This window comes from Aquarana catesbeiana, linkage group LG04 (assembly GCF_042186555.1).
Source record: "Aquarana catesbeiana isolate 2022-GZ linkage group LG04, ASM4218655v1, whole genome shotgun sequence".
NCBI classification, from domain to species: Eukaryota; Metazoa; Chordata; class Amphibia; order Anura; family Ranidae; genus Aquarana; species Aquarana catesbeiana.
This window is the reverse complement of record NC_133327.1, coordinates 191885314-191957402: the sequence shown is the minus strand read 5'-3', so window position 1 is coordinate 191957402 and position 72089 is coordinate 191885314.

The window sequence follows — 72089 nt, the reverse complement described above, 5'->3', positions numbered from 1 at the left end:
GAATATTACACTTTTATTGTTTCACTTTAAGCATTAATAAAATCACTGCTCCAGAAAAAACGGCCGTTTTTGAAACTTTTTTTTTTGCATTGATACATGTCCCTTGGGGCAAGACCCGGGTCCCCAAACACTTTTTATGACAATAACTTGCATATTAGCCTTTAAAATTAGGACTTTTGATTTTTCACATTCGAGTCCCATAGACTTTAACGGGGTTTGCGCGTTCGCACAAATTTTTGGTCTGTTCGCATGTTCTGCCGCGAACCGAACCGGGGGGGTGTTTGGCTCATCCCTAGTGTTCAATCACCTGAAGGAAGTGATCAATGTGGAAACAAGAGTATTTATCTGCAATGCATAGTGAACTGTCACCAGGGACAAGATCACAAGTGTTCCATGAACTTTAGAGAAGGACTTCAGTGCTTCTGCTGAGAACTTTGAGGTTAAATTACTCCAAAGTGCCTTCTGATACAAAGGTCAGCGAGGACTTGTTTTAATTGTTTTAATTTTGTAAATATGTGAATGTCCATAGCCTAGCCACAACTTCAATATAATATAGTGCTCAGCTGGAATCTTTAATAAATTATTTGTGCGCTAGAAATTTGTATGAGTAGCCTATTTATTATCCAAAAATATACTTTATTTGTGAATGCATCAAAGCTAAGATTCCCTACCTGTCTGATTTTGTGAATGTACTTTATGCACTGGAGAGAATGCATATATTATAATGTCAATTTAATAATTTGTTTATGGTTGTGAATGAGTGAATGAATGGGGGTGTCAGGGCTTTTCCAATTATATTTTGCTTTCTGTTACAGTGATTAGGCATCAAAGCATTTTATATATTTATTTATCCATCCCTTGCAATGACTCTTACCTGGACATCCACATTATTTTAGGGCATCATAAGCCATCTCCAGCTAATGTAAATCTTCTGATCTTGAAAACTATTCCTACTTTGAGTTATTAACATTGTCAGAGCTTATCTGCACCTTTCAATATAGACAGACTGAAGAAGAGAAAGTTCCAAGAAAAAATGCTCAGAACTCCAGCTACCCCTGCACAAGGGTGACAGATTCTTAAAATCTCTCATGTCATACTCAGCTGCCAAATTTAAAACGGATTATTGTTAGAAGCTTGCCAAACAGCTTTATAAAAAATGGAACATTTGAGCTGCATGCCGAGAAGCATGAATCCTGCACTCGCACGCACAGGCACACACACACATACAGTATACCAATGCCAAGTTTGTAGCAGGAGTACATGGTCATTTGTCCTGCTGAATTTCAACATGTGTATAGGATGCCCTACAAAACTCTATGTAAGGGAACTAAGACAAACTCTGACCCAAAGAAGGCATCTAAAAAACATTTATGATTAAATACTAAATTGATGCTAGTGTGGTGGTCTACATCTGTAACAAACATCCCCTAAGTTGACAGCCAACCCTACTGTTTAAAGCAGTCTTTGTCTCCCCGGTGGAATGGGAGAGACTGTGAACAGCGTCAGGAGGCTTGGGGGGGATCTGAAATGCTGTAAAAGTGATCTTGTGGTTGTAAAGCCACCTTAAGTGCTTTTTTAAGAAAGCTGATTACCGCCTATACTTCCCCCTCCCATTCCAGCAGCGACCATTAACAGCTCTTTTACTATTGTCTCTATAATGTCGAAAATTTTCTCTGTATGTCGAATAATCTTGGACTAATAGAGTTAGGTTAGGCACGTTCGACCGCAGGTTTGATAGACACAGATTGCTATTGTCACTGTCATGTCGAATCTTCTATCTATATCAAACTTTAACGATACGAAAGAATAATGAATATGAAAATAAAGCATTTTTTTATTTTGGATCTTTCGGATTTTGGATTCTGCGAGTTCGTTATTGTTTTGTTAAAACGAACATGAAAACCCAGAAATTCAGACAAAAATGCATTTGGACGATAACGAATGCGCATGTCTAGAATTTACTATGGAGAAAATCAAGTGGCCTGTGCCCAGATCTCAAACCTACCTGTATTTGAACATCTTTTGGATGAATTGGAACAAGATGGAAGGGCTTCTCATCCAACATTAGTACCTCACCAATACCCTTCCGGTTAATGTGCACTAATTCCCATAGACATGTTTACTAAATCTCATGGAAAGCCTCTCTAAGAGTTCAGACTATTATAGCTAATAAAAGGGGTATAGGGGTTCTGTATTAATGAACATGGGATGGGAAATTGGTTGTCCAACAAGCTTATATAGATGTGGTGGTAATAGGTCCACAAACATATGGCTATATAGAGTACATATGTCAAAAATGTTTTCCTAAGATCAGATCACAGTTTGATGCAGAGTGTCAAGGTTTATTTTCAAGTCATGGTACTGATTCTACAAACTTCTCAAATTGGACCCTGTGTCTCTTCCTCTAAAGTCTTGAACACTATTTGCACATATGAAAAAAAGATAATAACTTTATTTATAGGCATTTGTTTAAAAAAAATCTTGTTTTTAGATTTGTATCATGCCTAAAAAAGATACATATTAAAAATCGTATTTAATTGAAATGTGTTATGATTCTGCTGACCTTCTGAAAGTGTAAACATGCACCAAGGCCTAGGCATGCAATCCTATACCCCCAGTAGCATAACTAAAATTTGGCAATTAACAGCCATGGGGTGCTGAACTTCAAGAGGTAGAAGGGAGGGTGATGTTCCCCATTACCTAGAAGTACCTTTTTTTTGGTGGGTGGGGAGAGGAGTTTAAAATTTGAATCTAAACAGTGATGTAGGATGAACAAGGCAGGAACAGGAATGATTTAGTGTGACTTTTTCTTTAATAGAGAATCGATTTTTTGATGGGGTAGCTTGGGAGTGGATGAAATAAAACCATCTAAAAAGAAAATGGTGCATCAAAATTGGCCCAATGCATGTTTCGTGGTTTCCTACCACATCATCAGGGGCGAGTGCACCAATGGCTGTAAAAAAGCCTAAATAAACTATATGGTCTAAAGTTACACCCAAACACAAGGGAGACTATATATGTAAAGGAGGGGAGAAATGAACTCATCCTACTAAGTACTTACATGTCAATTATGTCTAGACCATGTGAACATGTAAACTAGTGGCTAGAAATGTTCATCCCAGGAGCTAAGGAAGGGGTCCGCAGGAAAGCCGGACGCACACAATGATCCCCAGGGAAAAGCAAACAAGTGGTCAAAAAGAAAACCATTTGGGCTCCAATACTGTAAAAGTGAATAAATCAGGTAGACTATGAGTATATGAAGGTGTATTATATCATTGAAAAGTATTGAACAGTAAATGGATCCCAACACCAAGATAAAAAGTGGATACAAGTGAAGTGTGGAAATAGTGAAAAAAAGGGGCATGTGAGAAAATTCTAGTTATATTTTACTACTATTTTTACTTTTTCTCCTCTATCAATATTCTTGGTACTAATCCCCTGAATTCCTAGAGGGAACCAGTAATTTGTGACTCCTTATGCCAAGTACACACGATTGGAAATTCCGGCAGCAAAAGTCCGATGAGAGCTTTTGGTCGGAAAATGCGAATGTGTGTATGCTCCATCGGGCTTTTGCTGGCAGAATTCCAGCCAGCAAAAGATTGAGAGCAGGTTCTCAATTTTTCAGTCGGAAAAAGTTTCGATCAGATATTCTGAGCATCTGTACCAATTCCGACGCGGAAACAATTTGACGCATGCTTGGAAGCAATGAACTTCATTTTCTCGGCTCGTCGTAGTGTTGTACGTCACCGCGTTCTTGAGGGTCGAAAGTTCAGCGAACTTTTGTGTGACCGAGCCAAGCTTGAGCGGAATTCTGTCGGAAAAACCATCCAAGATTTTTCCGACAGAAAATCCGCTCGTGTATGCGGCATTAGTGTGACACCTGTATTGTGTCCTCTATGATCTTTTATACACTTTTGACTATGTGTCAGTCTGTGCACAACTAAAGGAACAATCTGCTTGCAGACTTTCAAAACAATGTTCTAATGCCATCTACTGCAGAACCTGGTTATAACCTTGTTAGGCCCTTATCTCAAATCAATCCTGAAAGCCCTATTTGATCAGATCCCACACTATTCACATATGTAAAAAATGGTTTCCAACTAAAAGGCCTTTAATTGGTTAAATGTCTTTAAGTGTTCATGCTAATATAAAGACCTTCCCTATATCCCCAGTTCTAGAACAGGTCCTCTTTGCATCCTGGGAACTTCCATTGTAATCATGGCTTCCTCCTGAAGATGTGAAGAAGCATATTTCCTTTGATAAAGAATTCCTTGACAAACGGTCCGATAGAAACTGGAATGAATCTCCATCCTCAGTTGAAAGCAACTTAAATTTGTGAAATTGTGTGTTAATGAATCAAATTAATTTTCCATTAACAAAAAACAAGACCCTTGAATTTTGCAATTTATGCAACTGTCTGAAGCCCTCTACTTCAGTTATGAGGGCCTCTTGGAGGCATCTACATTGGTGACTCGCATGGCAGTAATGTCTGTCTATATGCATAGGGTACTTTGGCAATATGCCTGGGACATAGAGAATACATTTAAACAACACAATATTCACTTACCAGTCAATGTACCATAATTGACCAAAAGAAGCATCTCTTTTGGTCAATTATGCAAAACAAAAATCAAGAGTTAAATTAATGGTACAGAGTACATGGGATAAATTAGACTGTGTGAACTTCACAGGAGGGGGGAGTAAGCAATATCTGGTAAGCGCCCTGATGTTGAAGAAAAATACTATAATAAGTATACATATGGAAAATCAATAAAAAATAGGTGTAAAATATTGTATACTACAGATATACAATAATATAATAAATACTAATATAATAATAGTTATACAATAATACAGTTAATGGCTGTAACAGGTAGTCTCATATACTAGACAAGGTAAACCTAACACAGAAAGAAGAACCAAATTACAACCAGGCAAGCCAGAGAGCTCCAGGTATGTGGGTATGGGAACATCAGCACAAAAGATCATATAGTGTAGTATGTAAAACCATGTAAATAATTTAAACAATAAATGATGCACTCAGAATGGTAGGGGGTGGTGAAAATCATGTATATTCATATATTGAAACAGTTTTAGCGATATTGTAAAGAATAATAATACATTTTATTTAAAGCCAAAACTTTTTTTAAGTTTTGTATGACGGTGGTAAGTTGAAGTACTCCTGTTTGGTTTTTCTTGCTGTCTGTGTCACCGCTAGAGAGATTTGGCCTGTTTACCCTGGTGACAGAAAGTGATGGTAAATCCAAAATTCTCAATTGGCACTAGGGATGAGCAAATATGCTTAGGTTTTGGTTTATCAAAACCATAGTAAAGTCCAAAAACAAACCTCATTAAAGTTTATTGGTGGGTGCATCTTGAAAGTCATTTATGGCCACTTTCAATAGTAACAGGCAAGGGACTGTCAAACAAAGGACATGGAGAGCCGGGCACTGCCCTAATAATACATTTTAACCACTTTAATATTGCCATACATTTTAAATGGTAGAGAAGTGAACATGTATTTCTGGAATACCATTTATAAACAGCACTGTACCATCATTCCGCACAGTGGAGGTTTTTGAGGTATAGTAGGGGTAGAGATCCCAGATGAGGAGCAAGGAGAAGTCTGCATTTTTTTATGATGTGGGTCTTTCAGGTGCTGTTGCCAACAGGCTGCATGGCAGGTTATCATATGTCTTCTCAAGCATGTGGTGCCCAAGTGGCTGGTGTTCTGATGCAGAAAGTGGAACACCTGCGACGCAGAAGGGGGGACAGCAATTACACCCTAAATATTCTTAGTGCTGCTGCACAAAAAAAAAGAAACCACTGCTAACGCAGAAAGAGGAACACCTGTGATGCAGAAGGGGGAACAGCAATTATGCCCTAAATATTCTAAGTGCTGCTGCACCACCAAAAATAAGTATACCCATGCTGAGCTGACGCAGAAGGAATAACACCTGCGACACAGAAGGGTGAGTATTAATAATGCAGCAATAATACAATAATACACACTGCACTACACTGTATTATACATACTGCACTACACTGTGCTATTCACACTGCACTACACTCTATTATACACACTGAACTACACTGTATTATACACACTGCACTACACTGTATTATACATATAATGCATTACACTGTATTATACATACTGCACTACACTGTATTATACATACTGCACTACACTGTATTATACATACTGCATTACACTGTGTTTTTCACACTGCACCACACTGTGTTTTTCACACTTCACTACACTGTATTATGCACACTGCACTACACTGTATTATACATACTGTAATACACTGTAGTATACACACTGCACTACACTCTATTATACATACTGCACTACACTGTGTTTTCACACTGCACTACACTGTATTATACACACTGCACTACACTGTGTTTTTCACACTGCACTACACTGTATTATACATACTGCACTACACAGTATTATACACACTGCACTACACTGTATTAGACACACTGCACTACACTGTATTATACACACTGCGCTACACTGTTTTTCACACTGCACTACACTGTATTATACACACTGCACTACACTGTATTATACACACTGCACTACATTGTATTATACATACTGCACTACACTGTGTTTTCACACTGCACTACACTGTATTATACATACTGCACTACACTGTATTATACATACTGCACTACACAGTATTATACACACTGCACTACACAGTATTATACACACTGCACTACACTGTATTAGACACACTGCACTACACTGTATTATACACACTGCACTACACTGTATTATACACACTGCACTACATTGTATTATACATACTGCACTACACTGTATTATACACACTGCACTACACTGTGTTTTTCACACTGCACTACACTGTGTTTTTCACACTGCACTACACTGTATTATACACACTGCACTACACTGTATTATACACACTGCACTACACTGTATTATGCATACTGCACTACACAGTATTAAACACACTGCACTATGCAGTATTATACACACTGCACTACACTGTATTATACAAACTGCAATACACTGTAGTATACACATTGCACTACACTGTAGTATACATACTCCACTACACTGTGTTTTTCACACTGCACTACACTGTATTATACACACTGCACTACACTGTATTATACACACTGCACTACACTGTATTATACACACTGCACTACACTGTATTATACACACTGCACTTCACAGTATTATACACACTGCACTACACTGTATTATACACACTGCACTACACTGTATTATACATACTGCACTACACAGTATTATACACACTGCACTATACTGTATTATACATACTGCAATTTACTGTATTATACACACTGCACTACACTGTGTTTTTCACACTGCACTACACTGTATTATACATACTGCACTACACAGTATTATACACACTGCACTACACTGTATTATGCACACTGCAATACACTGTATTATGCACACTGCACTACACTGTATTATACACACTGCACTACACTGTAGTATACACACTGCACTACACTGTATTATGCACACTGCACTACACTGTAGTATGCATACTGCAATACACTGTAGTATACACACTGCACTACACTGTATTATACATACTGCACTACACTGTATTATACACACTGCACTACACTGTATTATGCAGACTTTACTACACTGTATTATACATACTGCAATACACTGTATTATACACACTGCACTACACTGTATCATATATACTGCACTACACTGTGTTTTTCACACTGCACTACACTGTATTATACACACTGCACTACACTGTATTATACATACTGCACCAGACAGTATTATACACACTTCACTACACTGTATTAGACACACTGCACTACACTGTATTATACATACTGCACTACACTGTATTATACACACTGCACTACACTGTATTATACATACTGCACCAGACAGTATTATACACACTTCACTACACTGTATTAGACACACTGCACTACACTGTATTATACATACTGCACTACACTGTATTAGACACACTGCACTACACTGTATTATACATACTGCACTAAACTGTATTATACACACTGTGCTACACTGTATTATACACACTTCACTACATTGTATTATACATACTGCACTACAATGTGTTTTTCACACTGCACTACACTGTATTATACACACTGCACTACACTGTATTATGCACACCGCACTACATTGTATTATACATTCTGCACTACACTGTGTTTTTCACACTGCACTACCCAGTATTATACACACTGCACTACACTGTATTATACATACTGCACTACACTACACTGTATTATACACACTGAACTACATCGTATTATACAGTATCTCACAAAAGTGAGTACACCCCTCACATTTTTGTAAACATTTTATTTTATCTTTTCATGTGACAACACTGAATAAATGACTCTTTGCTACAATGTAAAGTAGTGAGTGTATAGCTTGTATAACAGTGTAAATTTTCTGTCCCCTCAAAATTAATTTAACACACAGCTATTAATGTCTAAACAGCTGGCAATAAAAGTGAGTACACCCCTAAGTGAAAATGTCCAAATTGGGCCCAATCGGTTTAACAGGACAGATTCCACTCAGAACAGGCCTTGCCATGGTCTACCAACGAAGTAGTGTGCACATGCTCAGTGTCAAATCCAGTGGTTGTCTTTGAGAAATAGACGTATGAGTGCTGCCAGCATTGCTGCAGAGGTTGAAGGGGTGGGTGGTCAGCCTGTCAGTGCTCAGACAATATGCCACATACTGCATCCACTTGGCCTGCATGGCTGTCATACCAGAAAGAAGCCTCTTCTAAAGAAGATGCACAAGGAAGCCCGCAAACGGTTTGCTGAAGACAGGCAGACTAGGGGCATGGATTACTGGAACCATGTCCTGTGGTCTGACGAGACCAAGATAAACTTATTTGGTTCAGATGGTTTCAAACTTGTGTGGCGGCAACCAGGTGAGGAGTACAAAGACAAGTGTGTCTTGCCTACAGTCAAGTATGGTCTGGGGCTGCATGAGTGCTGCCAGCACTGGGGAGCTACAGTTCATTGAGGGGACCATGAATGCCAACATGTACTGTGACATACTGAAGCAGAGCATGATCCCCCCCCTTTGCAGACTGGGCCGCAGGGCAGTATTCCACCATAATAACGACCCCAAACACACCTCCAAGGCAACCACTGTCTTGCTAAAGAAGCTGAGGGTATAGGTGATGGACTGGCCAAGCATGTCTCCAGACCTAAACCTTATTGAGCATCTGTGGGGCATCCTCAAATGGAAGGTGGAGAAGCGCAAGGTCTTTAACATCCACCAGCTTCATCGTCATGGAGGAGTGGAGGAAGACTCCAGTGGCAAACTGTGAAGCTCTGGTAAACTCCATGCCCAAGAGGGTTAAGGCATTGCTGGAAAATAATGGTGGCCACACAAAATATTGACACTTTGAGCCCAATTTGGCCATTTTCACTTAGGGGTGTACTCACTTTTGTTGCCAGAGGTTTAAACATTAATGGCTGTTTGTTGAGTTATTTTGAGGGGACAGAAAATTTACACTGGTATACAAGCTGTACACTCACTACTTTACATTGTAACAAAGTATCATTTCTTCAGTGCTGTCACATGAAAAGGTATAATAAAGTATTTACAAAAATGTGAGATACTGTACATACTGCACTACACTTTGTTATTCACACTGTATTATACACACTGCACTACACTGTGTTATTCACACTGCACTACACTGTATTATACACACCACACTACACTGTGATATATACACCACACTACACTGTATTGTACACACTGCTCTACACTGTGTCATTCACACTGCACTACACTGTGTTATAGACACTGCACTGCACTGCACTGTATTATACACACTAAACTGACTGAATGCACAGTACACTAACTACCCTGCCTTATCTCCACTAATACACACTACACACGGCTGCCATGTAAGCAGCCTTATATAGTGTGGGGCGTGGACTTAGCCCCTGGGCCAAAGGCACTATGCCTTTTGCCAATCATGGCTCCCACAGTACATCGGGCTGGTGCATGCTTTGGCCAATCAGCAGCAATCAATGCACTGCGAGATCGCAGTGCATTATGGGGTGCTTGGCAGTGGGAAAACGTCCCGCCAAGCACCCCGTTTGTTCAGTGTTCAAATGAACACCTCGAACATCGAGTCCACCTCTATTTTTGAGATGGTCTTTAAGGTAGTGCCTGTTAGTGGATGATTTTTGAGTATACAATAGCAAGATTAAGGTTACCATGGGAGTATCTGAAGGGGTAGGGGTGACATAACCTGTTTGTGGGCTACCCAGCTCTTTGGCTCTGTGTGTTTGCACCAGTCTAGGACTCATGTAAGATGAGTAGCCTTTGTGATAGGGAACTGAATCAGTGAAGCCTACGCCACCTCTATGTTTTAGTATAATTAGAAAGTCAGCTTTGGTTCTGGGAGAATGGACTGCCCATTGGAACTGAGTAAATTCACGTTTCACTATTTTCAAAAAGCTAGAGAAAAGGGAATATTGGCGAGGGGGGGGGGGGGGGGACTTTAAATGAAGCACCGGAGAGCAAAAAGGTAGTACTAGGATGAATAAAAAGGAATTTTATTGATAAATTAAAGTAATACAAGTGGCAAACTGATGATGATATCACAGAGTATAGACAGTATAGTCTATATTCTGTGATATCATCATCAGTTTGCCACTTGTATTACTTATGCTACTTGTATTACCATTGTTATCATTTTTACATGAATTGTGTCAAATGATCCAATCAGTATATGTTCAGTATCTTTGTCAACAACAATATGTATGCCTTCAGATTAATTTATCAATAAAATTCCTTTTTATTCATCCTAGTACTACCTTTTTGCTGTCTGGTGCTTCATTTAAAGTCCCACCCCCTCGCCAATATTCCCTAGGGATGAAAACACATGACCTTACCAGACCATGGATTCCTGAAAGTCCCTATCCCCTTAAACCTTTATCTTATTGATTTTCAAAAAGCTAGTGGGAATAAAATTCAGGAGAGGTTTTCTTAACAGCATTTGTGATAAATGGTATATAACGAAGTATTGCTGCTCATATCTAAAATCAGTTTCTGGGCATACCTATATTGTTTAAAGCAGTTGTAAAGTCTTATTTTATATTTTGCTAAAATAAAAAAGAAGCTATACTTACCTGCTCTGTGCAAGGGTATTCTACAGAGTGACCCCAAAGCTCCTCTTCTGGGGCCCCCACTGGCGCTCTCTGCTCCGGTTTTTCTACCCATACCTCCATAGGAAGCCACTATCTATGGTGGCACAGGTGGGAGCTTGCTCCCAAGCTGAATACGTTCATAGAAAAGAGAAAAGAGGGATTTGTTTAGATGACCACTAGGAAGGTACAAATTAAAAACTCTTCTATAACATATTTAATGTGATCAACCATGATATTTATTACAGAGGTATACAACTCCATTGTTTACGATAAAGACATTGGAAGCACAGAAATTTGGAACAATCATGTCCTACTCCAAGCATCAGTCTACAGGTTTCCTGGGTATTCTGCGTCCTCAGGACTACAGATGTATTTAGGACATAAATATAATAAATAGAATAATCAATCTACAATGAAAACAAAAAGCTTAATTATAAAAACGAATTAGAAATCTTCAATAATACATTTCAATAATGCATAACACACATCAAAAGAAAACATGTAATAAATAAGACTGTCCACATAAATAAACAAATATTTTTTTTTTTTTGCTTTCAATCTAACCATTAATGTTAACATCAACATTTATCCGACACTGCCCATATGTTCAAAAAAAAAACTAAATGTAGGAAAGAGAGCAGCCAAAGTAAAATATTTTAGTTTGGTTGTTGTCTTTCCTACTTCTAGGCAGTTGAGTTAATGGAGAGAAAAAGAAAACTCTATTTCCAATTTGGCTCTAATTGTGCTCCCCCTACTGGGGGGGTGGTTGGTAACATTATTTACTACCAAGTTCCATTAAACTTTAGTTTTCCTATGAATGAATCTGTTTTTTTGGTAATACTTCACGCAATACTTTTATTATTATGTATATAATATTATATATATTTTAAACATATGGGCCAGTGTTGTTTAACTATTTTTTCAATGCCTCTATAGTCTCTACTGAACTCCGTTACAAAACCATATTCCATACCCCCATTATTCTCCTTTCTCTTTTTAGCAAATAAATTCCCCTTGTCCATTTTCCTCCCCTCATTTTTAGTTTGCACTAGTTTTTCTTTCTTATATCCTTTATAGGCTAGTCTATGTATTAAAACATTGCTTTGTTCATCAAAATCCTTATCTATTTGCATGCTAATAGCAATTGTATAGACAATAGACATACTAGATAGAAACTGCAGCCGCTGATTAATAACATTTGGTACAAGAAAGAGGAAATGCAAGGGTTAGTCGTATGGTATAAGAACAGCGAAAGGAATGCTTCCTGCCACACCCCCTGAAGATGTCATCATGACGAAAAGCTGCATCAGGACAGGCACGCAGGAAGAGACGTCATCCTGCTACGTACACCCGAAAGTGTGAGGTACACCCGTAAGTCCTGGGGAAAAAACAGAGCCTGCGCTGTGAATGTATGCCAGAGGAGCTGACGTTTGTTACATTAATAAGCAATACACTCCTGGTGCAAGGTTATGCACATTAAAATGTGAGCGAGGATTGTTGTGTTTATATGGTTGGATTTTTAAAAATAAATGGTTTTACACTATGAGCTTTTTCTTTTTTGGTGACACTTGTACCCACACATTGAGTTTTCTGAAAGGAGAGAGAGCAGCAGTGGTCCTGGGTTCTCTCCTCTCTTATAGGGGAAAAGGCATATTTTGACCTACATATCACAAAAAGGTCATGGTTAATCAATTGAGGTTTCCCATGTGAACAATATTGCATACAGCAGCTTTGCAATTTTTTATATAATTTGTGGCACAGGATTTTGTTTATTATTGTGGATAAACAGGTACAACTTATGAAGGGTTTGCTTAATATCTCTATATCACCAGAGGCTTGTCGCTTCACTGGGTATATGTAATGGTTTACAACCACTTGAAATGCTAAGTTCACCTTTTCCAAAAAAAAATAGCTTATGCAGTCAAAAGGACCCAGTAGGTATTAAAAACTTTGCAGCTTTGTAAAACTTTAATTAATTTTATTGCCATAGCTGTAGGTCAAAATCCATGTGACTAGTACTGGATCATTACCTCTTTATAGAGAAAAGGGAATGGACTTTCCATCATATGTGCACCACATCTACATGGAATCTGAGCTGGGATAAGATTTCAATGAGTTACAGAAGTCCAGACAAGAGCATCCTTGTCACTCAAGTGTTACATTTGCCTGTATATTGCTTGTCTTCTGATTATTTTTATAGAACATATACAGTATATATCGACCAGTTTCATTTATTTTCAACAAACAGATTTATTGCTTATCTGTCAAACATATTGATATTATAATAGGGCAACATTTACTATGCCTAATTATACCTATCCATCCTTCCAAAGTGCTTTTTGCTCAAGTAAACATAGTACAATGATACTAATTATCATGCTTTACATTTTCTGTACATTGACCATATGTCCAAGTCTCATCCTATGATTTTGAATTAAAACTATCTATTTCACCGAAAAAGCCACCAACATATTATAGTGGCACAGTATTTAAGCACTTTCACTAAGCTGCAATTTAAACAGGATCCACATCAACTTTCAACTTTAATAAAAAATTCTATAGTGTATTTATTTCACTGAAATTATGAAGATTATAGTGACTACATAACAGAGTTTTAAGCGGTATAAACCCTAAAGCAAACATTTATTATTTTGCAGATGACCAATTCTTTCTTTTCTTTTCAAGTTTTCTTTTTTATGCTTTCTTTCCATCTGGTGATCTGGCCAGTAAGTCTGTTGCTTTTCAACAGAACAAACTGTCCTGCTAATGTAGCAGTTACAGGGTTGAGACAAACCATTTAACACTGACAGGGGTGCTTACAATGGTCAAGGGGTGCTTACAATGATCAACTATTATTTATTGATTTAAAACCGTTATCCCAAAAGAAAAAAAATGTTCCTGTAACTGCTTGTATAACTGAGTTTTGAGCTGGAGCTTGTTTTCAATTTGTTAGTGTATTTAACTTGCTAGTAAATCTAACACTCCCCTCCTCACAGACTGACAATGCACTGTCCAAAGGTGCCCTTGTGCTCCATCATCTAGAGCGGGGGCACTTTAATACAGGAGGTGTGTTACTGGCCAGATCACCAGGTGGAAACAAATGGAAAAAAGGCTTAAACAGAAAACAAATGCAGTCACCACATCAAATGATTGTTAAGCTGCAATATATAAAATTTTTGATTTTGGGTTTAAGAACTTTTACTAGGTCACATTTTGAACAGGATCCATAGAAACCAGCTTTTTATTAACCGCTTGCCGACCGACCGTCGTCGATTGACATCGGCATAATGGCCCTCCTGCGCAAATCGCTTGAGTGGCATGCAGAATCCTGCGCAAATCAATTGACGGTGGCTCAATGGCACTTGTGCGCGACTGCCGCGTGACGTAGGAGCCAATGCGTCGCGGCTGCCGGCTACCCACAATTGCTCCGGAGAAGGACAGAACGGAGATCTGTCAATGTAAACAGACAGATCTCCGTTCTATCAGGGGTGAGGAGAGCGATCTGTTGTTCATAATGCTTACAAACAACAATCGGTCTTCTCCCCTAGGCAGTCCCATCCCCCCTACAGTTAGAATAACTCCCTAGGACACACTTAACCCCTTGATCGCCCCCTAGTGTTAACCCCATCCCTGCCAATGACATTTATACAGTAATCAATGGCTATTTATAGCACTGATCGCTGTATGAATGTCGATGGTCCCAAAATAGTGTCAAAAGGGTCCAATCTGTCCACCACAATGTCACAGTCCTGATAAAAATTGTAGACCACCACAATTACTAGTAAAAAAAAAAAATTATAATAAAAATGCCATAAATGTATCCCTTATTTTGTAGATGCTATAACTTTTGTGAAAACCAATCAATATACGTTTATTGCGATTTGTTTTACCAAAAATATGTAGAAGAATACATATCGGCCTAAACTGAGGAAGAAATTTGTTTTTTATATATTTTTTGGGGATATTTATTATAGCAAAAAGTAAAAAATATTGTTTTGTTTTTTTTTAAATTGTCACTCTTATTTTGTTTATAGCGCAAAAAATAAAAACTGCAGAGGTGATCAGATACCACAAAAAAGAAAGCTCTATTTGTGGGAAGAAAAGGATATAAATTTTCTTTGGTTACAATGTCGCACGACTGCGCAATTGTCAGTTTAAGCGACACAGTGCAGTATCGCAAAAAATGGCCTGGTCAGGAAGGGGGTAAATTCTTCCGGGGCTGAAGTGGTTAAAATAACATTATTTGAGTGTATTTATTTGCACAGTATTTAAGCAACTGGAAATCAATCAGAAACTGTATTCATTACTAGAGGTGGCGTTTGAGTCTTCAACTACTGTAACCCTAGTAAGCTTGTTGTGCCCAGAGTTGAGCTTTAAGTGCAATTCCAACTGGTGCCCCAGGTAATCAGTTCAGATATAACAATGGTTCAAAAGGATTTGTATAAATAAATAAATAAATAACTTAACCAGTGGGATGGGGGTACAACTACGTAGTGAGGTGAGTGGAATCTTAATGCATGCAATGGTCTACATTTCATTTAACATGGAAACATGATGAATAAAAATTGCTTGGTCATAGCATCTAATAAATCTGCTATTGGAAACATCATTTAGCGCTATACCATTAAATGTCATATTTAATGAGATGAACTTATGGTAACTCAAGATATTTGTTGTCATTAGTGCTTACAAATTGAAATGATTATCACATAGTTCTCAACACTTTGTTTTTTACATCTGTAGTAATTACTTTAGATTTTGCCACAAGTGTCATATTCTCCCTTGACATCAACTGCATTGCAGTACATCTTATGCGGTGACATATCTTCAAAGTTGAAATTTATCTTTAAACTGTAGCTAAAGATATTTACAAAGTGGAGCTGTAATTTATATTCCTGGAAATTTCTTTGCTGGAAAATATATTTTCTTAGCAAACAAAAATGTATTTTCAATCATGCTTTTTATAAGAGGATAAGGGTCTGTCAGAAATTATCTTCAGTGAAATCCACACTCCTCCCCAACATACAATAAGGTAATTAAGAATGTTGATTGTTTAAAGTTAGAAATTTTAGTACAGGAAATCCTCCTTGTGAAAGAGTACAATAGTTCTTTAATTTTTCCAGTGAATGGACAAGCCAGTAAAAACATACACTATCCTGTTGCACTCTATTGGTGTGATAAACAATATTTTTTACAAATATTAACTGTGTGAAAAACAGACTTGCAAATCGAGAAAATGATCTGAAGCAACCAATGTTAAATAGTTTATCTGACAAGGCAAAGCGTAGCAAGCAGAGTGCATTAACTGACAGCAACACTACAGCAAACTCAAATCTGCTTGATTGTTATAGGTTACTGCAACCTTTTTCAACCAGGGTGCCCGGGCACTCTGGGGCGCCTTGAGGTTTCTTCAGGGGTGCCTTAGCCTAATGCCAAAAAATTGCCCAAAAATTGTATACAAGCCAGCAAGTGGAACAAGCCTGCCTTTTAGTTACACAAAGCCAAGCCATACATTTTTATTCTGCACCGTTACTAGATTATTAGAATTTTTTACATTTTAAAATGTAAAAATCCATAATTTAAAGGGTGCCTTGAGATTGTTCATAATTAGAATTTTAAAGGGTACCTTGACTGAAAAAGGTTGAGTAACACTGGGTTACTGCATATTGTTTCTCTTCTTCTACTTTTGCACAGTTGCTCTGATTTTCCACTTAAGCCTAGTACACACAGGCATTCAGCCCATGTGTATGGCAGCCGTTCCAACAAAAGCCGGTTTCTGTCGAAGGCTCATGACTGAAAAAGGTCTGCCTACCAGCGCCAACGGCTGAGAGCGCTGACTGGAGTGTTCTGGCGGAAGGGCCATCTCCCTGTGAGAATACAACAGCAGGGGAGATCGCTGTACTAACATCAGATTGCCAGGTTGTTGTTTTTTTAAGCTAGTTTAAATTAGTGGTGTGTATTAAGCTTTAGGCTACAGGGTCAGAAGGACCACTGATCTTAATTCTTTCCTCCTATGTAACATCATATTGCACATTAAAGTGATTTTTAAGTTTATTGTTTTTTTATTATTGAAATAACAAACAAACATATTATATGTACCTGCTCTGTACAATGTTATTGCAGAGAATGGCCCCAAACCTCCTTTTCTCGAGTCCCATTGCTATCGCCCAACTTTGGGCAACTGAAAAACTATGCAGTGGAGTTGCACCATCAAAGGTTAATTGCTCCTTTTTGGCCTAGGGCAGGGGGTACCAAACTCAATTTCATCACAGGCCACTTCAGCATTATGGTTTCCCTCAAAGGACCAGTTGCATCTGTAAGACTAGATGTCCAGAGCACCCCTCTCCCGCTTACATCAGATGTCAAGAGCCCCCACCATCAGAAGCCAAGCGCCCCCATCATTCCTTACATCACAATGAACCCCTCTTATCTTATGCTGCTGCCGGGAAGAAGCTAGGGACAGAGCTGGGAAGCATAAAGTGCTAGAGTCAACTTCCGGAGTCTGCTGAATGCTGAGAGCAGAGGAGGCGGAGACGAGGAGATGCTGCGGCTGCACGGAGAAGCGCAGGATCTGGTGGAGGGGTTCTGTCCTTCTCTCTGCTACCAACTGCTGAGAAAACATGTAGGTGGAGACAAAGGGGGTGCCGGAGTTGCAAAAGTGTGAGGGCCACATGAAATGGCCTAACAGGCTGGATTCAGGTAATGTGTTTGACACATGGTCTAGGGGAACAAAAAAAAGATTTACTTACTTGATCCTCCACTCCTCCCTGCATCTATACCAGTCCCTTCTCCCCCACATACCAAGGGTCTAGGGTCCTGACTAGGGATGAGCTTTCTGTATGAGTTGAACATGTTGGCTGTTCGCCAGTTCGTGGAAAACCGAACATTATGGGCCATTCGCACCAAATTCGAGTGGCGCGTAACGGCCCATAATGCCCTGCAGGAGCGCAGTGCATTGCTGTATGATGATTGGCCAGAGCATGCACCATGACCTGCATGCTTTGGCCAATCACAGCGCCCTCAGCTAAGAGAGCCATAATTGGCCAAAGGCAGGGTGCCTTTGGCCAATCATGGCTCAGGGGGACTAAGTCCACGCCCCCACACTATATAAGGCGGCCTGCACATCAGCCTCATGTAGTGTGTCATTGCGGGTGTGGACAGAGAGAGTATCATTTAGATTGAGCAGGCAGGCAGGTTATTCAGACATAAGTGAGTACACCCCTCACATATTTGTAAATATTTTATTATATCTTTTCATGTGACAACAATGAAGAAATGGCACTGCTACAATGTAAAGTAGTGAGTGTAAAGCTTGTATAACAGTGTAAATTTGCTGTCCCCTCAAAATAACTCAACACACAGCCATTAATGTCTAAACCGCTGACAACAAAAGTGAGTACACCCCTAAGTAAAAATGTCCAAATTTGGCCCAAAGTGTCAATATTTTGTGTAGCCACCATTATTTTCCCGCACTGCCTTAACCCTCTTGGGAATAGAGTTTACCAGAGTTCCACAGGTTGCTACTGGAGTTCTCCTCCATTCCTCCATGATGACATCACAGAGCTGGTGGATGTTAGAGACCTTGCGCTCCTCCACCTCCCGTTTGAGGATGTCCCACAGATGCTCAATAGGGTTTAGGTCTGGAGACATGCTTGGCCAGTCCCTCACCTTTACCCCCAGCTTCTTTAGCAAGGCAGTGGTCGTCTTGGAGGTGTGTTTGGAGTCTTTATCATGTTGGATTACTGCCCTGAGGCCCAGTCTCCAATGGAAGGGGATCATGCTCTGCTTCAGTATGTCACAGTACATGTTGGAATTTATGGTTCCCTCAATGAACTGTAGCTCCCCAGTGTCGGCAGCACTCATGCAGCCCCAGACCATGACACTCCCACCACCGTTGTTGACTGTAGGCAAGACACACTTGTCTTTGTACTGCTCACGGTTGCCACCACACACGCTTGACACCATCTGAACCAAATAAGTTTATCTTGGTCTCATCAGACCACAGGGCATTGTTCCAGTAATCCATGTCCTTAGTTTTTTTGTCTTTAGCAAACTGTTTGCTGGATTTCTTGTGCATCATCTTTAGAAGAGGCTTCCTGCTGGGATGACAGCCATGCAGACCAATTTGATGTGGTGTGCGGCGTATGGTCTGAGCACAGACAGGCTGACCCCCCACCCCTTCAACCTCTGCAGCAATGCTGGCAGCACTCATATGTCTATTTCCCAAAGACAAAATCTGCATATGATGCTGAGCACGTGCACTCAACTTCTTTGGTCGACCATGGCAAGGCCTGTTCTGAGTGGAACATATCCTGTTAAACCGCTGTATGGTCTTGGCCACTGTGCTGCAGCTCAGTTTCAGGGTCTTGGCAATCTTCTTATAGTCTAGGCCATTTTTATGTAGAGCAACAATCCTTTTTTTCAGATCCTCAGACGGTTCTTTGCCATGAAGTGTCATGTTAAACTTCCAGTGACCAGTATGAGAGAGTGAGAGCGATAACACCAAATTTAACACAACTGCTCCCCATTCACACCTGAAACCTTGTAACACTAACCAACCACATGACGCCGGTGAGAAAAAATGGCTAATTGGGCCCCATTTGGACATTTTCACTTGGAGGTGTACTTACTTTTGTTGCCAGCGGTTTAGACACTAATGGCTGTGTGTTGAGTTATTTTGAGGGGACAGCAAATTTACACTGTTATACAAGCTGTATGCTGCTTTACATTGTAGCAAAGTGTCATTCCTTCAGTGTTTTCACATGAAAAGATATAATATAATATTGACAAAAATGTGAGGGGTGTACTCACCTTTGTGAGATACTGTATATACAGTCAGTCTTGTGTGTATATATATATATATATATATTGTATGCAGTTTAGCTAGATCTGACTGCAGTTCATTCCTGGTGTACTGTTTCTAATATACTACAGGCAGGGAGAGGTGATTCAGTTAGCTGCAGTGTGTTCAATATATACAGTGGGGACAGAAAGTATTCAGACCCCCTTAAATTTTTCACTCTTTGTTATATTGCAGCCATTTGCTAAAATCATTTAAGTTCATTTTCGTATTGAAGTAATGGTGTCAGAGAGGAGGAAGGATCTCTGTGGCTGGTGTGAAGCAGGAGGACCAGAACTGGATTTCTACTTATGATTTTTTGCTGAGGACAGATACAGTAAGATAAAGATTGTGCAGTGCAAAATATTTCAAATGGGGATCTGCATCTGTTATATACTTCAGAGACCTCGCTAAGTTTCATAGGTATTCCAGCAGAGGGCTTACAAGGAGAAATCTATAATCCATCTACTAACTACATACAACAGTGGCATTATCAGCAAACATGAACTCACAGATGCATTAATTAACCAGCCCTGAGGTGAGAGTTCTGGGAGACTGCATTATACTAATTGTATGAAGTTTCTATGGGCAACACCACTATATATTTTATTACTGAGAAGCCAGCTATTGGAATTTCATCTACCCCATCTCTTGTGACTTTTTATTATCACCTTATTCCCCAGGAGGACCTGGCATTTCTATCCATCCCCTCCTTTTTTGGACTATTTATTTATATTGCACATTGAATAGTATTATGATTATTATTAATTTATCAGCAGCATTTTACTAGTATTGCAGTTATTTCTATTAGCCCTTTTACATATATGTTTTTATCAGTTATGAATTTATGATCACTTTTTTGAATGCACTTTATGTGATTTTGGTAGACCTGTTATCACCGTTCACTTTATCATACCTAGAGGAGATATCCCTAGTTTATTAGATCACTGCGCGAAATCACCTTTATTGTTTAGCTTTTATTGGTGTCACTGTGAACAATTCAGATTTTGCCGCAATCTATTTTTTATTCGTATTTAAAAAAACTTCTTTGTGTGATACACATTTTACATAGTGCGAAGGCACATTCATCACTTTAGTTTTAAGACAAAAACATTGCCTTCCACATGCAGGTAGAGAGCTTAAATGGCCTTCCATGAAAAGAAATGGCGTTTTGGAACCTGCAGTTCACGAAAGGGGGCAGAGTCTACCAGCTGAAAAGGCAGTAGTTACAGTGCTAGCAATTTGGCCAAGCTGGCATTCAAGCTAGCATTCAGACTGTGAGCATATGGATGGCTGGGACCGAATTTCTTTTTACGGTTTAGCAACTGGGGTAGGGAAATTTGCCTGCTAAAATCAGATGGTGTTGTACTGCTAGCAGATTGGCTGCAAGTACTTGGGACACCTATTACTATACCTTCATTCCTCTCGGTGCACGTTTTTTGAGATGACTGGAGTAGGGTTGGAGATCCCAGATGAGGAGCAAGGAGAAGTCCACCTTTTTCTTTGATGTGGGTCTACCAACTTGTTGCCTTATGAGTTTATGTGAAATCTACATTAATAGCTTTAAAATATTGGACATATGAATATATTTAATTTATATTTAATTTATATTTATTTATATCATTTATATTTATTTAGTATATTTAATTGATTTATATTTATATAATTTATATTTCATTTATATTTAATTTATTTATATTTAATGAATATATTTAATTTAGCTTTTATCTATGTAGGGCGGAACATATTATCTTCACAGGAATCTCTGTTAGACCAGACAAGTCGGTGCCTAGGCTTGTGTTAACAAACAATGGGATCCAAACCTCATTGTTTTACATATACTCACTTTAAAGGATCCCATGCTGGGATACGCAATGAAGGGAGGCCAACCCGTAATCAATACTTAACTTCCCAGGAAAATTCAAGTTAAGCTCCTGCTCAGAATAGTCACAAGGATTTGCATTAAAGGGGGCTAGCTTATGCAAAGTATAGGGATTGGAGATGTAGCCAGTCCTTAACCAGGAATAAGGAAGCTCACCAATCAGAGCCACGCTATGCCAACCAATGAGGCATCAGCATGTAATGATATACACAGACTAGATGGGGGGAAAACACACACTTTTATGGGAGAGCAGCCATCAGAATGTAACCTTGGCGCAAAGGGTAATTATGGGAAAGGTCTGCATTTTACTTGTAGCTAAATATATTTGCAGATTAATGTTTTCAGGATTATACTCTATATTTCTTCATGTAATTCTCTTATTTAAACCTAATATTTTCTTCCTTGGTGTAGACTATAGCTAGATGGTTGTGTATTAGATAGACTTTCAACTACTCACCAATAAATGCTGTTATTGTGTTAAAGCTTTCACTCATGGTCAAAGAACTCTCATTTAACCTCCCTGGCGGTATGATTATTTCAGATTTTCGCGTCTCAAAGCAGTAAATTATTTTGCATAGAAATTTGGTGCTTTATATTGTAGGCCTGTAATTCTTAGCAATAACACACTTAGATCTGTCCACCAAGATTCTATTAGATATCTCGGGTATGATGAAGTTTGAAACACAAAATCATATATTATAATAAAAAAAAATAAATATAAATAATAAAAAAAAATATATAATAAAAATAAAATTAATTTCCCCACGATTCACTATCGCTCAATTCTGCAAGTGTTCTAATTTACTATCTCTGTTTTTTAGCTGGTCTAAAGCCACTTTTGATGTAAAGGGACACTTTTTGGTTGCTATGGACAATCTCAAGTTTCCAGGCAGAAAGAACAGCATATATAATATAAAACTGCATGCAGGGCATGGGCCAAAGCATTGGAGACAGAAGGGATGTGAAATGATTTCATACAGTACTGTAATCTGTAAGATTACAGTACTGTATGTGTTATGATTTTTACATTTCTTTAAATTTGCTGCCAGGCTCCACCCCCATGCGTCGTGGCGCTCGCAGGGAACGGAGCCTGGCACAGAGAGGCTTCAGGCGGAGGACAGAGCCCACAGACACAGTGGGGGGACATCGCAGGATCCTGGGGACAAGGTAAGTAACCTGCACCAGGATCCTGAGATGTGGCTCGGGGTTACCGCTAATGGTGCTGAAATTGAACCCCGAGCCACACTCGGGAATACCATCAGGGAGGCTACCCCAAATCATATCTGAGAGATATTAAATCTCAAATATAGTATACGGGAAAAAGACTGCATGGGAGGTCGTCATATGTCTGGTCAAGCATGTGGTGCCCAAGCGACTGCTGTTGTGGCCACGCTTGATCCGCTTCAAACATAGGTTGCAAACAGCAACGGTGCGATCTTCTGCACACGTGTCCAAAAAGGCCCACACCAAGGAACTTTTCAAAATCAGCGGGGAGTCAGCAGTGCCCTGCACCTGCGGAGTGATGCAGTAGGGTGGCTGCCCTTAAGCTGCCCCCTAGAGGACATCCTGCCTCATTGGAGTTGTGCCTTCTCCTCCTCCTCTATTCTATCAGGCACCCAAGTAGAGTCAGTGACCTCATCATCCCCTCCCTCCTCATCACTGGAGCAAACTTGGCACTATGCTGCAGCATGGGGAATATGACTTCCAGTTTCTTGTCCTTCTTGGGCACTCCTTCTCTCTAGGCTCACGTTACTCCCTTCCTCAACCTGGGAACCAACATTGGAGCCTTCAAATCGCTGCACATCCTCCAGCAGCATGTACCCAACACTGTGGTCGAATAGTTCGGGGGACTCCTCCGTGCATGATGGTGGGGCTACGGAAGCAGTGACTGTGGACAAGGAGCCGGTGGAATAGGCCGCTTTGGCTGCTGCATAGGAAGGAAAACTACTCTGAGCCTGGGTGACAGAGGATGAGGACGGCTTTGTTATCCACTCCACCAACTCTTCTGCATGTTCTGGCTCAATAACACGGCCAGCAGCAGAAAAAAAGGACAAGTGTGCCCCACGGCCACCGGCAGAAGATGCACCATGTCCATGATCAGCACTGTTGACTGTAGACACAGAGCCTGCTTGCCCTCTTTTAGTGACCTGTGAGCGTCTGAGAGTATCTATGAGGCTTTACAGTGTTGTGCCACCACCACCACCACCACCGCCTAAGGCCCAATTTTTCTGCCCCTGTTTAACAGGGGGGCGTAATTACAATTTTTGATGTAATATTTCACAGCAGAGCCTGTTCCTGCACTCAACAAAAGTATCTGTGAGGCTTTACAGTGTTGTGCCACCAACACCACCACCATTTTTCTGCCCCTGGTTAACGGGGGCATGTAATTACAATTCTTGATATATATTTAATATTTCACAGCAGGGCCTGTTTAAGCGCCCACCAAGAGTAACTGTGAGGGCTTACAGTGTTCTGGTACCACCAACACCTAAGGCCCAATTTTCTGCAGAGTGTATAGGGCAGGCCGTATAGTATATACAGGCGGTCCCCTATTTTCAAACAACAGACTTACAAACGACTCCTACTTACAAACGGAGGGAGACAACAGGAAGTGAGAGGAAATCTACCCCTAGGAAGGGAAATTCTCTCCTGTAAGAGTTAATATGGGAAAAAGGTGTCTGCCCACTGATGCTTTATCACCAATCCTTGTTTCCCTAATAACCCAAAATTTTCAAAATCCAATTATCATTGGGACAGAAAGTGAGGTGAAATCTTCTGAACAGGGGCACGGACAGCAAAACAAATGTTACAGGGGTGATGATAACCTTTCCCGGGGGGTGTTTGGCTGATCCCTAGTCCTGACTTCTTCAAGACCAAAGCAGGGTCCATAGCCCTGCATTGGACGTGATGATGCCAAAGGACAGTCCGCCAACAGAGCGTGGGGGAGCACTATCTGCTAGGGAGCAGAGGATCAGATAAGTAAAATGATTTCTCCTCTTCCCTAGACATAATGAGCTAAAAACCTTTGCAGCGCAGGCACAACTCCACTGCAAGGGCTAATTTATTTTAGTGGCCTGGAGTTAGGCTTTAATAATTATAATCTATGTTAATTTTATACATAAAATACATATATTTATTTTAAATAAATATATATATACATATAATTATTTTGAGCAATTGTCTCTACTTTTATGTTATTTAGTACTGTTTAAGATTGAAGCTCTTATTCAACAAGGTAGTGTAGAAACTGAGAACAATCAGTCTTTAGGAAGATAAAATCTTATTTGTCACTACAGATTAATGCATTTTAATATGATTTACTGAATAAACCTAAAAGTTGTAACAGAAACTGGTTTCCCTATGTTTGCTATACTGACAGAATAAGGTAGCCTGTCATGTAGGACATAATAAGCCAAGATATTTTAAGGTGTGCTTAAAGTCACCAGATGAATATATAAACAGTAATGCACAGATTTCATAAAATATGGACTACATCTAGCTGTACACATGGTCACTGCTCATGTGATGCTTTGGTACTATACACTATAAATGTATACCTGGAATTAGAAAACTCAATCTTACAAATCTAAGCATATTGTAGGCAGCACAAAATAACACATTATGAAGGTAATTGGTATTCTGATGCCCCGTACACATGGTCGGATTTTCTGATGGAAAATGTCAGATCGGAGCGTGTTGTCGGAAATTCCGACCATGTGTGGGCTCCATCGGACATTTTCCATCGGATTTTCCGACACACAAAGTTTGAGAGCAGGCTATAAAATTTTCCGACAACAAAATCCGATCGCGTCAATTCCCACTGTGTGTGGCCTGTTCCGACGTACAAAGTGCCACGCATGCTCAGAAGAAATTCCGACACGGAACAGCTCGGTCTGGTAAAATTAGCGTTCGCAATGGATACAGCACTTTCATCATGCTGCAATGTTAAGAATGGTTTAATACAGCGCACTCTCTTCTTCTTTATAATGTGAGAAGAATTAAGTAGTTTTGCTGCTCATATTCACACACACTTCTCACAAACTTCTTTCTTTTTTTTTTTATTGGGAATACCTGAATATATTGTTATTTGTCACATCTGACATAACTTTTTTTTTTTTTTTTATTTAAAGCCATTTTTTTTTTTTAGATTTTATGTTTGTATTTTTTCAAAGGCTGATCTTTGTTTAATGTTATTTTTAGTTTTACTCCAGAATATTTTTGTGTGTGTTTTGTGTGTCAAGTTACCACAACACCATCGATATCTTTTATTATTGAAGTTCAAGGAGATTGTTTGTTGTTGGTGTCCCTTGTTAATTTCACATTGTATATTTGAAAAGTACCTGAATCCTCACCAACAAACTGTCCTTTTTGAAGTAAAACACACATAGGCAAGTATATTTCATAGCAAAATTCCTTTATTAAGGGCTCAGAACCAAACAAAGAGGGAGGCAACGCTGGATAAACATGAGAAATTAGCGAAGCCTGGGACCCCCAGGGCAGACATCAATTCTTGAACATCAAAATTGGTGGCCTGAGGAGTCCATATGTAAGGGAGGGCAGTCTGGTCCAGAAGTCCCAGAGATCCGGAAAGCAGCAGATGACATCTGTGTCCCCAGGCTGTGGTACCACAAGAGGCTGCATATTTTGCCAGACCAGACTGGATCCAGGGTCCTCACTTTCTGGTCTTCCTTCCACACTTCCTTCCCGGCTGTGGCTCTGCTGTTGGAGATATGGCAGGAGGAGGAGTAGGACCTGGAGGAGGAGGAGGACTAGGAGGACCTGGAGGAGAAGGAGGAGGAGGAGGGGGACCTGCAGGAGGAGGAGGAGGACCATGTGTGAGTTCACAAAGGTGTGTATCAGATGTAATTTGGGCCCTCAACCCCTTATTAAGAGCCTCCAACATTAAGGACTCACACATGAGTTGTTGTCCCTCCTCCATCCTCTGCATTTTACAGGCAATGATGGCAGCGAAGTCCTCCTACACGGTGTGTGGTGCTCCCAGGGCCTCTGTAGCCTTCCAAAAGAGGCCTATGGCAGCCTCCTTTAGGGTACTCCTCCTCCTGACACTTTCTCTTTCCAGGTATAGGGGAGGGACCGGCATACCAGGCAGCCTGCTCGGCCCAGCCACCTCCTGGCTGAGACTTCCCTGTGTATGAAAAAGGGACATGGTTGTAATGTTTTGCATCATCAATCACAATCATAAATTAGTACTTCAAACTAACATCTAGTTAACATCATTGATTGGACAATCAGAAATATTTAGAGGAATGCTATACCTGGCTCAATCTGGGCTCCTCCACGTGTTGTTGCCTGGAAGGCCCAGGTTGGGCGTCAGAAGCCTCAGCTGGGGGGGAAGGAATCGTGGAAGGAAGACTGAAGAGGGATGACCTGGGTTCAGTCTGGCCTGCCAGAAAATGCAGCCTGTCATAGTACCACATCCTGGGGACATAGATGTCATCTGCTGCTCTGGATCTCTGTGAATCCTGGACTTTCTGGCGCTCCCTTACATATGTGCTCCTCAGGTCACCAATTAAGATCTTCAAATATGTGATGTCTGCCGTGGGGATCACCTGCTTCACAATTTCCAACAATTGATCCAGCGCTGCCTTCCTCTTTGTTTGGTTCCTGTAATGTGGGTGGTTGATCTCCCACAGACAAGGCAGCTCCCTAAACATGTCAATGAATATTGCCATGAAGTCTGTATCATTCAAGATATCCATTTTCACTGCAAGACACAACACAAGACAAACCCTAATGTTAGCCAAAACTCTCCTAATCTTGTTTCAATATCTGCCTCAATGTAGAAGCAGTATAGGCACAAGTATGTCTCTTACCTTCGTTCTTAGGATCGGCGCCTCCAATGCTCCTTCCTCCGCTCACAGATCGTAAGTAATACGCACGTGTGTTACGCTTTATACACACTGCGCATGCGTGTCACTCCGCCCGCCCCTCACGTTCTTTCTAGTCTATTCCCCGCCCCTTTTCGTTCTGCGCAGTGGGGGAAGAGCACATGGCGGAGACACAGCAGGTGCGTGCTAATTACAGGAATGAGGAGGAGGGGGAGGAAAGCCCGGATCCGGACACGTCCCGATCCAGAAGGAGATTTAAGGCCACAAATATGTCCTTTGGGGAGATGTTGGAGATGGTGGACATCCTGAAGAGGGCCGACTATGATGGAAAGTATGGGCCTTACCCCAACCCCAATATCAGAAAGGCCAAGATCATAGCGAAAGTGGTCAAAAGTCTGCACCGGAATTTCGGGGTACGACGATCGAAAGATCAGCTCAGGAAGCGGTGGTCGGACCTGAAATTAAGAGAGCCCGAGCAGTACCGAAAGATCCGGAGAGTGCTGCAAAAAAGTAAGTAGTTGTGCTGTGTTCCTATTCTTTTTGTCTTTATTACGTTCGTGCTGCTCCATATGCTTTTCCTAATTGTACAGTTTAAAATGGGAACTTTAAGGTTCATGGGCCCATTACTTGTTCGTATCAAACATTTTTCTTTCGGCCTCTAAAACACCATTGTTTAGGCCATATGCATTTTCCTACATTTTTTAGGGCCTACGTGGATGCAAAATTTTTGGTTGTGTAGATGGTTTTGTTACTAGAATGAAATGCAAACTAGATTCTGTGTAAGGAGAGGACACTCAGCAGCTGTTTTCACATCTGGACACTGGAGCACTAGTGTGGGACACATGAACACCATTTTTATTAGGGGGCCCACACAGGTGCTCCAGTGTATACTATAGGGGGGGCTACATCTGTGAAGCTTGTACAAGACAGGTAAAGTATTGCAGCTTGACAAAGGACAATAAAAATGCTAAATCTTGGAACTCTGCTAAAATTGACAATTGTACCCCACTTCCAAGCAATGTTTGCTATTTATAGTTCTGCCATCAAATATCTGTGTGCTAATTATACCATTTTTATTTTACATAGGGGAGAAAAGACTCGGAGGACACCCCTCATCCGAGGAGACCACAGACCCCCCACCTCTGGAAGAAGGGGAAATACCCCCAACCCAAGAAGAGCAGGAGGAAGAAGAAGACGTGGTGGAACTAGTCACCACAACAGGTGAGTGTCTGTGACCACAGGCTCAGGTAAGAGATGGATGCCGGCAGATTTTTGATACCTGTTTTTGTTTTGTTTCTCTCTTTGTAGGTGATTGTGATGTTGTGGATCGAGATCCTTTCACATCAGAAAGTGCCCAGATCCTGATCGGGGAGATCATGAGGTGTAATTTAGAATTGGAAAACATCCAGAAAAAAATCAATGATGTTATTCAAAAAAATAATAACATCATTGATGTTTTGGGCCGAATTTAAAACCCCACAAAATCACTTTCTTTTTTTGTGTGCTACAGTCTTAAAAATTTATTAGCGATGTTTTGAAAAGCCAAATTTGGAGGATGCACACAGCGTGCCAACATGTGCTATCTGCCATCACGGGAGATCAATGGACGCGTTTTGGGGGTGCAATCCCTTCCTCAATATTAAAGTAGCGGTGAGGAAGGGGTTGCTCCCCCAAAACACGTCCCTTGATCCCCCGTGATGGCAGCTAGCACATGTGTACATTCGTAAATTGGTGTGCATCTTCCGAATTTGGCTTTTCAAGGGGTGACTTCACCCCATCTGAACGCAATATCAAACACAGTTCCTAAATACTCATGTCTGATATTGCCTTCAAGTTTAACCATATGTGAACTTTGTAAGTTCAATGTTTTTGTCTTTCTTGTTGGTTTTACACAGGCCTGTTTTATCTTAAATGGACATTTCTATTTTTGATAATGCCACCCCAAAAATTGTTATACAACAAACATGTTGGTTTGTTTTAAAAACCTTTTCTAAATACACATGTGATTGTGCAGGTATTAAAAAGTTTGTTAATCAAGAATGTGTGGATTATTGTCTCAACGCTACAACACTTTTGTGCTGATATAATTGCTGTTTTCTGTGAAAATGGGGGTTATTTCCTAAGGGCAAATCCTCTTTGCACTACAAGTGCAGTTTCAGCGCAGTTTCAAGTACACTGGTAGTGCAAAGTGTCTACGCCTTTAGTAAATAACACCCAACAGTGCTTTGTATAAAAGGCTACACAATCACACCATTTTCAGGACTCCCCACATTGCTGTCAGGGTCAGCTAAAACAAACACAAGCAGTAAATGTCACCAAAGATTAGCTTTTTTTTTTTTTATTTGATAAATGCTTCACAAATTGTCTGGCATATTGATGGCCCCCCTACCCACAAAGAACTCAAGGTAACTTAACCGGACATCACGGGCACTCAGGGAAGGCAAGCCAGGACGGCCACTTTCAAGCGCCGTCAGGGTTGTATCATGTAGAATTCCAGCCTCAGGCCCAACTGAGCCAGCATAGTTGGCAGAATGTTGGCGTAAAAAGTTATGTAGAACACAGCATGCCAGGATTATATGATTAAGTTTATACTCCGCCATATGGATGGGTGTCAGAAATAGGCGGAAACGGCTGGCCGTGATTCCAAATGTGTTCTCCACCACTCTTCTGGCTCTGGCCAGCCGGTAATTAAAAACCCTCTGTTCTGGGGTGAGGGTCCTCATCGGGAACAGCCACATAAGATGGTCCCCCAGCGCAAATGCTTCATCCACAACGAAGACGAATGGGAGTCCTTCCACATTGTCCTCTGGAGGTGGCAAGTCCAAGCTGCCATTCTGGAGACGCCTGTAGAACTCCGTCTGGGCGATGACTCCACCATCGGACATCCGGCCATTCTTCCCCACGTCCACATACAAGAAGTCGTAATTAGCCGACACCACCGCCAACATCACAATACTATTAAACCCCTTATAGTTGAAATAGTATGACCCCGAGTTGGGTGGTGGGACGATGTGGATGTGTTTCCCATCAAGTGCCCCTCTGCAGTCCCATCGCTGGGCAAAGTGGGAGGCCACAGTCTGCCATTCCTGTGGCGTGGAAGGAAACTGTTGAGGAAAACAAAAATCAATTAGTATTTTTGCACATAAACATGGCAAGCAGATTAGACACAAACATTCTTGGCCAACCTCCAGATAGCATTTATTAAGGGAAATTTAACAACACCAAAGTATAAGGTACACCTATCATATTCCCCCTCCCCCTCTCTCATGGGCCATTTCTAACATTATAGGGGGGGGGTCTTGGACAGGTAACCCTCTCCACTTCATTGAGATATGAATGCCTAAATACAGGGTATTACTTGGAACAGCCCCTCCTTAGTTACACTATTGGCAGCCCACTGGACAGGTAAGAAGTGTCATAATACAAAGATATAAATACACACTGTACACATTTAAGCACATTTGGACATTCTGCTATTACCTGTCAAGATAATAATAGGATACAAAAACTTTAAACAGTACCATTTGAAAGTATACAGGCAGGCCCTTGCACTACATGCTTTGGGTAATTCATCCATACATCTGACCACAAAAGAGATGGGTATAGTGTGTATGGGTTAGGCAAAGTCAGCAGATAGATGATTGAGGATAGATAGATAATTGGTATCAGCTGACTTAGCAGTTGGGGGGAGGGAGGGTTACTAAAAATGATTTGGGGACACCACAAAAAAAAAGCCTCTGGCACTCTGCCAGAATTTACAGCACAAATCACATTTCTAAACATTTTAGGGGTTGTTTGGGGTAAAGCACTACTATGGAGCTGACAAAATACATTGTTAAGTGACTACATGAGGTGAATATAGGGCAGGAGAGCATGCTGGGGAGGTTATTGAAGGCAAATATGTATGAAGGACTAAAAAATAAATTACAGAAAAATCCAGCATGCATGAGGACAAAGGGGACATTCACAGCATAATACAATCATGGTAATTAGGGAATGAGGAAAGAAATACAATATATTATCAAACATTCAATACAATAAAAATTGATATTAAAGGATAAAAATCTTACCTTCATATACTCCTTCTGCAGGACCTGGATGATGGCAGAACAGGTCTCTGGGATAATGATTCCCAGAGCCTGGGGGGAGATGCCTGTTGAGAACTTGAGGTCCTGCAGGCTTCTCCCTGTCGCCAAGTACCGCATGGTAGCGAAGAGCCTCTGCTCCGGAGTGATGGCTTGCCTCATGCAGGTATCCTGCCTGCTGATATAGGGGTCAACGAAGCCAGCAGATGGTGAAACACAGGGTCCGTCATCCTGAGAATGTTCCTGAAATCATCAGGATTATTCTCACGGATCTCACGGAGCAAAGGCATATGAGAGAACTGGTCACGCTGACGCAACCAATTCTTGGTCCATGAACTCCTCCCCACCCTGTTCATGGACTGGACTTGTGTCAAGGTCAGGACCCCAACACCAAGCCCCCGCACAGCACGAACTCTACGAGGAGTACGTATACGCAACATGGCTAGAAAACGGTCGGCTGCTCAGAACGAAGTAACAGAAGGCACTGAAGAACAGCAAGGCCTGTGAAGAGCGCCCTGAAAAACAGTAACGAACGAACAAGAACACAATGACTAATTAAAGTCACGCGGAACTTGCTTGCACGCACTGAAGAGCAGATACAAACCCACAAGCACAAACTGAACCGCAGAAAACGATCTGAAAGCCACGAGTTTGAAAAAGCGCGAATCGTCTCCCACCAAACTTTTACTAACACGAGATTAGCAAAAGGAGCCCAAAGGGTGCCGCGCTTGGTTCTGAACTGGCCTTTTCTAGTCTCGTCGTACGTGGTTGACGTCACCGCGTTGTTGGCGATCGGAAATTCCGATAACTTTGTGCGACCGTGCGTACGCAAAACAAGTTTGAGCCAACATCCGTTGGAAAAAATCCTAGGAATGTCCGAACAAAGTCCGACCGTGTGTACGGGGCATAAAAGGGAGTTTTAGTTAGTATATACCAAAATGTGCCAAGATTGGCATTTACATTGTATAGTCAAACTTCCTTCAGGCTTATAGGTCAGTCTTCCTCTTCCTCTTTCCTTGGTACAAGCAGAAGAGATAAATATCTAGAAAAAAACAGGTTTTTGCACAATACTGATGCAGTTAAAAATAGTAAAAATAGAATCAAACATAATACAAGCTCTTCTGACTTTCCTTGTTATCAATGCAAACCTAGGAATAAAGTGTTTTATAAGGCATCCTTTCAACAAGTGTTGTTGCACAGTACATTTGGAGCAGCTCCTGATTATTGCAGTGGAGGTAGCCTCATACACATAAATAAAATGTTTAAAAAGTGTGTATACCTTGCGCTAACCAAATATAGAGAAAATTGCAGTGCAGCTGCTTGTGCAAGCCCCAAATACTAAAAGACCCCAAAACTATCCTAAAATATTACAAGAGCGCATCCACAAATTATATTGCAATAGAAACCTTATTTATAGGTAACTTCTAAATGTGCAACCAAGTAACCAAATTGTGCTCAAACAAATCTTTCCTTAAATATTTACCACAATCTGTGATTATTTAAATGTAAAACAAAATAGATACAGATTGCAAGATCTATTTATAATGTGAGACAAAATAGATACAGATCACAAGATCCGTATTAGGGAAATCTTAAACAAATTATTAAAACAATAGTCTCATAATATAGTGAAAACATAGGTATCAGCCGTATTTCTTCTCAGCTTGAAGGAATATCAATGCTTTTTCATCCAAAAATGTTTAAATTGGCTGCTTACCAGATACGTCGGATCTCAGATTATAGAGATCAAGTACGCCAGGTGCATTAGCCTGCCGGCACCGAGGGTCTCCACCTCCGCTTCACTTAAGAGAGAAAGATATTCTTGTCAGGTTGTAATAGCCAGTATTCGCGGTATTCCTCAGCTAGGATCCACAGGTGAAGAGAGCAATGGTATCCTTAATAGGATTTTCCCTCCAGACACCGTCCTGACATTCAGTCCCTCAGCAGAGATAAAACAAAGGGAAATCTCATAGTGTAGATGTATTCAAAAAGGGAGTTTTATTAAAAATTGTCACTCATATTCACAGCAGTCTGTCACGGCAATAGTTCACAGCAAACAGAAAAACCTTCAAATACACGGCAATCCACAGGAACAGAGAGAACGGATAACAGCTATTTTCATTTACGCATAAGGCAGCAGATGATCAAACCAAACTAACTGCAAAGGAAAAAAGAACGTGATGGTGTCACAGCCGCTTGCTCCACCCGACGCGTTTCCCCTAAACAGGCTTCCACTGAGAACGGAGACATGACCGGACGCCAGCACATCACGTTTTAAATATCCTAGAGGCATGAAGGACAACGGAAGCCGCATATCAATACTTTCCTCCCATTGTCACTCACTCAAGCAGTTCCTTATGTCGGTTAGATTGTTCCAAATACAACCGAAAAAATATATAAATATTCTCTCCACCTCTCTACATTGAAATAGAAAGAAAAAATATATATGAAATACTTGAATTTTTCTTTTTTGTAAAAAATAAAATATAAAAATAGAGATAAAAATATCTTTATATAAAATTCCCATATATTATGAACATTGTTAATTTCAATTCTTATTAATCCAAAAAATTGGCTGTAAAAAACTTTATTTCCTAAAAAATATATCATAAAAGATATCATAAAAAATATATATATCAAAAATCTCATAAAAAATATATATCTATATATGCACACAGGTGCTAGGGTCATGTCTTTAAGCCGTGCAGCAGTACAGCCAAAAGGTTCATGTATACACCCTTTTGACAGATCATTCATGTATACACCCATTTAACAGATCATTCTCCACAAAACTTAATTCTTCGTAATAATTCATAATTAATTATTAATTGGCCAACTTTTACCTGCAAAGCGAATTAACATAAAAGATAGAGTATTAGTATATACATATACAATGTTTTATCCCACTATTCTTCCCCACATGAAAATTTAATAATACTCTCATCTATAAAAAATGGGATATTTTCATCTAGCATAGTACTAAAGCCTATTTTATTAAAAAAATTATTATATAAAAGACTTCTGGGGAATTGTTGCTATTATCTACTGTCAATATAACAATTGATATTCCATTCTACATTGAGCCCCAGAGGACTATAACTGCGGAGGTCATATATCCACCTGGTTTCACAGCGAGAAATGTGTCTCCTCAAATTGCTTCCTCTCCAATGGGGGTGTATTTTTCTATCGCTATTACTTTTAGCGGAGTTGTATTCCTATTGTGATGTAATCTGAAGTGTCTAGACACGCTGTGTCCAATGAAGCCTCTCCTTATATTTCCTAGATCTTCACCTATCCAAATATTAAGAGCTTGGGTCGTCCTTCCAATGTATTGCAACCCGCATGGGCAAATAAGCAAATAGACCACACCCACAGCCCCACAGGTGATGAAATCTTTAATATTATATAACTTGTTTGTGACATTGGAAGTGAACGTGGAGGTTTTGATGGTCTCAGAAGTCCTACATACCTTACATTTTTTGCACGGAAAATACCTTTTTAGATTACCAAACATGCTAATTTTACCAAACATGTTTTACCAGACATGCTAAGTCAAACTTCCTTCAGGCTTGTAGGTCAGTCTCCCTCTTCCTCTTTCCTTGGTACAAGCAGAAGAGATAAATATCTAGAAAAAAACAGGTTTTTGCACAATACTGATGCAGTTAAAAATAGTAAAAATAGAATCAAACATAATACAAGCTCTTCTGACTTTCCTTGTTGTCAATGCAAACCTATGAATAAAATGTTTCATGAGGCATCCTTTCTACAAGTGTTGTTGCACAGTACATTTGGAGCAGCTCCTGATTATTGCAGTGGAGGTAGCCTCATACACGTAAATAAAATGTTACCTGTAAATTACATTCCCTTTTTTAGTGAGAGTTGTGCAGCTGCAAAGTACCACCCTTTCCAACTAAGCCCCATTTTCTCCCTTGTGTGTCATGGCCAATACTGAAGGCTGAAATTTTACACATAAGGGAAAGCGTTTAAAAATAAATTTCATGTGACATTGATATGTCACATTCACCAAATCTCCGTCTAGGGTGCAACCTTGAAAATAGAAAGCTGGACAGCAGGATCATCTGAGCTGACTTTAATAAGACATTTTATGGTACTTTCTTAATTTAACTGAGCTTTTTATTGCATAATACAAAAACTTTCATATTCATTTTGTATAAAAAATAGCATGGTTAAACCCCTGTAGTTTTTCCCATTGGAGACATTTTCCTCCTTTTCCTGTCTCAGAGATACCACAGAAAGCATTAGGAACTTCCTCCAAAGTGGGAGTAAATATTATCTTGGACAACTGTCACCGGAGCAATTGCGCCTATTGCCTCCTGTTCCAGTGAGAAGTGGAATTCACCATCACTTTCTTTTTCATTGACAATTGTCACCAAGGCAAATAGAGATGGTGACTCTCCCCAGTGAGGACACAGGCAACAATAAAAATCTGAAAGGTTCTAACTACAAATGACGCTCATTTCACTGCTACCATAAGTTTGACGTAAGCACTGTAGGTTTGTGGTTCTGGCAATTTTATGTGTGAATTCTGTAAAGTGCTGCGTAAATAGAAGGCGCTATATAAGTACCTGTAATAAATACATAATTCACTGGACTGAATTCTTTGCAGCCATAATGTGCTCTCTGGCCTTTGAATTTAGGTCAGCTGGCTTAGAAGGACCGATAAGGGTTTTTTGGATAAGCCAGACCCTTTATTGTAGAAGGGTGAGGTCAGAGAAGCCATATTAACAAGGTGCTTTGTCTGTTATAGGGAAAGCCTAGAAAGTGCTGCTAACAAACTGCATAGAAAGTAATTAGTGTTGGGCTTGTAAGCCCTGAAAGGTCTGTTAGAGTAGATGTAGACTGTCATTGGATGTAATATAGGTAACAAAATGGAAGCAATGCATTAAGGTGAAAAAAAAATGTTTGGCTTTAGAACCTCTTTGATGCTGGGCATTGGGGTGATTTGGGGACATGTTTTTCTTCTGTTCCAACAGCTGCAGAAAAGTCACCTACCTTGGTAAAGATACTGTTGGAGATGGTGAATTCAGCAGAGGTTCAAGCCTCTAGTCACTATAAGCTGCAGATGTTGCAGCAGATACACAGGCACATTTTGTGGTGGGGGGAGGAGGGCAGGTGTCACCATTTACTGCCGATTTGTCCTTTTGAGGTACTGCTCCCACCAAGCTCTGTAGTGCCTGTGTGGCGCAAGTTTTTTCTTATGCATGTGGTAGTCAAATGGATGGTACTTTTACTACATCTGATATGCTTCAGGCAGAGGATGTGGGCTGACCATTGAAACAGAAGTTGCCTGTACTCTTCTCCATTTAGTACCCCCTATGGACAATCTGTCACCTCATCATCCATTCCTTCCTCATTCCTGCAGCCCACTTTGCAGTAAGCGCCAGCTTTTAGAACATCAGTGTCTCTTGATGCTCAGTGCTGTGACTGATGTCCTCTCCTTCTTTGGTCATGGTGCTGTCTTTCTCATTTTCAATATAGGAAAGGAGTAATGCTTGTGCATTTGTAGATGTATGGTGTGATTAGTAGAAGAGGAGGTGGAGAAAGAATTGGGAACAATAGCAGCAGTTGCACACAACTGGCTGCTCTGTGCCTGGAAGGAAAAAGAGGCAGGCTTTGTCAGCTAGTCAATTACCTCCAACTGTGTAGCCAGGCCATTTTGTGTGACGAAAGGCAGATGTGACCTGCCTGTAGATGGTACGGCCTGACAACTGCCTTTTCCTGCTTGCCCCCTACTAACTCCATGTGCAGAACTTCTGCCTCTCTTTTTAGGCCTGCCTGGCATTTTTAATGAAGATGATTGCCTAAATTTATTAGCAGCTGTCACATTTGGAGGAAAGAATATACGGTGCTTTGGGACACACTACTTTACTGTACAAGTATGTGGTGACCACCTGCAAAAAAAAGGGTAGCTTTGTTGGTCAGCCACAAGTGTACTAGCAAAATAAAATAAAGTATACTCCCACCCCCTAAAAAACAAAAAATGAATACATGATACACTAACCCCAACCTATTTCTTTTAACCTAGCAGAAAATAAAAAAAGGATGAACATAAAATTAAATAAATAGATAAAATAAGCCAAAAAATCTGCCCAGCATACATAAAAAGATAGCCTTTGAAAGGACCGCTGGAATGCTGCTGTTGTATTTAGGGAAAGCTAATCATAAGAAAAAATAAAAAAAAAAATAATTACTTATCCAATATATGTGATGCCAGAATACACAAAAGTGTACTGTTCACCAACACTACATACAACTTAAAGGCATTTCTGGAGCATGTAATTTGAAGGATTGGTGTTTTTTTCCATGTTGACATCGAATCCACATTACAGTAAAAGGAGCCTTTTCCCACTGTATGATTTTTTTTTTCTTTTGTCCACCATGACAGTGCTTAGCTACCTATGTATAATACTTTTTTGACAATAGCTTGCCTACTGTATTTAAGTATGTGACAAAATTACTGTGCCACCAATGTGAAAGTAAGCTGCTAACACAACAATAAGACTAATTATATGCAAATGTGTGTGAAAATGTGTAGCGCTAAAAGCATATAAGTCCTGGAAATAAACCCAGGAAAAGGTGCATACACACCCCTAGAATTGTGTAAATGTTATCAAGGTGATATAACCAGAATATACAATGTATATACAAAAAAGGGAATTCAAACACATTCCAAATATAGGTTTGAATATTTGAATATCATCATCTGCAGCCTTTTGGGATACATAAATATCTTCCACCCTACCAAAGATTCCCTTTGTGGATTATCTCCTGAAATTTAATTTATGTGGAATAATTTAAGTATATCTTTATTTAACCACTTCAGTCCCAGAAGGATTTGCTCCCTTAATGAGCAGGCCATTTTTTGCGATACTGCACTGCGACGCTTTAACTGACAATTGCGTGGTCATGTAACCAAACAAAATGTACATCCTTTTCTTCCCACAAATAGAGCTTTCTTTTGGTGGTATTTGATCACCTCTGTGGTTTTTATTTTTTGCACTATAAACAAAAAAAGACCGACAGTTTTGAAAAAAACAATATTTTTTACATTTTACTATAATAAATATCCCAAAAAAAAAATTCTCATCAGTTTAGTTTAGGCCAATATGTATTCTTCCACATATTTTTGGTAAAAAAAATCACAATAAGCGAATATTGATTGGTTTGCTCAAAAGTTATAGCGCCTTCTAAATAGGGGATATATTTACGGCATTTTTATTATTATTATTTTTTTTACTAGTGATGGCGGTGATCAGTGATTTTTAGCAGGACTGCGACATTGCGGCAGACAGATTGGACACTTTTGACACTTTTTTGAGACCACTGACATTTATACAGCAATCAGTGTTATAAAAATACACTGATTACTGTGTAAATGTCACTGGCAGGGACGGGGTTAATACTAGGGGGCAATCAAGAGGTTAAATGTGTTCCCTGGGGGGTGTTTCTAACTGTGAGGGGGAGGGGACTGACTGGAGGAGGAGAGAGATTGCTGTTCCTGATCACTAGGAACAGCAGATCTCCCTCTACTTCCCTATCAGAACAGGGATCTGTCTGTTTACATTGACAGATCCCCATTCTTGCTCTCTGTGGAGCGATCATGAGTGGCCGGCGGACATCGTGGCCGCCGGCCACGCGCATTGGCTCTTGCGCCGTGCCGCGGGCATGCGTGTGCCTCAGGCAGAGCCCGCGTGCTTCCCTCAGCTCTTAAATCGTCCGACAGTGCTTTGCGCAGCCATGCCAACCTGCCGCCATTTAAAAACAGCGGCTGGTTGGCATCAGGTTAAGTGTCTTGACTTCTACTTTAAGGCTGGGTTCACACTTGCTGTGGCCGCGGCTAACAGCAGGGTGTCCGGTGCGTCCCTGTACACCGATTCAGGTGCGGTCCGAATTTCTGCCTGAATTTGCACCTGAAACCGAGCCAAAGATGAACAGGACCCTTTTCAGGCCACCCTGGAGCTGTGTGAACCGGCTCCATTGAGAGTCGGTTACACTCTCCTGACATGCGAATTGGATGCAGGGGCAAGCCGCATCCAATTCGCATCAGTGTGAATCAATGTGAACCCAGCCTAAGGCTTCGTTCACATCTGAGTGATCAAATCAGTGTAATTCAAAAAAGCGGCAAATCACGAGACGCCCTTGTGATCCCCGTCACTTCCAATGGCACCCCAATCACCCAAGAAGGGGGTTCCTTTCCATATTCCTACAAGCAAATTTATGAATTACAGATTCCCAATCCACAATGTGTAATTCTCAAGGGAAGACTAAGGATGAATATTAGAGCTAGACTTTTTTGATTTAAGGTCTTGTCTATTCTAAAAGTAATTCCTTGACCTCCTGTCTGACTAATCCTCTTTTTTTTCCATTTTTCATTCGAACATGTCTATAAATAATGCATTATCCCAGTATTGTCTGTGTTCTGTGCAATATCATTTACTGTTCAAGTCTTTCAGAAAACAAATCTCTTTAGTACAAAAATTAGTTCTTAGCTTATTCATGCACTAAATCGGATTTGCTAAAGTCATACACAAATAGAATAAATAGATCAAAACAAAGGAAATGTTACAAAAGAAATAAAAAAGAATATCTGACTATAGTGTATACTACACAAGTGATAGAATAGAATCACAGAGAGCTTCTTTAAGTCATGCGTTCTGCTGCATATTGCAATATGAAATTAATCTGAATACTCTTTTCCAGAACATCTTACCAGTGGGCAGGTGCCCATGTGAATATTACATACAGACAATGGGCTGATATGTAATGTTACACCACCAGCAAGACTTGAATTATTATAGATTTCTATATTGGGCTGCCTAATCCACAGAAGCCATGATTTGTACTTACAAATGATAACAAAGGTAAACATGTATGTGAAACCTAGGCAAATGCCTCTATATTCTAAGAATCATCTGCAACATCAAAAGCGGTTCTGGATACAGATGGCAGGGAGGTATGAAGCATAATTTGATATTTTAGTTTTGTGCGCTTGCTGGCTTTATATGCCACTTACATCCCCATCAGGTGTTCCAGCTACATTAAAGTGCAAGCTATTATAAAACAAAACAATGGTATGACACAGTCCCCAGAATAAAGAAATAGCTTGGCAATCCGATTTTGAGAGACCAATCAGGCTTTGTGTGAGGGGGTAGCAGCGCTGCCATGGATATCTCGCTTATAATTCACTTCAATTATCCGATCATGTGAAAAGCAAATTCTTCTTCACTTTGAATGCCCAATCATGTACAGATGCTTTTTATATGATTGGATAATTGTAGTGAATATTCATACATTTTTTCAGTGAATATTTTTAATTTCTTTAGTTTTCTGTCTCAGTGGCTTGGGCTGAGATTTACCTTTAAGAAGGCAGTGGTATAATTGTCATTGATGCACATTCACACTTATAGGACTCCAAAGTTGCACGATTTTGGAGTGCAACTTTGATGCAACTTTGACGCAACTTTGGATGGATGTGACTTGGATGTAACTTGTTGTCCCTCTGAAAGTCGCACCCACTGTTGCATGTAAAACTTTCAGGTACGACTTTCATGCAACTTTTGAGGGTTAACATCAGGGTGGTAATGTAGACAACAACTCACCCAAGCTCTACCGCATGATTGTAGAATAATGAGCTGAATAACGGTGCTCAGGCTTGTTGTATCCCATGAACATCAAAATAGCAAGAAATGCCGGCAAATCGATTGCTTCTTCTTAAATCTTTATTGAGCACTAACAGCAGTGCGATATCTAAAGTGCTAACATGTTTCGGCTGGAGCCTTCCTTACAGCATGAGGAAGGTTCCAGCCGAAACATGTTAGCACGTTAGATGTCACACTACTGTTAGTGCTCAATAAATATTTAAGAAGAAGCAATCGAATTGCCTTCATTTCTTGCTATTTTAACATCAGGGTGGATTAGATTTGTATCAAGTTGATTTAAATCACAATTTAAATCACTAGTAAAAGGCTTGATTTAAATTAACTCAATTAAAATCATAATCACTTTAATGGGACGGCTGGTGATGCGGCAGTGGCACAACAATGTTAGGGACATGGTGGCAGCAGGTGAGTGGATGCCTGCTAACTGGCCCTGCCATGATGGATCTGAAATGACAGGTGCTCTTCTTTAAATGTAAGGACTTATTCTTGCTGGTAGTTAGTTACATACATAGTTACATACATAGTAGGTGAGGTTGAAAAAAGACACAAGTCCATCAAGTCCAACCTATGTGTGTGATTATATGTCAGTATTACATTGTATATCCCTGTATGTTGCGGTCGTTCAGGTGCTTATCTAATAATTTTGTGAAACTATCCATGCTCCCCACTGAGACCACCGTCTGTGGAAGGGAATTCCACATCCTTGCCGCTCTTACAGTAAAGAACCCTCAACGTAGTTTAAGGTTCAACCTCTTTTCTACTAATTTTAATGAGTGGCCACAAGTCTTGTTAAACTCCCTTCTGCGAAAACTTTTTATCCCTATTGTGGGGTCACAGTATGGTATTTTGTATATTGAAATCATATCCCCTCTCAAGAGTCTCTTCTCCAGAATAAGTTCAGTGCTCGCAACCTTTCCTCATAACTAATATCCTCCAGACCCTTTATTAGCTTTGTTGCCCTTCTTTGTACTCGCTCCATTTCCAGTACATCCTTCCTGAGGACTGGTGCCCAGAACTGGACAGCATATTCTAGGAGCGGCCGGACCAGAGTCTTGTAGAGTTTTGTAGTATTGTTAGAATCTTTAATATTTGCAAACAAAATGAAGGTTTCCTATTTAGAATAATAAGCTGTCAGGTTAATAAAACAGCGATATCAGAACAGATTTTAGGTAAATAGGTTAATCACACATAATTGGGGAACTACTCAAATTATTTTATTTAATTAAAACAATAACATTATAATACATATACTTATATTTGCTTAAACATCAATCTTTAGTAACTGAAGTGCATAATTAAAATATCCTTGAAAAAACAAACAAACAAAAGAACTTAAACTGAATATATCAGCTGGGCCAACATAAAAAAAACTTCAAACATGGTCCTTTCATCACAGCACGTGTTCTCATGATGTTGTTTCATTCGAGCCACCAGGCCTTGCATCTCTTTGTTGCATTTTGCACACATACCTGCTTTACCCATAGGTAGAGGAACTTCATTAAAATATACCCAAACTGGGTCTCTTTTATGGCCTGCTGCCATTTTGCTCTTCAGGAGAGGAATAAATATCACAAGGTTTATAAGCTGCTTAGAAGGTTTCACTTTCATTTTTTACTGATTGCCTTTCCTCCTCACACTTAGAGCCTGGTACAGATGCATTCATTTCTCTTTCATACAGTTGTAATGTACATAGTTTTGAAAAAACAATGGGATAAAGGAATATTCCTGAACTTTGTTTTATCTCATGTTTTTTTATCCAAGGATGGGGTTTCTCATTAGAAGGCACCACCTCCCCATAGTAGAAACATTAGTAGCAAAGTGCGAAAATGGGAGTCAAATTAATCAATTGAAACAATAATCAAAATTTACAAAATTGAAATAAACATAAAAAAAAAGTTAAAATCAACATATGAAAATCCATAAGATCGTAGTATGTGGTATTTTCAGCTCTATCAGCTAAAAAACTATGTACTACGATCGTATGAATTTTCATATGTTGATACAATAGGATCCATAACGATCATCATTTTGTGCACATAACCATGGTTATAAAGTCTATATCCTGGTGATTAAATATTTGCTTCAAATTCCAAATCAGGTTCATTTCTACTCAAAGCAAACCATGTAATTTTGTTATTTAGTAAATTAGCCCATTTATATGTTCTAAAGAAGTCAAATAATGTTTCAAATAAAAGTTTGCACAGACTTTAGGGAAAAAAATAAAAATTGTAACCAGGAAAATTATAAACAGCAACTGTGCATTGCATTCCTATACCAAAAGATATTAAAGTGTAATATTAAATTCAAGATATGTATGGAAACAATATTATACAATATACATTTTTAACACTATATATTAAAGTATAATATATGTATACCAATTCACTGCTAAAGCAAAAATGATAAAATGCTTTATACTAGGCATATAAATGGGATTGTGCTTAGTTTCTCATTATAACATTATATATTTCAGCAATGAATATATAGCTTGCAGCCAAACACATTCCCCCGGCCTATATATTTACTCATTTTTACAGGATTTCTGCTCTCAGCAGGAACTCAATTACCTTTAGAAATAACCTTGTATTGAGCACACAGTGTAGGACTTTTAGTTTTCGTAAAATCAGCATTAGACCAATATATAAAATGATGGAGAAGCTATGGGGGCTATACAACATTTCCTCAAAAGCATACTTCTTATATTAGAGTCATCTTTGGAAGAACAGCCAGGATGTAATAACTATCCTTACGATTTATTCAATTTATGATTACATATTACCTGCATCACTATAGATGACATACGGTTGTAAATGTATTTTTATCTTCATATGTTGGTCCCTAATACACAGTCAGGTATGGATCTTTAAATCATTAAAGCAGAACCTAAAGGCAAAAAAAAACAAGATAAAAAATTATAGCCCACAATACAATAAAAAAAAAAAAAAAAAAAAGCTTTTGCAAAAATATTTACCTTTAACCACTTCCCGACCGAGCTATAGCCAAATGACGGCAACAGCACAGTTGTCCAGTTCTGGGAGGGCATCTATTGATGTCTTCCCAGAACTGCACCCCCACGTGCCTGCCAGACACAGCTGATGATTAACGATCGGGCTAAAAAGCCAATCCCAGCAGCTCTTTACAACATGTTTAGCTGTGTCTAAACACAGCTGATCACGATGTAAACATACTTGCCAGTTATCAGCATTCCTTTCCTCACGCTGCCACAACATGAGAAAAGGAGAGAGCTGGTAACCAGCGAGTGTGAAAGGGGACATCTACACTGATAATCAGGGCACTGATCATCAGTGTCTTGATTATCAGTGCAGCCCAAACAGTGCTCATCAGTACTGCCTATCAGTGCCCATCAGTGCTGCCTAGAAGTGCCCTTCAGTGCTGCCTATTAATGCCCATCAGAGCCACCTATCAGTGCCCATCAGTGCCATCTATCAGTACCCACCAGTGCTGCCTCAACAGTGCCCATCAGTGCCCATCAGTGTAGCCTAGCAGTGCCCATTAGTGATGCCTATTAGTGCCTATCACTGCAGCCTCATCAGCGCACATCAGTGAAGGAGAAAAATTACCTGTTTGCAAAGTTTTATAACAGAAACTAAGAAAAACATTTTTTTTTTCAAAATTTTTGGTATTTTTTAATTTGTTTAGCAAAAAAATAAAAAAATCCAGTGGTGATTACATAGCACCAAAAGAAAGCAATATTTGTGTAAAAAAAATTTGAAAAATTTCATTTGGGTACAGTGTTGCATGAGGCAAGTAGTAGGCAAGTGATTAATCCAGAGCATTTCCCCACAAAACTTCATTTCTGCCACTAATTGCCTGGGCATCATTCAACCCACATTCTCTGAACTCACCCCAGACTGTGATTGGACGGAGAAAGGAGATCCAGCACAGTGATGAGCTTACAGTATTTCTTTGTCACTGTGCTTTCATCTGCATAAACATATTTTTTAATAGTGCATGGTCTGATTGCTACAGTGTACTGCTTCTTCCTCTTACACTCCAGCTCTGCTGTATAGACACTTATTCAAGGTCAAATACAAGTGCTTGCATTTAAAAAATGCATTTAATATGTATTAATTATTACAGAGCTGCATTCATTTGTGTCTTTAATATATGCTTGGAGTTTAGATTTATTCTGGCTTTGGTATTGGTAATTTGTGGGATCTACTGTAAATTATGCAAACCAGAGAATTCCTTTACCTGTTCACAAAAGGGGTCAGTTCACTCAGTTTGATCTGATGAGCTACAATGAATTTATGATTTTTATGATTCAGCTCATAATTACATACATCAGTAAATAACATTGCAAATTAAAGGAAATCTATAATGGATTTGCTTATATTTTAATTCAATCTTTTACATGTACAGTATATGTTTTACAATCGTTGTTTTGTATCTGTTGTTTTAACACTATATACAGTAAATACAAGTTTTCTATTGCAAACATTTTTTTTTGACATGACAAATGATTCCAAGAAATCTATGGTCTATCTAAAGACACGGAATAGATGTGGCTTCCTGTGTTGAGATTCCCTTTTTCTGACTGAAACAGACTTTTAACATCAGGAATGCAAACTAAAAAATCTATTTATAAAAATTTGCGTTGCGGATATCTCAACATTTGTGCAAGCGTAACGAATAACACTCGTAATTAGGTCCAGACTGGCCATAGGGCACACTGGGCATTTGCCCGGTGGGCCGGGGCTGCCGGGCCACATGTTCTAATAAGAGCTGGCTAATGCAGGGGTCCTCAACCCACAGGCCACAGACTAGTATGGGTCTGTGACCTATTGACGACCGGGCCACACAGTGGGAGATAATCGATGACCATGGTTAAGGCTGCTGTTGCCGCTCACCTCCCGCTATACAGCCATGCCTGTGTCTCCTCTCCCAGCTCTCCTGCCCCGCCAATGATGTCATCCTATCACCAGAGTAGAGGGTGGGAGGAGCTGGAGATGTGCACAGAGAGTGGAAGTCTTTTAATATTAACAAGCGGGTAATCACCCACTTGTCAATATGATCCAGATCTGTAGTTTCTCCCGCCCTCTGCCCTGGAGATACCCTGGAGAGGACACACAAACTTAATCCTACCTCCACCCTGCCGAAGTTAGGACTGTGTAGGGGAAGCATAGAGTAAAAGGGCACTGTGATTAGTGAGAAAAGGAGGGGGGGGCAGACTGCAAGCGGCACTGTAATGGGGGGCTGTGACTGCTAGGGGTACTGTAATATAAAGCGTCACTACAGTGCAGTCCTCTTTATATCACAGGGTCCCTTTACATTATAGTGTCGAACGACTCCATGAATATCCCATCACCAACTGCCCCCACGAACGCCCGCCCTTCTGGACCGTGGAAAAATTGGATGCTCAGTCTAATGTGCCCAGGTCTATCTTTTGTCCCAGTCCTGGCCTGACAGTAATGTTTGTAATGTGTGTAGGCAAATGTAACATTCCCTAACATTTGGTCATAATAGAAGAACAGCTGTAAGTACATTTGACCATGAGAGATAACATTTACTAATAGAGAAAGTAGAGAAAATAGCCCAGCCTAGAACATTTGACCAACAGGGGAAATAATATGAGACAGACCACAGCACTGTGTATAGTCTATTGAGAGTCCTGTGTGAACGGGTGAAACCTCCAGCTGCAGTGTGAAGCAAAACATTAAGCAGAGGTATTAATAACTCTTATGCCCTGTACACACAATAGGATTTTCCGACAACAAAATCCATGTTTTTTTTCCGACGGATGTTGGCTCAAACTTGTCTTGCATACACACGGTCACACAAATCTTGTCGGAAATTCCGAACATCAAGAATGCAGCGATGTACAACACATACGATGAGCCGAGAAAAATGAGGTTCAATAGCCAGTGCAGCTCTTCTGCTTGATTCCGAGCATGCGTGGAACTTTGTGCCTCGGAATTGTGTACATGCGATCGGAATTTACAACAACTGATTTTGTTGTCGGAAAATTTGAGATCCAATCTCAAATTTTGTGTGTCGGAAATTCCGATGGAAAATCTCCGATGGAGCCTACACATGGTCGGAATTTCCGACAACAAGGTCCCATCAAACATTTTCCGTCAGAAAATCCTATCGTGTGTACGGGGCATAAGACTGGCCATAGATGACTTATTTTATTTTTGATCAGTCTATTGGGAACGGATTCCCCAATCCGCACAAGCAAGGTGGATGGAGGAATTGTATTCTGACAGTGGGACTCCTCTTCTGGGGATCGGTAGATCGACTTCTATCGAGCAGGAATGGCCACATATGAATCAAAATTCAGGCGGGTTCCAGCTGAACTGGCCGAACTTTGATCCATCTATGACCAGCTTAAATGTGACAGCTTCCTCCTGGTTGTTGGGGAGCACCCACAACAATCAGCCAGTGGCTAATCGATGATTGTTGCATTTTATTTTTTTATTTTTAGTTTGGTTAGAGTTGGGAGGGGTTAAACCCACAATACGTTTTTTTTTTTTTTTGCCGTCTATGTCCAGGAGGGGAGATTTTGCTTTTCTTCATGTGTTGGCGGTGCAACAGAAACTGAGAGGAAATTTCCCATTTTACACAACTGTCATCAGAACATTTATCGATTGCTTTCAAGACATCTGTAAACATTGGATTTCCACTTACATTCTGTCTCTGTGACAGTGGTCACTAGGACAAATAGAGGGGGGAATCTCTATAGTGCAGACAAAGACTGCAATAAAAGCTTGGCAGACAGTCAAGCATATCCCTACTCTATCCAAAACAAATAAAAAAAGGTTTTCCTTTACACTTTAAATCGTATGTAGTGTTATTATCTGATAGGGTGCATAAATTTGAAAATGAACATATACAGTCAGTGTATACTGTATATACTCCAGCATAGGAACTAATTAGTCCTTTTTTTACATACAATTAATATACCTGTATCCTGCTGATCCCCTGACTTCCACCTAAAGTTGGCCCTGTGAAGGTAAATCAATCTGGCTGGGGCAAAGTGTTCCAAATCCCACCGTCAATGATGTCGATTCACACAATTTGCAGCAACTGATAGACTGACTGCCAAGGCAGCTCAGCATATCAGATGAACCTAGATTAGTAGGTAACCTATTACTGTGTTGCTAACTGCCAATCTCTGGCAGGGATTAGATTAGAAATGACAGAACAGATTTGCATGAACCTGGATACATTTGATTCAAACAATCTGTTGAGAGATTAATTATTTGACATATCTAAAAGGGCACAGGACTGTTGAGGCCAAGACTAAGCCTAAACTAAAGCACCCACTGTGAACATTGTGGAATAAAGGTACATATTGCTAGAACACCAGAGTAAAGCCTCGTACACACTATCACATTTTCCAACGGGAATTGTGTGATGACATGCTGTTGACGGAAAATCTGACCGTTTGTATGCTCCATTGGACAATTGTCGGATTTTCCACGGACAAATGTTGGATGGCAGGCTTTAAAATTTTCTGCGGACAAATGTCTGTTGTCAGATTTTCCGAGCGCGTGTACACAAGTCCGTTGGATAAAAGTCCAAAGTACAAACATGCATGCTCTGAAGCAAGGACGTGCCAGAAGCCGGTGGTCTTGTAAACTAGTGTTTCCTAATGGAGAATTAACATTCGTGACGCGGCAAATTATGAAATCTCGAATGCAGAGCACAATTCTCTTCTTCTTTAATGGAATAATAATAAAGCTGCTTTGCTGGTGATACTGATGGAGTTATTGCAAACAAATTTTCAAAGGTTTTTTTCTAGTGATATCAAGAATATCAAGTTACCACAACACCATTATCCCGTAGTTTTTAAGATCAAAGATACAACTATGTTGGTGTCCCTTGTTAATTTTACATTGTATTTTTTAAAATGTAACTGCCTACTCCCAAACTGTCATTTGAAGTAAAACACATAGCCAAGTATTATTCTCCACAATGTTTTTATTGTGCATTAAAAAAAGAAAACAAATAAAATTAGACATGCTATCTGCCAATAGAACTTAACCAAAGAGTGCATTCTATGCATCCAAAAATATAGAAAATATACCAAATCAAATCATTATTCAACCAAAAAATAAAATAAAAGGCTCATGCATGCGTCCTGCTTCTTAATATTGGGGGTTAACAATGCCAAGAGTTGATGAAAGCAGGGGTCCATCATCCGGAGATAATTCCAAAAATCATCTGGATTATTCTCCTGGAGCTCCCGCAGCAAAGGCATATGACTTAATTGGTCACGATTAATAAAGCAACCAATTCTTGGCCCAAGAAATTCTCCTCCTCCTGTTCCTGGACTGGACTTGGGTCAAAACAATAACTCCAAGGCCAATAATAAATAACACATTATCTCCTCTGATTCCGCAACATGGCTGGTTGACGAACGGCCGTTCAGAAACAAACTGAAAAGCGCAAAATGAAAAGCGCGAATCAACACTCACCAGACTTCTACTAACACAAAATTAGCAGAAGGAGCCCAAAACGTGGCGTTAAAGAGCTGAAAAATCACGTAGTACGTCACTACGTTCATGTTTGTTGGCTGACATTTCCTTGCCGTTTGTATGCAAGACAAGTTCCTGGCCAGCGCCCTTCGGACAAAAGTCTGAGGTTTTGTCTGCGGAAAATCCGATCGTGTGTACGAGGCTTAAGACTAAATTCAGTATGGAAAAAAAGGTAGAAGTAATATATTTAGCTTTACATTGCCAACTAAGTTGAAAAAGGCCTAGGATTATAAAGGACACAGTCTGATATGCTGTATACAAACACAATTGCATTTCCTTGGTATTAAGAATATCATGTTCTGTATCTGCACCCGGATCCCTGTTATCTGATCTTAATGCCAGTATCAGTCACTTCATAGAGAATATTTCTGGATGTGACCCTGCTGCTGCAGATCCGTGATTGATTTCTCAGCTGATGTAGCCTGCTCCTTCTGAGATAATTGTGCTGGAATAAAATCATAAGAGCACAGAGAGAGAGAGAGAGAAAGGGGATAGACTGGACATGCTGTTCCTAAATAACATACTTTATCTAGAAATTTTCATCTAAGAGTATGATAACATGTTAGATATCTGCTATGTGCATAACCTATAATTTTTAAAGAATATGTTATAATATGAAGGAGGGATACTTAAAGGACAACGTCATGAAAACATATTTCAATTTTCTGTGGTTAATGGTAAGTTAAATCTGAATTACAGTCAAATATAAAATACACAAATAATGCAGCTCTGTAGTCATCAATACATTATTAAAAGCATTTTTTTGTTTTTAATTTAAGTAGTGTAAGCACCTAAATTTGACCTGATAGCAGCCCCTTGTGGTCCCTATACAGCATAGCTCAGGCTGTGAGATAGAAGCAGCACAAGGAGTCTTTCTTTTGTGCTTATCGGTGTGCTGCTGCTTTCTCTGTCCAGTCACAGGCAGGGTGCGGGCAAGATTTGTAATTGTTACTAAAATTACAAAAATACAGGTCTCCACCATGCCAGACAGGTCTGTGCTGTGTTTCAGAGCTGTGTAGATCTCAAAACTGGATGGACAGAAATACAAATTATTTGGTAGGTAAATCAGCCCCACTATATGTATTTCATTTGTGTGTTTACAGTAACTGTTTATCTGCAGTGCAGGTTAATCACATATAGTTTTTTTCTCTCATTGTCTGTGCCAACATATCCACACCAATTGGGAACTCCAGGTAACTGCTTGTCAGGGTCCCCCATGATTTAATAAACAACTAATAAGCCTATCTGTGAACTTTTGTAAATTGCAATTTCTGTGATTGCGGGAGTGAAGTGTTATGCCCTGTACACACGATAGGATTTTCCGATGGAAAATGTGTGATAGGACCTTGTTGTCGAAAAATTCCAACCGTGTGTAGGCTCCATCACACATTTTCCATAGGAATTTCCGACACACAAAGTTTGAGAGCTTGCTATAAAATTTTCCGACAACAAAATCGGTTGTCGGAAATTCCGATCGTGTGTACACAAATCCGACACACAAAGTGCCACGCATGCTCAGAATAAATTAAGAAACGAAAGCTATTGGCTACTGCCCCGTTTATAGTCCTGATGTACGTGTTTTACGTCACCACGTTCAGAACGATCGGATTTTCCGACAACTTTGTGTGACCGTGTGTATGCAAGACAAGCTCGAGCCAACATGAAAAAATCCATGGATTTTGTTGTCGGAATGTCCGATCAATGTCCGACCGTGTGTACAGGGCATTAGGTGTTAGGTGCTTAAAGGATAGAGTGTAATACAAAACTTTCACAGTATCTCACAAAAGTGAGTACACCACTCACATTTTTGTAAATATTTTATTCTATCCTTTCATGTGACAACACTGAAGAAATGACACTTTTCTACAATGTAAAGTAGTGAGTGTATAGCTTGGATAACAGTGTAAATTTGCTGTCCCCTCAAAATAACTCAACACACAGCCATTAATGTCTAAACCACTAGCAACAAAAGTGAGTACACCCCTAAGTGAAAATGTCCAAAGTCAGCCCAAAGTGTCAATATTTTGTGTGGCCACCTTTTTTTTCCAGCGCTGCCTTAACACTCTTGGGCATGGAGTTCACTAGAGCTTCAGAGGTTGCCACTGGAGTCCTCTTCAACTCCTCCATGATGACATCACGGAGCTGGTGAATGTTAGAGACCTTGTGCTCCTCCACCTTCAGTTTGAGGATGCTCCACAGATGCTCACAAGGGTTTATGTCTGGAGACATACTTGGCCAGTTCATAACCTTTACCCTCAGCTTCTTTAGCAAGGCAGTGGTCGTCTTGGAGGTGTGTTTGGGGTCTTTATCATATTGGAATATTGCCCTGCATCCCAGTCTCTAAAGGGAGGGGACCATGCTCTGCTTCTGTATGTCACAGAACATGTTGGCATTCATGGCTCCCTCAATGAACTGTAGCTCCCCAGTGGTGGCAGCACTCATGCAGCCCCAGACCATGACACTCACACCACCATGCTTGACTGTAGGCAATACATGCTTGTCTTTGTACTCCTCACCTGGTTGCTGCGACACACGCTTGACACCATCTGAACTAAATACATTTATCTTGGTCTCATCAGACCAAAGAACATGGTTCCAGTAATCCATGTCTTAGTCTGTTTGTCTTCAGCAAACTGTTTGCGGGCTTTCTTTGCATCATCTTTAGAAGAGGTTTTGGCTTCTGGGATGACAGCCATGCAGACCAATTTGATGCAGTGTGTGGCGTATGGTCTGAGCACTGACAGACTGACCCCCCACCCCTTCAACCTCTGCAGAAATACTGGCAGCATTCATACGTCTTTTTCCCAGAGACAACCTATGTGTCAGGAAAGAGGCAAGTGCCAGTCTCGCCAATATCGCTGCCTTCCTTCGCACATGTGCGGTAGAGTGGCACTCTGGGCACAATACAGCGAAACAGCTAATGCGCAATTCGGCTAAACAGCTAATATTTGTGTGCGATTCAGCGGAACGGTGAACGCGCGTACGCAATAGCACGCACAACATGAGCCTCCCACTGGCCTATAAAAGCCACTCTGTGCCATGACCAGATTGCTGGTTTGTCTTTCAGCTCCCCGTGTGTTTCCTGCTTGTATCCTGAATCTTGATTACCTGTTGTGACCCGGATTGACCTTGACCTGCTCTGATCTCTTCCTGCATCTGATCCTCGGCTTGCCTCTCGGACTTCTCCACTTGCTTCCTGTGTTTGACCCTCGGCCTGTCTACGAATATTGCTTCCTGTCTCCAGTGATTGACCCTCAGCCTGCTCCTGGACTTTGCTATTTTCTTCAGTGCTCAACCCCTGGCTTGCTCACAGACTTTGCTTCCAGTTACCTGTGTTTGACCCTCGGCCTGTTTACAGACTTTGCTATCAATCTTCAGTACTAAGTCATCAGCCTGCTGACAGACCTGCTAACAGTCCTTTGCACTAGACACTCTTACTAGTCAACGGTGTTTGACCCCTTGTTTCGCTGACAGGAGATACATGAGGAGACGTAATTCTTGCAGTCCCATCTCCAACCAGGCCACCAAAAGGAATGAGAGACTAGTTCAGTGGTCTTTAGAGCTCCGAAATGACCTGCCAGTTTGTGGTTATGAAAAGTCTCCAGGATCAGAGGTCTTACCTCAAGCGGGACAAAAATGTTATTCCGGGCCCAAGTAAGTCATCCCGTTTCTTCAAAAAAGATACCTCTGGCTCAGTACAGTGGGTGGAAGCTTGTTTAATGGCGGTTCTGAGGTCAGACTGGGTGATGAGGCAAAAATTCTGCGGGGAAAGGATGGTGCTAGGTTCTGTTATTTGAGGGGATTCTGGGAACATCAGGGAGAGTGCGTCCGCTTTCCCGTTCTTGGAACCAGGTCTGTAAGAAATGTGAAAATTGAATCTGGAGAAGAAGAGTGCCCACCGGGCTTGTCGGGGATTTAAGCGCTTGTCTGTTCTGAGGTATTCCAAGTTCTTGTGGTCTGTGAAAATCATTATAGAATGGGACGCACCCTCCAACAGATTTCTCCATTCCTCCAAGGCGAACTTGATGGCTAATAACTCACAGTCTCCAACACTGTAATGTCCACCTGCCCAACCTCCTGATGACATGGCCCGGCACACCGAGCTGAGAGGCGGCTGACGCCGCTCTGATACAGAACGGGTGCCCTGAATACCAGCTGGGGTCGAGGCCTAGGTTAACCACCTGAGGATACGAACATGTCTGATGAACTGGCTAGCACCCAGGGGGCTAGTAGGTAAAGGCAACAACAGGCTGGTGTCAATAACTGGTCGAGGACCGCTACTGGGCACCAATCATTCTTGCGTCTGAAAGAACTTGATGTCGACCCAATGCCGGACTGTTGAGTCTTGTACACTACCGGGTGTAGCACGAAATGGTCTTGGAGGCAGGAAAGGTGGCACCTGTGTAGAACCTGGCATCTGGGGCCACTGTAGGTGAACTCGCCTGGCCGCAGGAAACCATAGAAATCTAGGTAGATAGCGGCTTTGATGATCAGGCTGGGCAGTAACCCGAAGGGGGACTGCGACAGGATAGCCGACATGTCCCAGAACGTTGCACTTGAGACGGGTAAGCGTTTGCTGCCGGCTACTGGTCGATGTTTCCGAATGCCGTGTAGGATGGCTTTGACCACATGAGTCATGAACAAAGAAGGCTTTTAAGGGTCCTGTAAGGACAGGAAATGTTGGATGCCAAGTATAGCCTGATGGTGTTGTGGGATAAAGTCAGCTGCGTGTAACAATATGACACAAAGGCCAGGAGGTGCTTGATGTCGCCTATCCCTGACCTGGAGCACGAGACTTGAAACCTGCAGTAGGTGTTCCAGGCGATGTAGTAGGCCTTCAGTGTATTGCGAGACAGTGACCGGTTTATTAGTTGAGTAGCTTTGCGAAGGTGGTCCTTCAGCCCATCGTCAGCTGCGGTCAAGGTGGGATAGGAGAAGTGGTCGGGTCGGCTCCGGGTTTCTGCAGGAAAAATAACAGGAAGTTAGGGCGGGACAGCACATCTGCTGCAAGATTGCATTTGCCGGGAATGTGAGTACAGTGCATGTTGAATTTGTACTGAAGGGATATTTGCACCAGCCTTTGTTGACAATTTCAGCCGTGGCCAGGTTGTCTGTGGAGAAGACCACGGTCTCCCCTATCCAGGTGTGGCCCCAAACCTGAGGTGCTGCAACAATGGGGAGAGTTCAAATAAGTAGGATGACTGGCTAAACGCAGGGACCAGGAGAATCTCTTGTGGCTAAGGACCTGCAAACCAGTGAGGGACAAAAATTGCAGTGAAGCCTGTGGAGGCTGCTGCGTCAGTAACTACGTGAGGTGACGAGGCGGATGCTACTGGGATAAACATGGACACGCCGTTCCAGTTCTCAAGGAACTCGTCCCACATTGCCAAGATCAGCGGTTGCTGCTTGGTCCAGCTTGAGGACTTAAGAAATAGGCGCCTCTGAGTAAAACTATTTGTGTTTAATAGACAAAACTTATTAAAAGACTCATGTTGTAGTATCTTTAGACAGGCACAGTGAAGTCCAGTGAAAATGCACAATCTCCGTCTTTGGCTGTCAGCTGTGAGCTCTTCCCGTTGATCTGTGGGCGGCCAGTGTCCTGGCCTGCAGGTGTCTTTTGGTGCCCAAGTCTTATCCATAACAAGGTCTGGAATGCAGCTGATGGATCACAGGAGAGGGCTGGAACACAGCATATGGCAGGATGGCATCACGGACTTTACAGCTACGCGTTTAAGAACGTGCACACTGAGGGGATGTTAGCAGTGCATGCTCCTTTGTCAAGCTAGCTTTACTCAGAGGTGCCTATTTCTTGTTTTCTCTTCATATGTTTGGAGTGTGCATCAACTCAAAGGAATCTTCTATGAACTTATGCTACATGCTATATACCACAGCCTGCGCCACTATCCACTGTATTTTTCAGCTTGAGGACTTGATCAGGGTCCTGTGCCTGTGAAAGGAAAACCAGGAGGCATGAAATGAAGGAACACCCTTGAGGGACAATCCTCATTGCAAAATTAGGCATCCCTAACAGGGACTGTAGTTGTCTCTTGGTACAGACTCATGAACGGGTGATGGCATGGATGACCGACCTGATCCGGGACAACATGTCGGGAGGTAAGCTGGCCTTCATGGAGTGGGTGTCTAGAGTGATGCCTAGAAAGGTGATGGACTGCATCGGGCCTTCCACTTTATGCTCTGTTATGGGCAAGTTCAGGTTGCCAAACACTACTCTTAACTTGTCCAAATCTAAGGGGGGCTCGCTGGGCCATTCAATCAGCAGAAAGTTGTCAAGGTAGTGGATGACTTTCTGTCACTACGCTTGGTGAGACAGGATCCAAGTGAGGGATTCAGTAAAAGTGTTGAAAAGCTACAGACTGCTCTTTGAGCTGAAAGTTAGTTTAGTGGCAAAGTAGTACGAGCCTTTACATTTGATGCCATGCCATTGCCACAAGGACTGCTTGATGGGCAACAGTTTGAAGGCATCCAAAATGTCTGCTTTGAACAGCCATGTGCCCGTGCCTATGCTAATGATGGACTGTATGGCTAGATGCATATTTGAGGGAGAAATCTTCAGATGGAATTAATGAGTTTAAACTAGGAATGTGGGAAGAATGATGCATGGACAAATCATAAACCAAGCTAAATTTATTGGAGAACTTGCCCTTGACAAGCCCAATAGGGCTGACTCTCCAGGTGCAAAATGGCGACATAGCAAAGGGGTCGATGATGAACCCCCGGACCAGTTTGGTCTGCAGCAGAGTATCTATGGCTTGCTCATTGGTAGAGGCTGAGAGAAGATGCCTGTACTCGTAGGTGGTATGGGGTAGGGTGATGAGCCCGGTGTGGAACCGGAAGGTGAATCCGCACACCAGGAAGAGTGCGAGCAAGGGAAAAGGGTGAGAGGAGAGGTAGAACCCCAACCACCGTACGCCCACTCGGCTTAGTTATGAAGTGTTGGGATGTTTGAGGGTGCATGCGATCTTGGGATGTGCTCTGTGGCAGAAGACGCAGATGTGAAGCAGCCAACATTGATTGAAGTTACAGGTAGCATAGTTAAAGTTGTTACAGATCTGTGCTTTCCCCAGCGACTGGACAGGCCGCCCCAACTTGTCCACCTGGGGATGCTGCATTGGCCGGCACTAGAGGTGGAGAGGAAGGTCATGGAGCATCTGGAATCCACGTTGGAACACCAGTTCGCTGCGTGAGTGGAAGACTGGCAAACAGAGCAGAGCGGGGAACGTAAGCCTGCAAAGTGGCGGCAGAAGAGCTCAGTATCCATGACGCTCCAATTAGTGCTGGCTTGGAACCGAGAAAGTTTGGCTGCCACCTTAGCTGCGAATGACCGGTGATAGTCATAGAAGGAAAAGCCCCGTACTTTTACCCCAGTACAACAACGGCATAGAGGTACAAATCCAGCTCTTCCCTCCTGCTGGAGCTGGCTAAGCATAGGACATCTGTGAACATGCCAAATGCTAACACAAACTCAGTGATGTTCAACTTGTAGTTAAGTCTAGGATCCTTGGACCTCACTACCACTGAGATGTCCCCCCAGGCATAGCTTCTCAGCCACGTCATGGACTGAAATGAGGAGAGAGGCTAAGTTTACGTCCTTGCCCGCTAGAATGTCCTTCCTAATGACGGCTTGGACGATATGTGCAGGGAAGATGGTGGGACTGATGTCCATCGTACCTGTGAGTGGGAGTGCTATGACAGGAGCTGTGACCGCGCCCAGGGAGGGTGCTGCTGGCCGCACTTCGTGGACTCCCACTCTCGCCTGGACATCAGAGACAGCCGTGGTCAAGGTATCGACCATGGTGTGCAGCTGGGCGAGAGCCGAGGCAATAGATTGCAGGGATGCCTGCTGGGTGCCAGGTCCAGCTGCTGCTGGTGGTGGAAACAACAGCCTGAACAGCTCGGCCTTCCTGGCTGTGGCAGGGTAGGGCATGCCTACCCCGCCACAGCAGGTTGGTTGCGGCATAAGTTTGGGGATGGTCCATCCCCCCAGGGACTGAGCACTACTGTGCTCTGAACCTGCGGAGGATGACACAGGGGTAGAGGCGAGGTCCTCGCTTTTCGCCCACGACATGGCTCCTGCTATAAGACAAACGGGGGGTGTGTATGTTAAGAAGAGTCAGAAAGGTAAAAATGGAAGAGAAGAGCCGGAGTACACAAGAACAGGTGAGAACAAGGTTGTGAAGAACAGAAAAAGACCGACATGCATAGTGATGAAAAATGATGAGTTCCGGCAAACGCTAAGGGAGTGGAAATTTGGAAAACTCAAGGGTCAGATAACCGATATCTCGGGTGCCCGGTTTGTGTCATGCACACACCTGTGAAACCAGAGCCCCAGGGCAGGCTGGGACGAGAACTTGAAGTCTGGTTGTGGCCTCAGTAGGAATGTTGCATTCTGTACTGACCTATGGTCGGAATGCTAAAACTTGCACCATCTGCAAGAAAACCGTAGCAACCGTGTCTGTGTAAGGTGAAGGCGATCGCCTTCAGAAAATAATTAGTGGAAAATGAAATGTGACAGTAGCTAAACATCAGATGAGCAGCCCAAATCGTATAGATGTGAAGTCAACAAGGTGAAAAGGGTGCTGTAGGGTGATGTTAGGGTGGAACCCGTGTACTACACACCTGACTCAATGCCCTTGTTGCAAAAGTCCTGGTTTTGGCCGAGAATACTCAGACGACTGAGAAAAGGTGACATGGAGGTCCAGGTTTTAACCCGGCTTGTAAATGACCCTTAACCAAGCCCCGCCCCCTCAAATGTGACTGACCCCCCTGTGTATGTACCTATGTGAGCCCCATTCCCCTTTCTTTTTTTTATTACCTGTGAGTAAAACATCCAACCTTTGTGCAGGGTGGAACAAACTGAACTCAATTGACCTAAGGGAGAAAAAACAGACAAGAAAACATGAGTGGCCGTGAATGTGTGCCACTGAAGACGATGGGTGGCCGAGGACGTGTGCCACTGGAGATGAGTTGCAATAACGTGTTGCAAAAAGGAGCCTCATGAAGGAGGCGAAAAAACAAGGAGAGTAGAGAAATTGAAGCATGTGTGGGGATGAACCATGGCCATGTTAATCGTGTGTGGTGATCATATGTCCGTAATTAGAATGAAACGCGCCGACTTGTGTCGGATTTGCGAACCTGGAGTATCCCATGAGTTGCGAGTAAGTGCAAACGTATGAATGAGTGGTAAGTGGGTGTTTTGGCAGGTGCTTCGAGGGGGAAGCCGAGCTGCGGAAGCTATGGTGTGTGTAAACGACAAAATGTGTCAGATCATGCAGAGGATTCAAGGATTTAGAGGATTTAACTCTACTAAAATTATCCAGCATTTTTTTTTTCACTTAAAGACCAAATTTACATAATTAGTAGAGCCTATTGTTCAGCCTAGCATTGATATTGGATAGTAAAATGTGTAAATAGGCCTGTTTACCTGGACATGAAGTTAGTCAACCTGTGAACTTGCCTTGAAGTACACAACTGGACTTGATAAAGGAAGATTAAAGTATGTAATCTGCCTGAAATATTTTTTCTGTGATTAATAACATGTCTAGATCATGCATATATCAAGGTACTGTTGAATGCATTGGTCATATTAGATTTTGAGCTTGTTATGTCTGTGTTGTAATTTTACAACGTTGGGTTAAAGGAGTAGTAGAATTTGCCTGTGCACCTGTTCCATGTGGTAAAAAAAGCAATAGAAATACAGTTTTAGATCATTCAAAATACCAGTTTGAGATTAGATCAAAATGTAAGGGTTATTACTTGAAAATTCAAGTTTAAATTAAGAAATAATTATTTATTATTTATCTTTTAATGTATGTATATACTTAACTAGTCCTGTTGTGTTTTCTGGCCATTGCCTAAATATCTGCTTGCTACATGAGGGACAGGGACATTTTCTGTTATGTGGAGGGGGTATAGGAGCTAATCGCATAATAAGCGGAGAGCACTATAGGCTAGCCAGACAGTATTTTGTGCCCTCTATGGATTGTGTTAATTGATTGGAATGTGTTAAGTCTTTTGAATGTTTATGTATGACTAGGATTAATTTACATTGAGATTGTTTAGCCTGGAAAAAAATCAGTCTTTTCATCTCAGAATGCCACCAGCCAAGGGCAATGTCTACAATGTTTTTAATGTCATTTATGCTATTCAAAATGGGGACAGTGACTTTGAGATGGACTCAGAGGACACAGATATAAATGATGAAGAAGTATGTGAAATTGCCTGTGAACTGGAAAAGGAAAATAAAAATCCTTTGCTGGCCCAGAACTGGTGGAGGAAATTCAGTTATGGCAGAAAGCCACCAAAAGATATGTTGGAGTTGAGAGGCCTTACATTGTGAGTGTCTATAACAAATTCATGGGCAGTGTGGATATGTGGGACTCATTTGCAGCAAAATATACTTTTCCTTTGAAATTCCGCCGCTGGTACATTTACATCTTCCGGAACACCATCCTAGCTGTGATTAATGCATGATATGGGTGTGTATGTGACACCGGCACAAAAGAAAAACGTATAGTTAGATAAAAAAAAACATATATAAACTGGTTGCTGCAAAAAAAGGTGAAAATTAAATATATGTGTATCTAGTGTTGACTGCGCTACCCCCAATAACATAACACCAAATACAACACTTATGTGATATGAATAAAAGAAATTCGCATATAACCAATAGTGTATAATCACTATTACATAATAACTCCACTTAAAACTTGTTATTACATATAGTCCATTTAAAATTAATGTGCCAATAGAGACGTGGATCCTAGTGTTGGCTTTCCACTGTACATGTGCTGTTTTCAGTGCTCCTAGTTCCTCATCCGTGATTATTGTGACTTATTCACCACTCCAGTGACAACACCACCACCACATGGATTGCCCACTCACCAGATATTGGTATATATATGCCTTTGGTTCATTAAGGGATAACCATTCCACTTTGCTGCTTGTTTATGCTGGCCCCAATGAAATTATAAGCAAATAAATCCGTCCTCATAAAAAATAACAAACAGCGATCATAGCGCAATAAGTTAACACTGTTTATTTAAAACCACACAAAAAGAGACTGTGAACTCACATGTTTTTGGTGCCCAAGAGCCGGCACTAAGCTTATCCGGCAGTTTAGATGGATAAAAAAAAGATATTGCTGTATTGTTTCCTCCACCGGTGTAAGCCTTCCCACTAAGCTTGCGGTTCAGGCCTCGCTTTCGCCCAACAGGAAGTGATGTAGTGACGTGGCGTATGTTTCCCAGCAGCCTCTACGAGTTTCGCAATTATAATTGCGTCATCAAGAAGCTTCCTGTTGGGCTAAAGCGAGGCCTGAACCGCAAGCCGCAAGCCAAGTGGGAACGAGGAGGAAACAATACGGCGATATCTTTTTTCACCCATCCAAACTGCTGGATAAGCTTGGTGCTGGCTCATGGGCACCAAAAACATGAGTTCACAGTCTCTTTTTGTATGGTTTTAAATAAACAGTGTTAACTTATTGCGCTATGATCGCTGTTTGTTATTTTTTATGAGGAGGTATTTATTTGCTCATAATTGCATTGGGGTCAGCATAAACAAGCAGCAAAGTGGAATGGTTATCCCTTAATGAACCAAAGGCATATATATACACCAATATCTGGTGAGTGGCCAATCCATGTGGTGGTGGTGTTGTCACTAGAGTGGTGAATAAGTCACAATAATCACGGATGAGGAGCTAGGAGCACTGAAAACAGCACATGTACAGTGGGAAGCCCACACTGGGATCCACGTCTCTATTGGCACAGTAATTTTAAATGGACTATATGTAATAACAAGTTTTAAGTGGTGTTATGTAATAGTGATTATACACTATTGGTTATATGCAGATTTTTTTTATTCATATCACATATGTGATCAATGCATGGCTGCTGTACAAACGGGGCTGTAACGCAATGAATGCTCCCAAGAAAAAGATACTAAACAGGAGGCTGTTTCAAGCCATGTTGAGCTAAGACAGCAGGCAAAGCTGTGTCATCTGGGATGATGAGAAATGTGGTGTCAGAATACTGAATAATACAGTCCAAGTTCTAACCATTGAGTAAAGAGTCACTATTGGAATTGTATCTGTATATATAATACAGGGATATATAGTTATAGATGACTCATGGTGGGGATAATGGGTTTTAAAAGGAAGTCCTGGGTAATGACCACAGGGAGTACAGCTGACACAGAAGGCAGCACGCTGAAGAGCAGAAGAAACTCTGGGATGAAGCAATATTAATACCACATTTAATTCAGTAGTATTGCACTCACTAGAAATAGGATAAAAGCGGGCACATCTTTATGAGCAGCAGATGGACATCAGGGATCCAGATCGGTATCCAGACAGCGCTGTGGGGTCTTGCTCAGCGGCGACAGTGGTTTCCGGTGTCCCGGGCTAGACGTGGAGGGCGCAGAAGGAAGCCGTCATACAGGAGGTCCCTGGTCTTGTGGGGAGGAGACTGTGACGAGGAGGCTGTGACATGCATATGTTCGGAGCATGCGTGCTCCTTCATCAGGCATCTGTTACACACGGTAGTGTAGTGCAGTGGACTTTTTATGACAATAACTTGCATATAAGTCTTTAAAATTAGCACTTTTGATTATTCATGTTCGTGTCCCATAGACTTTAACAGTGTTCGGGCGTTCAAACAAATTTTTTGCCTGTTAGCATGTTCTGCTGCGAACCGAACCGAGGGTGTTCGGCTCATCCAAGGGCGGATCCAGGGGGGGGGGCAACAGGGCAATTGCCCCCTCCGAGATTGTGAGTGAGTGGGTGGGCAGGGCAGGCATTGCTGTGGGTGAGAGAGCCGGTGGGCGGCTCCACAGCTGAGAGCACGGGCGGCTCCATTACGTGAACAGCTGTGTGTGGCTCAGTGACAGTTTGTGAGCGGCTGCAGTGCTGGCCAATCAGGGTGCCGGCGGGCGGCTCCACAGCTGAGAGCACAGGCGGCTCCATTACGTGAACAGCTGTGTGCGGCTCAGTGACAGTTTGTGAGCGGCTGCTGGCCAATTAGGGAGCCGGCGGGCGGGGGAGCAGAGAGATAACATCATCTCTCACCGCCCAGCGCCGCCCTGCATCCCTGCAGTTTCGCCCACACTGTTGAATGTACAGGCAGCCGCGGCAGCAGAGAGATTACATCATCTCTCTGCTGCCCCCCCTGGGGCGGGATGCAGCGCTGACACATCCGCTCAGGATGAGCCATGTGTTCGCTCTGCTCCCATCGCTCTCCCAGTGGCAGCAGCCAGCCCATTCCTCCCTGCCCAGCACTGATGACAGGGGGTCACCAGTTAAATAAGCCTGACTCTGACTGGGACACAGCAGACAATTATAGCAGGCAAGTGACAATCCGCAACCTGTGGCATGGGACGTGGCAAGTGACAATCTGCAACGTGTGGCATGGGACGTGGCAAGTGACAATCCGCAACGTGTGGCATGGGACGTTGCAAGTGACAATCCGCAACGTGTGGCATGGGACGTGGCAAGTGACAATCTGCAACGTGTGGCATGGGACGTGGCAAGTGACAATCTGCAACGTGTGGCATGGGACGTGGTAATTGACAATCCGCAACGTGTGGCATGGGACTTGGCAAGTGACAATCCGCAACGTGTGGCATGGGACGTGGCATGTGACAATCCGCAACGTGTGGCATGGGACGTGGCAAGTGACAATCCGCAAAGTGTGGCATGGGACGTGGCATGTGACAATCTGCAACGTGTGGCATGGGACGTGGCAAGTGACAATCCGCAACATGTGGCATGGGACGTGGCAAGTGACAATCCACAACGTGTGGCATGGGACGTGGCAAGTGACAATCCGCAACGTGTGGCATGGGACGTGGCAAGTGACAAAACTTGCATCTAGTGACAGGTGACGTGGCAAGTGACAATCCCCAACATGTGGCAGATAACAGTGGCAAGTGACACGCTCGGGGCTCCCACTGATTCTATGGTGAGTTGAACCATTTCATTTTTTATAACCATGTAATAATAGTAATAATGCGCTTCAATCATCCTGACACCATAACAACCATGGTGCCGTGATGATTGAAGCGCTAACACCAGCCATTTCCCCGTTAAATTTACCCCAAAAAAAACGTATTTTCTGGCAGTGCCCCTCCCGAGACTAGGCTCTGGATCCGCCCCTGGGCTCATCCCTAGTAGTGGATAGTGCAGTGTAGTGTAGTGGACTGGGTAGTGGGTAGTGTAGTGTAGTGGACTGGGTAGTGTAGTGTAGTGGACAGTGTAGTGTAGTGAACAGTGCAGTGTAATGTAGTGGGTAGTGTAGTGTAGTGGGTACTGTAGTGGACAGTGTAGTGGGTAGTGTATAGTGTAGTGGACAGTGTAGTGTAGTGGACAGTAGTGGGTAGTGCAGTTTAGTGTAATGGACTGGGTAGTGGGTAGTGTAGTGTAGTTGGTAGTGTAGTGGATGGTGTAGTGTAGTGTAGTGTGTACTGTAGTGGGTAGTGGACAGTGTAGTGGGTAGTGTAGTGGACAGTGTAGTATAGTGTAGTGAGTAGTGTAGTGGACAGTGTAGTGTTGTGGACAGTGCAGTGTAGTGGGTAGTGTAGTGGGTATTGTAGTGGACAGTTTTGTGGGTAGTGGTCAGTGTAGTGTGTAGTGGACAGGTAGGTCAGTGTAGGAATCAGGTAGGTTAGTGTAGTGGTCAGGTAGGTCAGTGTAGAAATCAGGTAGGTTAGTGCAGTGGTCAGTACTGGTCAGTACTACTGTACTAGTGGAAGAGACTCAGGGAGTGCTAAAAGTCCGCAGGTTAGAGGGTGCAAATTTCTTGCCTTGCCCCGGGTGCTGACAACCCACGCTACGCCACTGATACCAACATACTTTGCAGCAAGTGCAGTGTCTGCCTCTGCTTCTCAGAGGACCAGAACTACCTTTGGGACTATCATAATTGAGCATGGCTATAAACATAGATAAACATAATAAATGTCAAAGTTTTCATTCAATGCAGTCGGTTTTGTAAAAACTGTTTGAACATAGTTGTATAATAAATGATTAATAATTAATAATATGACTTGTATAGGCTACTGTTGAAGGACTTAATAAGGAGAAAGCCCTTCAAATAAACCCTTTGTTCGTCTCATTTTTTCTGACAGTATGAGTAAAATTACTGAAATTCTGCTACCAAACAGGTCCAATGTTGCAAAATTACAACGTTGCCTAAAAACATTCTAAAATTTCAAAAATGTTAAAACTCATTGATTTCTGCATTAGAGACCTCCTACAACAATATCTAAAAGGTGAAAACATTTTTTGGTAGTTTTGTAATATATTTGGGTCTTCTGGGGTTAAAGATGGAGGTCGGGGGACGTGGCTTGATGGTGAAGAAAGCAGACATGTAGAGGCACAGCTCTGGCTACCAAACGGAATCCTGCAGCCATGCTAGGTCCATTTTCCTCCGGACCTGCACCAAAATACACCCCACAGCTGTGGGAATACTTCATGCTGGAGCACATGGTGAAATACAGGCCACCCGCACCGCAATCCGCAGCGGGACAGCTAGCTTGGTTCAGGGTGCAAGATGGCACCGGAACACAGGCAGAGCAGCGTGACATGCTGCAGCCGTCCACCATAGCTTCACATAGACATCCTGCAGCCTCGGTGAGTGACTCTGCCCCTGCCTTGTTTGATACCCAGCCAGATCCACTACAGGCACAGGACTCCCTTCTGAATAATATGGACAGCTCAGGCCCCGGTTCCCCTTCCACAGAACCTACACTTGCCACCATAATGCTAGCTATACAGGATTTTAAGGCCTCCCTCACTACACAAATTGCATCCATCCGCATGGATTTCTCTTTACTGAAACAAGATGTGCAAAATCTGAGGGACAGAACGGGCATTACAAAGGAACGTTTTAGCTCCCTGGAGTATGTAGTTCACCCCTTATCTGTTAATATGAGGGATCAAATGGGTGAAATGGCAGCCATCTGCGCAAAAATAGACGAAAACCGTTTGCGTAGGAACAATCTCCGCTTTGTGGGGTTGCCAGAGTGTGAAGAAGGCTCCCACCCCGAAAAATTCCTGTATACCTGGCTGAGGGATATTTTTGGGACAGATGCACCCTCTTTCTCCTATGTTATTGAACGTGCACATCGCACACCCCCCCGCCCCACGTCCCCTTCCTTCTGGAGCTTCCCCACACTCCATAATCGCACAGATCCTTAACTTTCAAGATAAAGTTGCCATTTTGCATCTTGCATGAGAGAAAGGCCCACTGAAGTATAATGGAAACATCATTTCAGTTTACCCTGACTTTTCAGCTGATGTTCAGTGACAATGCATCTTCTTTGCAGAGGTAAGAAATCGCCTACACACAGAGTGTCTCCCCTACGCCATGCTTTTTCCTAACTGTGCATTATCCATGATAGCAAGGCTCACTTTTACACCAACCCTAAAGAAACAATGGCGTGGTTTAATAACCGGTATGGTAATGTACCACGACGCAGAGCAGTCTGAACACAAGTCACTGAACTTCCAGCATATCTTTATTTGTTGCCATTTGGTGGTTACACCATTCACCATGTCTATGGGAAAAAAGGGGGCCCATACACCATGTCACCCACAGTTGTTCTTCAATCCTGAGGAAAAGTGCAACCCCCTTTCCTATTGGTTCCAGAAATAGAACCCTAATGTTTACAACCTGTTAAAGTTGAACCAGTTCAGATCAAAACCCTTTCATTTCCTGAGGCCAAATCCATTTTGCTGAAGATGTTACTACGTTATTATATCCTTCTTGTATCCCCTCAACAAGTGTTGACTATCCTGAAAATGGACGGCTTCAATGCTGAGGCATTTTTTTCTCATCCCCTGTTTTGTGGTTCAGGAACCCCACCAGACACCACAAACCCCCGCACCAGTTAGTGGTGAGGCCACGGAACAGTTCTCTCTTCACTTAAGTGAAGTTTTTTTTCACATTCAGGGATACAAGGCTCGCTATGTTTGGGATGGCAGAGCGGGGAGGGGGGGTACAGGGTTTTTCAGAAACTTCCAATTTTTTTCTCTTTTGGACTGACCTCATTTTTGGCCAGGTTTTTGAACACTTTCTATTTTTGCACTTTGGTTTTTCATATGTATTTGTGCTGCTCTAACTTGAATTGTGCCTTATGACTGATATTGCATGTCTCTGGTTGTATATACCCTGAACGGCATGGCATGCAATGGTGCAGCTGTGCCACTAGCCCTCGGCATATATACATTATACTGATTAAAGAGGGAGTCCCGTGAAAAAAAAGAAATTAAATGTCAGCAGCTACAAATACTGCAGCTGCTGACTTTTAAAATAAGGACACTTACCTGTCTCAGGGTCCAGCGATGTCGGCACCCCAGGCCGAACCGTCACTCGGCTCTCAGGTGCTGCCGCCACTATCTTCTGTAAGCTTCACTTCCCGGTACCCTGCTGCGCATGCGTGAGTCGCGCTGCGCAATCAGAATGGTCCCTGCTGTCCTTGGGACCCGTGTGTGTCCCAGCAGACAGCGCGGGGGGGCGGGAAGTCTATGCCCAGAAGTGGGTGCAAATACCTGTATTAGACAGGTATCTGCACCCCCAACCCCCTTGAAAGGTGCCAAATGTGACACCGGAGGGGAGGAGGGTTCCAAAAAGCGGAGGTTCGATTTTTGTGTTATCCTCCGCTTTAATGTGCATGGCTAGACCACTAAAAATAATTTCCTGGAACACTAGAGGACTGAACTCACCTCAGAAGCGCTCCCCAGTGTTCTCGGTCCTTAAAAAGCAGCTTCCCCACATTATTTGTCTCCAGGAAACACATTTGGTTGATTCTAAAAAAAAGTCCCTCAGGCGGCCCTGGCTGGCCCAGTCTTTTCATGCTACTCATACGGTTTATTCTAGAGGGATCTCAGGTTTCCTGGCTAAATCTCTACATGCAGAGGTTGTGCAGATAAAAACAGACCCAGAAGGTAGATATGTAGTCCTCATGATTCAGATTGCCTCAGTAACTTTTACCTTGGTAACGGTTTATGTACCACCCCATTCTCAGCAGATGTGTTAGTAAAACCATCACTTATGCTATTGTCTAGGCCTCCAGGCCCACTGTTTATATATAAGCGACTTTAATGCAGTAATGAGCCCGGCCATGGACCGTCTGGGGGGCGAGGGCAGATCCTATCACTCCTTCACTGACTGGGCCCAGGTACATGGACTTACCGAGCTATGGAGGTGGAAACATCTGGATGAGTACCAATTTTACTGCCATTCGGACTCTTTCCGCACCATGTCCCGGATAGACCTGGCATTTGCCACACGGGATACTCTCCTGGTGCTATCTGCCATAACTTACTTACCTAGGGGAGTGTTGGATCATGCTCCTTTGGTGGTGGATCTCCTTCTCCTCCCAGGAAATGGTCCGAGTGTGTGGCGCCTGAACTCATACTGGTTGGAGGATGAGATAGTACAGGTAGAATGTGGAAGGAGTATAGTGAACTACTGGACCGAAAATACTGGTACAGTGGACTTGCTTACTGAATGGGAGGCCTTTAAATCCACGTTGCGGGGTACCTTTATGTCTATCGCTGGCGTTCTAAGTAAAAATACTCAGCAACATACTGTGGAACTGGAGGCTGAAATGACATCCGCAGAAACTACCTATACCTCTGATCCCAGTTCAACTAACAGAGACACTTGATTGCAGTGTTGCAAAAAAATATGAGCTCCGTTTACTAGACCTTGCACAAAAACGCATGCTACATGCCATACAGAAATCATTTAAGCACGGCAACAAGGCTGGCCGTCACTTAGCTTATCTGACCAGACCTGAACGCTCCCCCATCCCAATCCCCAGAATTCTGACTGCACAAGGACTAATTAGTGACACTCCTAGAGACATCATGGAGACATTTCTGGTCTTTTATAAAAACTTGTACTCATCGAGAGCAGAATACACAGATTTCCCACAGATTCCCAAGGGACTACTTGGACCAAATATCACTCCCCTCCCTCTCAGAAGAAGATAGTACAGATTTAGAGGCACCCCTCTCTGTTGAGGAAATCGCACTGGCCATTTCGTAACTGTTGGCACATAAGACACCAGGTCTTGGTGGCTTCCCTGCTGAATGGTACTCTCAATTTCAGCACTTACTTTGCCCCTCTTTTCTTAAAAAATATAATAAAGCCCTAACAGCTGGAATTCTTCCCCCCATGATGAGGGAAGCCCTGATTATTTTACTACTGAAACCACGCAAAGATCCACTTAAATGCGACTCATATCGTCCAATCTCTCTTATCAACGTGGATGTTAAGATCCTCGCCAAAATACTGGCCAACCGTCTGAATACCGTAGTTGCGAAGTTGGTCAGATGTGATCAAGGAGGCTTTATACCTGGCAGATCTACAAGAATGAACATTTGTAGACTATTCCAAAATCTTCAATATCCACACGACTGTACACCTACTCGAGCTATTGTATCCCTAGACACGTGTAAGGCCTTTGACAGCGTGGAATGGCCCTATCCTTTTCAGGTACTACAACGGTATGGCTTTGGCCCCCGTGTTGTTGCTTGGATAAGACTCCTTTACACCTCACCACAGGCTCGCATTCGAGTTAACTCTTGCACTACAGACACTTTCTCCATTAGTAGGGGCACTAGGCAGGAGTGCCCGTTGTCGCTCCTCCTATTTGCCCTGGCCATGGAGCCGCTGGCAGTACGCATTCGCTGCTCTCAACTGATTAAAGGTCTTCCCATTACAACTCTAGAAGAGCGTATTTCGCTATATGCGGATGACACTTTAGTATACCTAGCTGACACTCAGGACTCATTAAAGACATTATTACTAGAAATAGATAAATTTGTTGATTACTCTGGATTCAGGGTGAATTGGGACAAGTCTAACCTTTTTCCCCTGGACCCAGATGCAACAGTGCAGATACACCCGGACTCCAAACTACAAGTGGTGTCCTCTTTCAGATACTTAGGGGTCATAGTGCAATTACCCTTATCCACCTATATTGAAAACAACTTGTGTCCCTTGCTGACGTGCTGACGCAACTACTGGCACAGACTAAACAATGGATGGACCTTCCCCTAGATTTAATGGGAAGGGCTAACGTCCTGAAAATGATCTATTTACCCAAACTGTTATATATACTAGATAACGCACCATGTAGGATACCTAGATCTATCTTTAAATGGATTGACACCCTATGCACGGCATTTCTGTGGAATGGTAAATCCCCCAGAGTGGCATTGGAGACACTACGGCTACCGGCACACCTGGCGGGATTAGCATTCCCTAACTTCTATCTGTATTATTTAGCCTCCCAACTGGTGCATATCTACAACTGGCTACACCCTGCTGCAGCTAACGCCTGCACATCCACTGAAGGAACCATTGCCTCCTCATTGGAGATGCTCCATAATATCATATACAGAGGCCGGGCACCAGCTCGCCCAGGCACAACTATGCTAAATACTTCACTTTCTCTGTTTAAAATGATTGTCTCTAACATTACAAAAGAACCATGGTCGAAGTCCCCTAATAACCCTCTGTGGTTTAACCCCAACTATGAAGAACTGTACTCTTTGCCTAACCCTCAACGGTGGTACACCAAAGGAGTTAAATACCTGTGCCATGTATATGACTCACAGGGATTTAAATCCTTCCAACAAATGCGTGCTGACTTTAATTTACCACGCTCATATATGTTCTTCTACTACCAGCTCAGGCATGCTATACGTGCCCAATTTGGCTCGTTGGGTAATCCTATAGCTATACCTCAGTTGGAGAAAGTACTGCGACGCCCTGATCCCACTAAACTCATCTCCACGTACTACGCTACCCTCATGACTGATAGCAACCCCAGATTCCGAAAGTCCCAAACAAAATGAACCCTTATGGACTCTACACTTACTGAAGAAGGCTGGACAGAATTTAGTGAAAAACATACAAAACGTCAGTGATATCATCTAGGGACCGTATCATTAATGTTAACATTTTTCATCTCTCCCACCTAACCCCTGCTAGGTTACATAAACTGGGACTAACACCCACAGCAGAATGCTTTAGGGGCTGTGGCCAAGTGGCAGATTTTTTACATTGTTTCTGGACCTGCTCAATAGTCCAGCACTTTTGGACAGAAGTGGGGACTTTCATCTCATCAGCAATAGGCTTCCCAAACATTCTGCACCCCAAGAATTGCCTGCTGGGAATTTTTTGGGATCTTCACATTTCAACCCATGCCAAAAGGCTCCTTCGTAGCCTTCATTTTTATGCGAGGAAAACCATACTATTGTCATGGAAGGGGTCACAGACATCTCTGAAATCTCTGTGGCTACAACTGATCAATGATGCGATATCCCTATATAAACTTACATTCGAGGTTAGGAAAAAAAACAAAACCTTTTACAAAATCTGGAATAAATGGCCGGCCAGCCCGTTAACCCTTCCACGGGACAAATAGCCAGATAGATAGTGGTTCCAACAGAGGAAAAACGGGGCACACACCCACCTGATGGTCATACAATCAAAGAATTATATACTATACTTTCATAGTAATTTATATTAGTGAATACAGGAGACCCGATAAATGAAAACTGTTTATATGTAATATTATAATGCTGTGAATCACCAAAGTTTCTACCTTTTATATGTGTATGTTGACACAAAAAGTTTAACAAAAATATATTTAAAAAGAAAAAAAGATGGAGGTCGATGCTGAAGGAAGATCTTTAGGTGGGACAGAACCAGGGAGGCCCAACACACAAATGTTATTCCATCGACTTTGGTCTTCTAGGTCATCAAGATAATAGAGAAAGTCTTTGTGTTGTATGGTGTGTTCTTAGAGTATTTGGTTGTAAGTTTAGACCATTGTTTGCAGCAAGTGCACAGTAGAAGACAGTTCTTGTACTTTGGTGTCCACACAAGGGAGATCTGTCTTTGTGAGGTGTACCTTGCACTTGTATGTCTTCTCTAGTCTAGAGAAGTAGTGCTCTAAGTCAGATCTAGTCAGGAGAGATAATATATGTTTTAAGGTCCCAGTCCTC